This window comes from Sparus aurata, chromosome 4 (genome assembly GCF_900880675.1).
Source record: "Sparus aurata chromosome 4, fSpaAur1.1, whole genome shotgun sequence".
Taxonomy (NCBI): Eukaryota; Metazoa; Chordata; class Actinopteri; order Spariformes; family Sparidae; genus Sparus; species Sparus aurata.
This window is the reverse complement of record NC_044190.1, coordinates 28,734,707-28,806,795: the sequence shown is the minus strand read 5'-3', so window position 1 is coordinate 28,806,795 and position 72,089 is coordinate 28,734,707. Positions and strand designations below refer to the sequence as shown.

General features: G+C 41.8%; 2 protein-coding genes across 5 annotated transcripts in view; one reads left to right on the top strand and one right to left on the bottom strand.

Annotated features, from left to right (window-relative positions):
* The window catches only part of LOC115580272 (CUB and sushi domain-containing protein 1-like), a 419,751-nt gene extending 413,940 nt beyond the window's left edge, over positions 1–5,811 (top strand). For 2 of the 3 annotated variants that reach the window (XM_030414457.1, XM_030414456.1), the window contains one exon: positions 1–5,811. This exon is cut by the window's left edge and continues 1,711 nt beyond it. The gene's annotated coding sequence lies outside the window, so the exon portion shown is untranslated. The other variant, XR_003983835.1, reaches the window with a different exon arrangement.
* Positions 5,812–38,547: 32,736 nt separating this feature from the next.
* Positions 38,548–71,405, bottom strand: myom2b (myomesin 2b). Of its 2 annotated transcripts, XM_030415027.1 has the most exons (39): positions 71,289–71,405; positions 68,587–68,690; positions 65,066–65,123; positions 64,660–64,814; positions 64,396–64,482; positions 61,834–61,922; positions 61,520–61,570; positions 61,247–61,411; positions 60,684–60,845; positions 60,084–60,225; positions 59,155–59,354; positions 58,649–58,702; positions 58,389–58,516; positions 57,736–57,916; positions 57,449–57,623; positions 57,220–57,341; positions 56,870–57,057; positions 56,499–56,625; positions 56,136–56,314; positions 55,100–55,214; positions 54,657–54,819; positions 54,377–54,483; positions 53,332–53,376; positions 52,780–52,916; positions 51,467–51,611; positions 51,184–51,246; positions 50,765–50,832; positions 49,758–49,871; positions 49,406–49,493; positions 48,010–48,048; positions 46,982–47,087; positions 46,225–46,291; positions 45,310–45,406; positions 44,617–44,653; positions 43,210–43,232; positions 42,588–42,643; positions 42,403–42,492; positions 39,576–39,701; positions 38,548–39,205 (listed from the first exon to the last, which is right to left on the bottom strand). In XM_030415027.1, the coding sequence occupies exons 2-39, from the start codon at positions 68,667–68,669 to the stop codon at positions 38,999–39,001; spliced, it is 4,239 nt and encodes a 1,412-aa protein (XP_030270887.1). In that variant the 5' UTR covers positions 68,670–68,690; positions 71,289–71,405; the 3' UTR covers positions 38,548–38,998. The 2 variants fall into 2 exon arrangements, with proteins under 2 accessions (XP_030270887.1, XP_030270888.1); XM_030415028.1 differs by lacking the exons at positions 65,066–65,123; positions 68,587–68,690 and having other exon boundaries at positions 71,289–71,382.
* Between the last annotated feature and the right edge of the window lie 684 nt (positions 71,406–72,089).

Here is a 72,089-nt window from a genome sequence, read left to right as displayed (position 1 = left end):
AAGTAGATCTACAAACAGATTAACAGACAGATAATAGACAGACGGACACAGACAAATGGAGGGAAAGACACCTCTGTCAGTCGTGCTGGAAAAGAAAGACAAGGACAGGTTGCTATGGAAACAGAGGCATATAGTTGTCTCTGATTGTCTCTACTGGCATTTTTCTTCAGTGAAGATATTGATGAACAGAATCCATGTTCAAAAAAAAACCCAGTGGCCCCATGGGACTTCCCAAACCACTGCTGCTGGGACCCCAAAATATAAACTTTATATAAACTCTTAAACCGCACAAATTTTGCACTAGTGTGTTTTTCTGACTGGGTTATGAAAAAATGAATAATTTTTGGGTCTGAAGTGGGTTTGAAAAATGAGTCATACAAAAAAGAGAATTTTATTCAAAAACTTCTATCTTTAAAAAGACAACAAAATGACTAAATAAATACAGGGTTACAGAGTGTTTGTATATACACATTTATATTTCACGCTCCCTGTTAGCAGAAGGTGTGACCACATGCTATACCGTTGTTTCTTCTGTTGCCATGACTACATACGAGCCAACCAGATAGTTGGGATCAGTTTACCTGTGGACCTCCAAGCTTCTAGTGTCGCATAATGACACCACTTTGTTGCCATTGTTGGAGCAGTGGCTGTTTCTGAAAGCTCATACTGACTACTGCCATTACTGTAAATTATATACAGAAAGGCTCACATCCATAAAATGTAGTGTGGTCCATCTAAAACACTGGTGCCATGCTGCTGGTTTTATTTTCAGCCATTAAACTCCGAAATAATTTTCTGAGATACTGTACAGTTCTTTTAAACGTGTACTAAATAGTACACAAATATTTTACAGTATTTCAGTATGGGCTCATTTTTCTTTCTTGGTCACGTGCAATAGCAGACAGTGTAAGCTTTCAGAAACAACATGTGACAGATTCTCCGACTCTCTTTAAAAAGATGTGTTGTGTTTCCACGACTGCTCGCATTATCACGCATCATCTCTCAACCCATCTGATGCACATGACTCTGTTTCAACACACCTCGTTTAAAGAGCTCACAGCATACATGTGATCTGTTGGAGAATCGGTCATTTAGGGCAGAGGACAAACTGATACAGTATGAAGACAACATGCACAATTACTGTTGTCAACAGTTATCGCCCCATGGAGCCCCTCCATTGTTTGAGAAATACCTCGTGTGCAGAGAGTAAGTTACATCCTGCTTATAAATGCTGGAACCTCACTGCAACAAATACACAAGCTTAGCGAGTGTGACCTTGCATTCAGCTTATTTCCTGGTGATTGAAGTCAAAATGCGCTAACACCCATGAGTCTGCCGGATCCAAGAAAAATGTACCTGTTTCGAATCACTTGCCAAGCTTGTTATTTCTCGCAGTGTCCTCTCAAAAATATTTTTATTTTTCGAAAGATGCTGCACTCGGTTTAGTTCACAGATGTAACTGCTTTCAGTGTGTGTCTTCAGGCCTGTTTCTTGTTTGTTTATTCACGCTCCACGCACACACATTCTAGCATTAGGTTTACACTTCAGGCATTTGCTTTAACCTGCATGGATTTTATTGTCCAAATGAATTGTCCTTTATGTTCCTCATGTTTTCAAAGATCCAGTCTCAGTCCATCAATCTGTCATACCCACAAACAATACATCACAAATCCATTCTTTTACACATATGATATCAAATGGTGGGTGTCGGATAATGAAAATGTAATTGATTTATTCCATGAAACACATTATATGACACGTGCTATATTCCAGCTGGAGACTCGATTCACTTCATTCACAGTGGATGTACCCCAGAACATAAACACTGAAAGAGAGAAAGAAACATTTGGCATGGGAAGATTGTCACATCTACCTATTGTGAAGTAAGTGAGAGTGAATTAACGAGAAAACTGTGGCTTCTATTTACAGTTTCAGCTCACTTAATTGAAAATAAGTCTACTCCAAAACCTGAATGTCGCAAATGAGATGTCCTGAAACAGTAGTGATTATGTTCGGAAGCATGAATACGGGATTTTGCTGCTATTATCATATCCATTGTTAGCCTGTCATTCACAGCCTCACAGTGTCAGGGTCATGGACACTCAGCCAGAAACACATACACAATAAAGATATGCAGATGTGTGTACAGGCTATAATACAGGCAGTAGTTACAGAGTACGTCAAAATAGATGACATATTTAAAATCTCTTCACAGAAATGAACTAGACATCTGTAAACAACAGCCGAGCATCTGCTCACGAGATAGTGAGCCTCCTCTCCTTTTATTGCTGGAGTGCACCCAGTGACTCAGTTTTAATTGATTTAATTAATTCAGCTGAGACTTCCTATGGAGTCAAGAGAGCATCATAGCACCTGAAAATTAGAGGCTGCAAAGGTTTCCACAGGCGTAACAAAAGGTCTCATTTTTAACAATTAATGGCACAGATCTGATCTTCTCGTGCGCCCAAACAAGAAGTTCTGCATTCTCGGATTTCCCTGTTTGCTCGAGCATGTAAAGATCAGAGTGGTGCTGCGGTGGCTGGATTTCAGCTCTTGTATACCTGCAGAAATCTAAGGAAGTGCAGAGTGCTTGACTCAGATATGGTGAATCAAGGTGGAGGTGCAGACAAAGTCAGAGTCAACACAGCCCTAGATCGTTTGATAATCTTGCAATCAAGCAATCTTGATAATGTGTTTAATAAACGTAATAACAAAATCTTATTAGACAGGAGGCTAGTTTGTGTTTCAGTTTAGGGCTGTGAAAAAAAGTCTGAAAGCTAATACACTAGATTGCAGTTAAACAGCTTAAATATTACATTTTGTATTCAATCCATTAAAAAAAATCTGTTTCAACAGAAAAGTCTTCAAGGTCAGAAAAGTAGATCCTCAGTGTGACCGGTTTATACTCAAAAACTGCTGCTGTTGAACTAATGATGGGAATATTCATTTAATTGAAAGGCATGCAAATGACTTAATGTGCTAGAACGTCACTCCTCTATTCAATCTCCTGTATTTCCTCCAACATACAAATACTGAAAAATAGAAGGTCTAACAGTGTGACCCTGATTAAGATCATTTAATCAGACATGATTGGACATGATCTTACAGTGAACTGCTGGTCAGTGTAAGATCATGTCCAATCATGTCCAATCACTTTCGGCTTCTTCAGTGTTGCAACTTTTATAACAAAGGACCCGTCATGGTGTGATGACATCATCTTGTTTGGAATATCTCTTTTGTTTATATCTGTTGGGAAAAAATGGCGGAACGACAACAGGGAGGCTGCACTGTGTATGCTCATACAGAGTGAAACAGTGATTTATAGCAGCACAAGTCTCTTCTGAGTCAACATTTGAAAGCGAGATGCACTTTTTCCCTCTTATAATGACACATTCTCTGACACATCTCGAAAAGTTTGATGATTCTCTCTTCACTCACTGCTTTCTGAAAAATAATTTGTCTCGAAGTTTCCACATTTGTCCTTCATTTGGCGTCGTCAGCAGTCCCCGCTGTTTTTAAAGTGCGACAGCTGGCTACAGGTTGAAAAAAAAAATTATAAAACTACCCTCTAAATTTTAAAATGCCAAGGTTGTTTCAGCTTCTGAGAGTTTGCACAGTTTGAGGAGAAGTTTCCACATTCGTCCCTCACTTTCTCTAAAGTGGTATTGTCAGCAGTCCTCATTGAGACAAAGGGGCCCAGATTGCCGCAAGCTTGAAAAAAATACCAGCTAAAGTTGTAAATGTCACACATTGCCTCTCCACACAATGTAGTTTCCCCTCTGTGGACTCTTAAATACAGAAAAGATTTAATGCAGAAATGAGATGCATCTAAATTACATCAAGATGGGGTCGAAACACTGGTGCAGATATACCAGGGAGGACTGGAGGACTGCAGGACTGTGTCAGTAAACTCCTCCTGCAGGAATACTGTAGGAATCCAGTTGCAGTTGTGTTTGGAGAGAAACTGCATCAGACATGTGTTCATATGTGGCTCAGCAGCCATACGGACCTATAGACAGATATTTATCTGCTTGATCGGTACGGCCAGATGGAAATCTGACCTTTGTGTGTGTGTGTGTGTGTGTGTGTGTGTGTGTGTGTGTGTGGCTTACACACATCCAGTATCTCTGGGCTGCTTCGGGTTTCAGTTTGTAGGGTAATCGAATTTAGACATTCTGTATTCAGGGGCTTTGTTTCGCCTTCTTCTCCATAGTTTGGATAGGACAAACTTCTCATGTCATTCGTTCAGCAGTACAGCTTATTAGAAAAATCTACAACCTTGTGTGTCTGAGCTGAGCGTGAGCTGACTGCAGCCCCGCTTCACCGATCAGTGCAAACGATGAATAATTGTCATTTCGGCACATGGCAGCTTGTAGATTGGGACACCACACATATTAGCGCTATCTTCACACGTTACGGTGACACGTTCTCAGCAACACATATTGCTTATAAATGTGAACTGAAGATATCATTTTATTTTTGTTCCAAATGGCACAGAGACATGCCACAGTCGTCATTAATGTTTTCGTGTTTTTAAGCATCACAGTCGCCGCCATTCTCGCCACCGTCACCTCTCGCCATCATCATCATCATCATCATGTGCTGCTGAACTTGAAGTAGGTGCAAAAGAAAAAAAAAAAAAAATTTTGTACAGAAATCTATTTTTTATGGAGAATTTGTAAAAAAACAAAACAAATTATTAAACATGCTGTACTTTTTATGATTAATGATGTAGGTACAACGAAATCTTGTTCATTAAAGTCAATGTTTTTACTGTTACACGCCATGTAAAAATCTATGGTTCAAACTGAGTATCAAATATCAAAAATGTCATATAATCTCTTTTGTCCATTCCGGCTGCTTTTATACAGGAACAGGAAACCTTGCAGGGAACCCAGAGTTAATTCTCTCCGTGCCGCAGAGACACTTATCTCTGGGGTCACACCTGTGAAAACATTTGCTATTCACAATCTAAAACACGTTGACTCTTATAAAACGACGTGACAGTTTCAACCCCTCTACAGAATGTGTGTCTTCTGAACTTCACCATTTTTTCAAGTGAGCATCTAGCAAAAAATATAGTCCATTATGTAACGTTGCGTCAATTTAAGGCGGCTTCTTACTCGGCAGCTGTGCCCTGAGAGATGCCTGAGCACTGACAATTTCTCACATTAAAATATCTTGCTTACATTCCTTTTTAAAAAAAATGACTTCAAGTTACACGCATACATGGAACATAACAAACACCAGATGTTTAGTGTCGTAATGTCATCAACAGTGATCGTGGATGGGGTTGAAAATGACACTTCCTTTAAAAGATGGTGTTTCTTGTGTAACAGCAGCCCTTGTGTGGCTGATCCTAATGTCTATATCTGGGAGAGGGACGACTTCCACAGGCACAAAAGATTTTGGATGACTTGACCCCTTTATGGCCCAAAATCTGACCTCATGTCTGTCTGAGCCAGGAGGAGTCTGTCCCTCCTGGCTCAGACATCAAGGGTTTTGAGTGGAAAAATGAAATCGTGGTAAATTTAGGCTCTAGCAGCAGCATTACCAAATCGGCTAAGTTTTCGGAGGCTCCTATATTGACTGGTGATACAAGACTTTTGAATTAAAGGATGGTAAGTGACACTTTGCGGTCTGCCCAGGAGATCGTTCGAGATAAACCACATCAAGTGTTTATGAATAGTGAACAACAGATAGGCTACTGTATGTAAATGCAGCCTCACAACCTGCTGTTAAAGAGACTCACAGTTTATCTATCAGCTATTTTGAGAACATTATTTGAGAATAAAGTTTTTGATACAATAACTTCTCTGCTGTACCAATGTTTCTGTTTGATGAACTAGTCCTGAGTATGATTCTGTTTGGGTTGAATGAGTCAGCCTGGTGTCTCGTTCCTGGGTGTGCATGATTTCTTTCCCTTTTCCTCCAGGTGTCCCAGTTTTCCCCGCACAGTCTAAATATATACTGGTCAGGTGAGTTTATGTTGTTGTTGGTCTAACCCTCCAACAGACTGCTGGCCTGTTCACAAATGACCCCGGCCGTGAGACAGGATATACAGGTTCATTAAACAGTGAGGAGCACCTTAATCCTGACATTAAATACTGATAATCTATTGCATAGTAACAGAGTCTTTCAGTTACTGAGAGCAAACAATGTGACGGACCTGACAATAACTTTGGGGGGGTTGGTGTGGATTAACTCACATATTACAATTTTGTGGAATAGCAGAGGTGGCAGAAGTTCACACATACTATGCACAAGTAGAAGTAAAGATAGAAAAAGAGACTGATTCAGCTTCTTCACTCAAGTAAAACGATCTGTAACATACTCATAGTGAAACGCTAACTGCAGGTATGAGACACTAACACTTTTTTTTCTTCCCGTCATTCTCCCTCACTGTCTGTTTCTGTCTTGGCTACATCAGCCATGGACAATGTGCACCAAGAAGCTGAAATCAGTCTCAAGATTTTGGGAAGGCAGCATGCAATGATCCAAAATACAAATGATTGAAGATTCCCCTCAAATGCGTTGGAGCTAAAGTGACAAGCCTGTCTTGGAAACGGTGAGGATTAGAAAGTACAGATATTGTGTGAAAATGAAGGGAGTAAAAGTAAAAAAGTTGCGCACCATGATCAGACTTTTTTTTTTTTTTAATTTCTCCTTTTTTTTCTTTTTTTTTTGTAGAATTTTGGATTTGTGGGTGAAAGTTGGTTTTCTTGTCTCGACTGTCGACTTTACCAGTGTGTTCCCATGGTTACACAGGTTAGCCGGAGCCGTTTGGGACCATCAAATCAGATCGCAGAGAAAAAACTGAAAACACGCAATACACGCAAGTAAAGAGATTCCATCAGTGACTCATAGAAAAAGGAGCATGCCAGAGCAGTGAAGGGAGAAATCTACGAGCGCGTGACTGGTTGGAAACACCGGGGCAGAATGATGACTTGTAACAGCTGAAGCTTTATTTATACAGCGCCTTACAAAACGAGGTTACAGGCGGGCTCGCTGGAGGATTCGTGATGAAACATTCCAAGGCTTTTAACAAGGAGACGGAAGCGGAAGGAATGAAAGCAAGTAAATTCAAATGAATGAGAGGACAGTGACATAAAGAATAACTGAAAAGGAATAAAAGCCAATCTTGATATAAGGTCAGAGCAGAGCTGAAGTGATATCATCTCTTTTAGTAGCTTTAATACCTTCTTCAACCCCGCTGACCTGCCATTCTATCAGACATCCATGTAACGTATTCATATTTCAGTCGTTTAAAGGGCTCATGGAGTCTCAGTAAAGCTCTTGAGTAGGGGATGGAGAAAAAAATAAATACGACATTTGGAAGAAAGCAGCTTTTCTCCAGATCAATGAGGTGTTTGGAAGAAATGCAGAAATGCCTCAGCTCAGCTGGAGGAAACATAATTATCCCCATTCACAAGCAAGATGTCACATCAGTATTAACACGGATGGCTGCAGGCTTCATTTTACAAAGTGGCGACCGACAGTGCTTTGAGACAACATCCCTCACATAAAAGTGTTTGAGTTCTCTTCTAATAGAGGAAGGAGAACCGAGGGGAACCAAGGATAGACACGTGAACAGCGGAGGTAAGAGGGGGACACTGAGGAGGAAGCATCAGCGGTGTCCACGCTCGAGTAAAATGTATTTATGCTGCTTACTTATTTACCAGTGAGCGTTTTTCCATTGAGTAGACTTTCACAACTTATAGATGTTAAAACGTTCATACATGGACCATATTTCTCTGGGACTTTCAATGCTGGCTTTGACCTGAGAAGTTTGAATGTAGATTCTTTTAGTCAGGCTCTACGATGACGATACACTCTTATTTGCACATTATAGATTAGTTGTTTACCGGCATGAACGGCAAACACTCCAATCTTAGCTAGCACAAACACCACAGCCTCACTGGTCGAAACATTGTTGTAAGCAACATTTAAAGCTGTCAGTGTATTTTTATTTTGTGTATTTTTAGCTGTGCAATGTAATGTTCTAGAGTGCAAAGAAGAGGAAGGGGTTTATTTTATTGCAATGTTAAGAAATATGGTTGAATAGTTGCCTTAAATTCCTGTATAGTTTGACTCATATGGACGTTTGCTGTGATCCTGTGCGGCTTCTGAAGCCTCCCGTTATCATTAGCAGGAAGTGGAATTTCATTGCGAAGTTTCCTTCACGAAACGGTTGTTTTATTGTCGACTTGCACACAGAAAAGCAGACTCATGTCGAAGACTGCGACTAAAGATCGCCACACTCGTTTTTTAGTTCTCTGGCTTGTGACGTTCGCCCTGACAAGTTGTGGTTCCGAGTCGTCCAAACCTAAAAAGTACTTGCGCATGCGCTTTACAGCAGTCAGCACAGTGTCTTATTTTTAATTTCATGCTCCCAATACGATGACCTGGAAGCTTTTTGTCAGCTGCGCACAAACTACTGTATATAGTTCCATATTTGTGCCATTTTTATACAACATATCAAATGCATTGAAGTCTTTGTCTAGACCACGCGTCACCTGCCAGTGCAATAAGACTTTGGAGCAATACCTTCACATGACTTGAAATCAACGCTGATATCCTTGTTCATCATATCAAATCAGTTTTATTTATTTAGCCCAGATTCACAGTCACATTGGCTCGGTTGGGTTTTTACAATCTGTACAGCGAAGGACATCCTCTGTGCTTAGACCATAGATTCAAGTGAGGAGAAAAAAACTTTTAACGGGGGGGAGAACAAAAAAAAAGACAATGGAAGAAACCTCAGTAAGAGCCGCAGAGCACGGATCCCTCTCCCAGGACGGACAGACATGCAATAGATGCCACATGTAGAGAAAATAACGAAATCATAGTTTACAAAATGCATTGTCGGAATATTTATGCTTACTGAGTTATTTATTGATTGATTATATTTATTTATGTGTAGGTGTAAATGGGTTTGCACATGATGCTGTTCTGCATCCGTCAGCGCTCATGTGCTCTGTAAACTGACCTGGCTGAATGTTGTATAGCGTGTTCACTCTGAGCTCCAGATGTTCAGTGTGTAGCCTCATGTTCTGCTTTTCCTTCGACTTCTCTATGAACCTTGTTGCTCCTCGTAGTTGTTTTATGAGTAGTAAGTTACAAGTTTACTTAGATTAACAGATTAACTTCGCCATTACAGGAAAGTTGTCAGGAATTTGACTCGGTGAGCTTTCCGTGCAGTATTATGTATATTATGCATTAATGTGCAGAGATACTGTAACCCGCCGCCCCGTGGAGAGATCCCTGACAAAACCCACCAGGTAAGACTGTCGCAGGTTACCCGGTTGTTTTTCAGAAAGTTACCTGCAAGGACATCACGCTCCATCAACATAACACATGGGAGCTAATTATTACCACGAAACAGGGCTTTTATCCACCAGCCATAATACAAAGTGGTGACATTTAGACAATTACTTTGTGATAAGAAATACTGTGGGAATGCAAAGTCCATCCCCGATGATAGCACGCCGCGGGCTTCAAGGAAATAATACCGCCGTACAAAATTAAAAAATATGAGATATATCATCCGCTAATTAAGAAAAAACTGTTTTGATTGATTAATTAATAAGGAGCTGCTATCGGTGCTAGTTTTGAAATGTGACAGCTTTGGTGGCCCCCTTTCAGTACATATTTCTTGCTGGTTTCTCATATCCCCGTGACACAGAGGGCTTGGCAATCTTTCCGACGCCTTTTCATGGAGAAAGAAAATAAAAGAGACATGAAACTTTATAATATCACAGCGTTGTTCTACTGTCATCAGATATTTTAACCGCAACCGCCAATACCTTACGTGGTGTCTTAGGATCAAGGTATTTAAAATAAAGTCTCATTGGATGATCATCTCTGTGATCTCAGGGTAGTGTGCGAGGACTTTGGGAGACAGATGGGCTTCACTGATGCTTTATTAAACTGATTTGGTATCAGAGTGAACAAGACGGGGAGACACTTTGTAACATGCTCACATTTGCGCAAGCATGATTGCCCACATGCTCCTGTCTCACGCAGACACAAACACACCGACGCACTGACAGCATGTATTTTATCTTTAAAACCTCTGCCTCCAACAACAAGTACGGACAAATAAGTGGATAAAAAAAGGCGCGCGGGGGGGGGGGGGGAGAAAGAGAGAGACAGGCAAAGTAAGACTCTGCCATTCATTCTCACACAGTCATGGTGACCTGGATGAAGCAGATGGCGCAAAACTTGTTTCTCTTTTTTGTCTCTGTCTTTGTGACGTGAAAAGAGGAAGTCATGTCGCTAAATGTCTCGATCAGTTGTGTACAGATGCTGTCGCACCACATTTTGGTAATCAGGTAATAATTTGGTAATAATTTTTGTCTGTCATCTGCCTGACATCCAGCGTCAGTGCAGCATAGTGTGCGTTTATTTTCAGAGTGCTGCTACATTGAGAAAAAACGCAGTCAGCAGAAGATCTGTGTTCATGTGTTCTCTATAGTAACCAAAACAGGAAGAACATGCTGTAAGTAATTTGGGCCGAAACATCTCATGTAGCTTCACAGTCTTTGATGAAGGGATAGATATTCTCATCCAAGAGGCTCCTTCAATTCACTCCAGAACTGAAGAAGCCTCTTGGATGAGAGGTGAAACTTCAAGAAAATGAAACAAGTCCAGTCACCTACGATATAACCCTTAGACTTACCATGACCTGTTGATATTTTTAAGGGAAGGTTAAAGACACACCTTTTTGATCAGGCTTTTAACTAATATTTGAAATTCTTATACCATTCTTATGTGGTTCTATCGTATTTTATGTTGTTGTTTCTATCTTGTTTTTTTTTTTTTACTATTTTCTTAAATAACTTCTTTTTTTTTTTATTTATCTTCGATACTATTTTATTTTATTTATTATTATCTTATGCATTTTATCCTTTTAACTATTCACTTCATTTAATTATCTTTTGTCAGGGTTTTTATCCTATCTTATGTTATTAGTTTTTAAGGGTTAACTCCAGAGTTTCCTCAGGGGGGTCCTCCACACTGGGAGCTGTGTCTGGGATGCTGCTGGGGGTGCTGTCCTTGGGTCCCTTTGGCCCAGCCAGTTGTTGTCTGTCAGGGTCGGGGGGCCTGGGCACTGGTGCCCCCCGTGGCACAGCCTGTGACTCCTCCCAGTGTGGACGGCCCCGAAGGTGGCGTTTCCTCAATCCTCAGTGCCTTGCCATGCCTCCTTATTTCCTGTAGTAAGAGTGTGTGTGTGTGTGTGTGTGTGTGTACGTATGTGTGCATGTATATAGTACGGAGGGTGGGAGGGAGGGGCTTTCTTTATCATTGTTTTATGTTTCCTGTGTAAAGCACTTTGTGCTACATACTCATGTATGAAAAGTGCTTTATAAATAAAGTTGATTGATTGATTGATTGATTGATTGACCTGGATGACTGAGAACCTTCATCATCACGGGATAGAGGTTTTATAGTTGTATTAGTCTCAGTGGGGCTTTAAAGTTGTAATTTTCCTTGACTTCATTCCTACAGCTGTGGACACCTGCAATTCCTGTGTGTTTTGCCTGATTTAAAAAAAAAGAATGTTTTTAGTTCTGGCCCAATCTGACAAATTGCTCTTTAAGACGACGAGACCTTTGTTAAATATTTTGTTGTGTTTTTCCATTGACCCAAATGTTTTCAACAACGTTCAAACCTTGAGAAATCTGTCATTTAACTTTAAGGTAGTGGCATGTTTGATTCGGTCACCCGTCACTATAAGTCAGAGAGTGAGGCAGGAAGTCTGCGATCGTGCCGTAACGTATCGTAACGTAACATGAATAAAACTTAAATGCATTACCTCGACTTGAACACTTCTGCCTGGGTAACATCAGATACATTCTCTTTGGCAACAGTGCTTTTTAGATCAAGAGGACAGCAAGTCCCAAGATCCCATTCTGCTTCACGGTGTAATGAAACTAAGTCTTTCGTTTTCCATTGTTGTGACTGAGAGTCCCCCAGCAGCAGAAATCACATACTGTGCATTTAAAAGTGTTGATGGACGGAGAACAATTGACGGTGAAGGGTAAACTTTTCCACAGAGTGGACGGTCCAGAGCTGCCAACTTTTACAGCGCAGTCAGCAGGCTGTGCTGTGATTCATCAATACCATTGAACTCGAGATGTGCCGCAATCAAGTTTGTGCTCAGAGTTATCTCATAATGGGGCAAAAGATGGATGGGATAGTCCCCTACACATTTATCTCTGTACATGTTCCATAGGCTACTCTGGTTGTCTCGCACTGCGTCACACAGCAGTGGATAAAATGTGGACGGAGTTCAAATTCCCTGACGTCGATCTGATCGGGGGCCATTATCAGGCTGATATCAAGTCGTCTGGGGAGGCTTTAAGTGACTGTGAAAAACTGTAAACAAGGGCTAGCCAGTCTGTAAGTCATTATCAGGAAAAGGGGCTCCAACATCTGTCTCTCGATATTATCGCAGATTAGAGCCCTCGCTGCTTCGGGTTTTAATCTTTGGCAGGCGGGCGTCGATTTAACGGGAGAACTTTATCACCACGTGGTTTGCTGTCACAGAATTTCATTATTATTGGTTTCAATGGAGACTTTTAGTATCACATCTAAATGCTGTTTCAGGGGCCTTTTCACACTGCCAAAAAACATATCTTGGGGAAACACTGAAATGCTATTATGTACTTATTGTATTGGCCAATCGCCTAAAACGGGAAATGGCAATGGATTTTTGGAATCATTGCAGGGATTCGGGCATGATTATCATTTTGGCATCATCCACAGTTGGCAGCGTGACTGAATCACTTCCCCTCTCCTTCTTTCTTTGTGTGTACGCGTGTTTGTGAGTCTGCGACAAGGAAATGGAAAATTCAGGATTCCTGTCAGAGCGAACGCCTCCTGAGTCTCCTCTCATCTTCCACTCCCTGTCTCACTGTCTTTTTCTTGCCCATGTCTTTGCTTCTCTCCGTCGCCGTTTTCTCTTTTAGTCTTGTCTGAACCAAGGTGGCGTATGATGGTGGATATTCAACATGGCAGCAAGTTAGCAGAACAGTTTTGAACCACTCACACACACACACACACACACACACACTGCTTTGTTCCAGGAATAAATAGCTAACCAATTGCAACATACAGCTGACCTTTTGAGCTAAAGACTAGCGTTAACGTCCTAACATGTTCACAATTCAAATGGAAACATGCAGATTTTTAGTCGATATGATGTTTAAGGTGTTCTCCTTCTTAGTTTGGCATGTTGGCAAGCTTTACTTAAGTGCTTAACCAAAGCGGCCAGAGTTGAGGGTCTTGGAGGTTGTTTGAACAAACTGATGGGGAATCTCTGGAAATTGAACCTTTGTAGGGTTGTTAATGCATTTACAGTCGTTGAGATCTCGTGTCAGTCACCGACACACCCGACTCCCATGTCAGTCATTAGGGGACCCCCCCCCCAACCAGTCCATTAGAACTGTAAAAGCATTTAAGATCAAAAGGAACCTCAAGCAAATCACGTTGGGTTTAGCACTTTTATAAACCAAACCCTGTATGACTGAGAAGCCGGTCGGCACTCAACATAAAATACAAAGTAGTGTCAGCTTCGAAGGCATTTGGGCTGATTAAAACGTCGATGCTGCTGATGGTGACGATGAAGTTGCTGCATTTTACATGTAGGCATCCTCTGACGTTATCTGAAGAAGCGGTTTGTGCTAATGTAATCACATCTGTAGTCGATGACGCAGCCGACCTCCAGACGTCAATTCAGGAGACCAAACCTCCACTTTTTTTGGAAATCACAAGAAAGTTTCAGAGAGTGACAGAGCGCATTCCCTCGGGAGAGACGCTGCTGCCGGAGGAGCTGCTGACTCTCACCTGTCTGTTCGCTGTCAGTGTCCTCTCACAGTCAATGTGTGAGAGTTGGTAGCCTTGTTTGAAATTGGAATCCTGTTAATAATCCCCATTTCTACATAGGCTACTTTGCAATGTATGGGAAAAATGTGATTTTTTTTGCCCTGTAACTTTAGCAGAATTCGGTTACCTTTTTAAAGCTAAATTGTGTAACGGCATATATTCCACTACTCCCCAAGCCCGGGTAAAATACATGTTAACAGGCGGAGGAGACAGTGTAAATGGTAGACCCTGAAGACAGAGGGAGAAGAGTGACGTCGAGGTCAACAGGACCAGAAACACCTCAGCCAGGTTAGCGGCACATTAGCACTTGGCAGGTCTAATAAGTAACTCGGTATTGGAGCTTTATGTGTAAAAATCAATCCCTTCACCTTTCAGAGACGTTGGTGTGTGTGCATGCACCATTGTGGGTGCCAGGTGTTATACCCAGGAGCCTGTGGAGGTTATAATGACCTCGCATACACACACACAGGTGTCAGATCATGGGTTTTGTGATAGTGTGGCCGTCCGCTGTAATAGAATGTGAAGAGACAGAGATTTATAAGTGAATGTCCTTTTTCCCTCACGGCCCCAGAAGCTCCGTTCTCTGGTGCTTTATCCAGCGCTTGTATCCCTGGAATTACATTTTGACCAAAGACTGGCCTTTTTAAAAAAAATCTTCTCCCCTCTATAGTCTGTTCCTTTTTATTCCCTGTAATCTTGATTTTAGCTCCCGTTAGGGAATGATAAAGTCTTCAGTCCTGCATGCAGCACCTGTTAGAAGAGCGGCAGCAGCCTGAACACCCAGGCTTCCCTTATTTGCTTCCCTTGATACGCGGGTAATATGAGCACTAAGTATCAAACATGATTCTGCTGTACAGCAAAAGCAGGAACACAAATTCAGATTTTTTAAGAATTTTTTTTAAACAGTTTTAAACAGAGCTGAAAAAAATGTGAGTGTGTGTAAATGTGTCACAATACACCATTTTAAATTAAGCATTGTGGTGCCTACAAATCATACTCTCCAGGTGTAAGGGAACATGCTTGTTTGGCGCAGACCCCAGAAAGAATAATTATCATCATTTTTAGATTATCGGTGAAAATCAAATGGAAAAATTACCATTCCCACTACAATCATGGCTCGTATTAAGAGACTGGGACTGAACACAGCCTCCGAGACAGTTACTGATTTACAGCGCTAAGAAACAACAGGTGGGGACGGGAGAGGTGAAGAAAGGTGACTGTTCAGTTGGATTTTCTGTCTTTTTTTGGTAAAAGTGATCAACTCGAATTGGTTGTATTACTCTGTTTAGTAAAGAAAATGGGTGTAAAAAATCTATACCTCTTTACTATGTATATTGTGTTATGTAAATTAAGGTTTGGCCACTACGAAAACCGGCATTAACCGGAAAATAGCCTGGCATTAACCGTGTCGTAACATTGTCACGTGATGCACTCGGGCCCAAACATACTTGTTCCCATAAGCCAGCATTGTGAAATAATGGTCCGTAACTGGAGCCACTCTGTCCAATAACACTTGGAAAGTCTAGAGGGGCCAAACGATTAAATTATTTTAACCCCATTCAAGTTAAGAGCCAGAAGTTAGTCAGCTCGGTCAGTGGAAGACTCTATTGCGCTCGTTTCAAATCCACATCCAGGCATGTCATATACATCTGCAGATGACAGTAACCAATCAGAGAGCTTGTTACATCAGCTAATTTGATTTGTTTTACCTCATTTTACCGGCTCAGGGACCAAAGTGTCACGGAAAGGCTAAATAGAGAGGCTAACCGGAGAAGCTCAATGAATACACAAGTCGGATAGCTAATAGGAAAAGCAAAAGTTAATGGAAATGCAGGTAGAAAATGAAGGTGCCTTTTTAAATCGCCGATTAAAATCTGTATTCTTAATTAAAGTTGTGAATCCAGCTATTTATTTGTCTTTTTATTTTCAAATTGATTTTTAAATTCCATTATCAATTTATGAATTCATTTATTCAATTTTAAATGATGTGCTTATTGACTTTTAAATGTGTTTTTTGTAAATCCCTTTTGAATTGGAATTACGTATTGATGGATTCATATTTCATCTGGAAATCCTATTAATAATTCCTGTTCTTATTCCCCATTGAAATATCAGGTAATTAATTACTTTGTAATTTAGTCTGTTTATTAATAGATCAATAAGTGCATTTGTAAACTAACGTATAAATGGCTATATTTATTATAAAATTAGTCAAATGCTTTATTACTATTTCCGTGACGCTTATATTTACACATATTTACATTTCCGAGCACATCGCAGTAGAAATCAGTGAGGATAACTGGTTTTAGGTGAAAGTTATTGTCTGTTTTGGCGCAGGAACATGTAAGAATTTGTTGTCACTACTGCATTTTGGAGGTCGGCAAGTGACCCAGTTGTCAGTGTGCTCCTTTTGCTGCCAAGACTCAGAAATCATTAAGTGTGGCCTCTCTAGTCGTTGTTTCCATATTGTTAATTTATTCTAAGCTTAGAGCAAACCAAGAGCTGATAAAGATTCTGTGTCACGGTCAAGGACGTGAATCTGGGGGATCCAGTTGGGAACTCCTCTGCCAGTAGACTAAAGTGCAGGGCCTTGAGACCGCTGTTAACATGGTTTTGGGTGACCGATCGCCTGAACATCAAACAGAGAACACAGGTTATATTTTCAAATTGAGAACCACTGTGGACACTTTCACTACTTTCTACTTCCAGATATGAGACTTTACATGTCCTCCCTGTGTTGTACACACCCCTCACCTCCTCCTCCTCCTCCTTCTCCTCCTCCTCCCCCGTTTTCTCTTTCTCTTGAGCCCGTGTTTCCGTGTTCATCCTGTCATGGGCTGATAGCCTTTCATTGTGTTGCATGCATGCGTGCATTTTGCCCGTGTGTGCTGGCATCGACTCCTGACTCCACAGATACGCAACTGGCTGTAGAAAATGAATAAATGGATTTACAGAGACCAGTGCTACTTTAATCTATCCTGTATCTGTCCCACAGTGATGAGATGTGAAGGCATATTGTCAAGTGATTCTTATGTTATTCCTTTCTGCACCGTTTGACAGCAGTCAATACTTCTTCTTTTTTTTGCCACTTATGGTTGCGACTCATGAGCCTGACAGCAGCAGGTAGCTAGCAAGGGAGGGATTATCATCCGATATAGTTCACTGAGTTGAATTCAGCTTTGCAAGAGGTGTCCTGGAGTCTAGCTGAAAACAGTGGACAGTGAAAATGATTTTCGAAGCTGGAGGGTTTCATTTCAACTTTTTGGGTGTGGGCACTTGTGATGAGAGGAGAATTATTGGTCCAAGTGAGGCACAGTAACATACTATCTAACTGATCTACTGCTTTGCTGTGTTGATTAGAATATGAGGCGTATGGATCTGTTGTGGTCAGAATGCTTAGTTATTAGATATTTAAACACATTTTACATACAAGGTGGATCCACTTGCTAAGCAGATAGAATACAACAGAATAACTTCTTTCTACAGTGTTTCCTACAGCGATAAGGCGTTAAAGTGGCACAATCAAAGTCCCTGCATTTGCAGCACAGTGGTTGACATGCAGAACAAGCCTTCATTAATTAAACTTGGTTGGAAACTGGTTTTACAATAAAGAACATATGATTTCAACCTAATCTCCATTTGTTAGGTTTGAATATGAATTAATAATACATCAGCCACAATTGTCGGTTAAAATCCCCATGAAACGGCTAATCAAGCGGCCAATTGTGCAGAATCCAAGTTGCTGACTCTGACACAATTCGACAAAGGGAATACAGTGTTGAGGGTTAGGGTTAGGATTATCATACCAGGTCTGGCTCTTGGCAACCAGGAGTGCTCACCAAACTGACAGCAGCTCGCTACATTAAACAGCAGTTACAGTTACTTTAGCAGCAACGCTACCGCTATCTGTCTTCCAGGAATCTCCACAAGTCACCTCAGTACTGTGGTCAGCCTCTGTTGTCTTCCTCGGAGGCAGTATACCGCCCCCCTGTCTAGAGCTGTTCATTGAGAAGCTGCTGGTTAATCAGTGCATTAGTGAGCAGTTACTTTATCAACAATTAAAGCTATCTGTCCAGAGGCAAGAGCAGCCTGAGGGCAGCAGAGGGAAAACCACTAAATATATTCTCCTTAAAACATGACCCAGTTTCACCCAAATCACTGAATAAAAGTTATAAAGTTGTGTTTTTGAACAGTAATCTGTGAGGTCCAGACACAAACACCACACAGAGACGTTCTTCACTCTACACTTCCATGGCATCATCATAAAATAAAGAAAGCATTTATTGGACAAATAGTTGAGATATGCCCCCGAGTGCAGGATGAGTCACCAACATTATTAATCTGTTTAGTTAAGAAACTCTTTTGTTGCCACTACTGGGCCTGATTCTGGTGTATAAGTGAGATGTAAAGCAAGACATAAAATCACTTAAAGGAGAACTTCGGTCGATTTAAACATGCAGCTTCATTGCTCAAGCTACCCTTGACTTGCCAGTACAGAAGACGCGAACACATTTGGTCCAACCATTACAGAGCTCCGTGAACTCAGATTTAGCATTGAACGCTAACAGCATGTGGTCAGAACTTTACACTGTGTTTTAAGCGTCTTAACATGCTCCACATCTCACACCAAAAGTTATTCAACATCAGCAGACACCTTAGCACACAGCACTGTAGCGTTTATGACTCAAAATGAATAAAAAAGTAGTTAAAACAGTGTGTTTGTGCAAGCAGCCACTACCTGTTTGTTGACATCCGTGTCTTCCAGTAGCTAGACCAAACTAGTCAATCCGTCGAGCGTGCGCTTAGACCCTCACTGGATGAGACGGAAACGTATTCCAGCATTTTCGTGTTTCTGTTCATAATGTACATGTCCATGTTACAGCCTGTCATGAGCCATGAGCCTTACAATAGCCTGTTAAGCCTGTTAAGTGCACACTCGGTGGATATACTAGTTTGGTCTAGCTACCGGAAGACGCGGATGTCAACAAACAGGTAAGTAGCTGCTTGCACAAACACACTGTTTTAACTACTTTTTTATTCAGTTTGAGTCATAAACGCTACAGTGCTGTGTGCTAAGGTGTCTGCTGATGTTGCATAACTTTTGGTGTGAGATGTGGAGCATGTTAAGACGCTTAAAACACAGTGTAAAGTTCTGACCCCATGCTGTTAGCGTTCAATGCTAAGTCTCTGTTCACGGAGCTCTGTAATGGCTGGACCAAATGTGTTCGCGTCTTCGGTACTGGCAAGTCAAGGGTAGCTTGAGCAATGAAGCTGCATGTTTAAATCGACCGAAGTTCTCCTTTAAACAGCGATTTTGACTTCATGAGGACTTTAAAGAGATATGTGCTAACAGATTGTCTCTCTAGGTCATACATGGCATTACAAAACCACCAAGACAAAATAAATAAATGAGGATTAAAAATGTGTAATGCAGACAGAGGATATAGTGGCTAGGGTGCATTGTGGGTAATGTAGGCACCAGGTATTAAAGGCACTATCTCTGGATGTACTGTATCAGTCTTGAATATTTGTTCTTATATTGTCCATAATGAGTCCAATGAGTTTCAAAACCTGATGCCTACATTGCCCATAATGCAATGTGTCTACTGTGCGACATCACTGGAGGTTACATGAAGCTTCCTCTGGTACCACTAAAAGCTCCCCAAGGCCTGTAAACACACTTTAATGTGTACAACTGCTTTCCTTTAGGAAGTTGAAGAAATTCACTGTTTTCTTCACATTTACCGCCCTCTGTCATAGTGAATGAACACTCAGTAAAAACTTGTTTTAGTACTTATTTCAATAAAATTAACATGAATATATGTGAACATTATAGGAACAAAAAATAAGTAACTCCATTACATCTTAGAGCAGCTTTAAAGGTACTTTACAGCAGTAGTGGATTATTGTTACGGGCTAAACATAACAATAACCCCTCAACAGTATGTCTAACTGACTCTTTTATAAAAATAAATATCTAGCAGATTTTTTAGCTGCAACAGGCTGTAGCCCATTTCACACCCATTTCATCCCTGCTCCAGCGGAGTGCGCAGTGTAGCGGAGCAGACACAGAGACTCATGGCTGCATGAGCAGCTACCAAAAATTCCCCCTATGAGCTCAACAAATATTATCAATTCAGTGTGCCAATACAGCGAGGAAATTATGCTGACAGACAGGAGGAAGGGGAAGGAGGAGAAAGAAACTGAGGGTGAAAGAGATTAAAAGCAGAAAGAGGGTGCATGAGCAGAAACATACGGTGTTGAAGTCTGCTGGGCCTTTGGTGCTGTAGTTACTATAGCAGCTGTCATGATCATCTGACACACGCACGCAAGCACACACACACACACACACACACACACACACACACACACACACACACACAATGTATACATACACTGGGAAACACACCACCTCTGTCCTTACTGTAGCTTCCTCCACAGCATTATGTAAGTGCTCCACTTGTTGGCTCGTGCCTTTTGATTGAGAACTAGGACATGTGCACATGCACACACACACACAAACCGAAAGCTCATACAACCCACATTTTTTAATCCCTCTCTACTGTATAGGATGGTGGGTGAGTGTAAAATCACACCAGCTATGTATATGTCCTGGTCATTTAAATTCTCATCCTTGCAACCCAGCAAACACTCCATCAGTATGAGATATATATGGCTGAAATACTGAGACATTATTTGTCATTATCCCATACATATATATCACAATATGACAAAGATATAATATAACATGTATGTAATTTAATCAACTTTCAGAGCGATGTACTGTCCCATTGTTACATATTGCCGAATGGATATGGTGTATACCTTCACATTGATGCAACAATCCTATTAATCCATTATTACTTTATAGTAAACCTGCTTATTCCTCTGCATTTATTACCAGAATAGTTACCATGGTATGTTAATGATCCCATTAGGAAATTGATGAATTGATATCGTCTCACTGATTAGAGATTATACGCTCTTAGCCACTTTAATATGCACACTGAACTGGTTCAACAGCTCTGCCACATATTCCTTTACAAAGATTATAATGTCCAAGTTTTGGTGACTCCTGAAGGCTGCAGCTCCCTGGTGGGCTGTAAAGTACTGCGAGTGGGCCCCAAGAGGTTATTTGGAATAAATGACTGGAAAGTTGTTTTTTTTATTTTAAACTTTGTAGCTGAGTTTGAAAATGCCATAACATATTTGTAAAGAAATATTTAAATGAACCGATAAACCACTGTAGTTAAATGAACGGTTATTCTTCATTTATTTGACCTATTTTTATTGTTGTGTTGAAGTCCTTTTCCCATTGAGACGTTTGTCACCTACTTTACCTTATGATGCACCCAATCCTGGAGTTTAAGGTCAGTATAGGTGTCACTGCGGAAAACACAATTCTAACAGGACGGGAACATTATTTGATTAGGGAACAGACTTTGACACAACATCGGCACACATTGTAGACTGTGTCATTGACATGAACATAGTTGTGATTAAAAGTAGGCCCCTAATTAATAAAGATAAATCACTAGATTATTACTGACAGTGTCACTCAAAACTGATAATTTCTTTGGGTTAAAGTTGAATCTATGTGTGAGCTGTGTTTGAGTTTACTTTATTTTGTTTTTATGTGTCCCTGTATTTAAAAAACAAAACAAAACAAAGGTCTAGACAGAAATTTGTAGAACAATAATATAGATAAAAGTTTGTCATCGTATTGATATTGTGCTGGAAACGATGGTTTGACTGAGTTGTTGCTCAGACCTTCACTGTGCTCTAAACTGTGCCTTTCAAAATGCAACCACCGCGGCCCTTTACATACATCCCCTCAAATATTTTGCATTTAAATCTGAGCGCTATCCCCGCTTCTAAATGTTTATACTGTTCCACAACTGCAGCATGTGTGTGAATGTGGGAAGATATTATATTTGTGTGCACAATGCAACATTTTGAGCTCCCACTCCAGCTTAAAAAGACTGCTGCTCTTTTTTTTCTTTTTTTAATTTCTCTGGGCTGAGCACACACACACACACACACGCACACACACATTCAATACACGCTTGCAAACATTTTTCAATTATGTCCAGGAACACTGAGTTTGTAGTCCTGAGGTTGAAATGTCCAAACATAGTCAAGGACTTGCTATGCACAATTTTTATTGCAGCTTGTTGATGTCTTTCACTCTGTGTGTATATGAAAGCAAAGAGAATAACAGGTACGGGTGACTGCATAGCTGACCTTCATATTACTAGAGAGACCAAGAAAGTGTGTGATGTGTGTGTGCGCATGCGTGCGTGTGTGTGTGAGCGTGTATGTTTGTGTGTGTGTGGAGGAGCTGTGGTCTTCTTGACAATGATTGGCTATGACAGTGGAAGTGTACGGGCCGGCTGCCAGGAGCAACAGCATCCTGCTACCACACACACACACACACACACACATATACAACAGAGCTCCATCATATCTTCACTGAACAATTGACTTTTAAACTTTTATGGTTAAGTTTACCTTGTATATTGTTGACTGTCTTCTTACTCCTGTCGTCCACTCTCCTCCTCTCTTCTCTCTCCTTTTATTTTATGTGTGTCTCTCTAATGCATTTTCTCCAAATCTAAATTATTACTTTGTACATATGTATTTTTGGTCTAATAATAGCATATCAGTTTCCTGATTTCACAATATAGTGTGCAGCCTAAATAAATGAGACGAGAAATAAAAAAGATGCAAATGATTGAATAAAGGGCCGTAGGGGTCACTGACTGGTTTGATGAGTCTGAATATGATGTGAATCACATGCCGTGTCCTTCATATTCACTGGCTCTCATCAAAATTAAACACCTATGCGAGATCATCAAAAACACCAAATGAGATCACAGCTTTCGGAGAAATGATGTTCATTCCAGGGATGTTAATGATCATCATTAATCGCCGTTAAGAAGTTAATCTTGTTACGAATTACAAACACTTACCTATCGTGCACATCAAAATAAAACACAAAATAGTGGTATGAGGAAATGTGTTTGATTAAAATACAAGTCATTTTTAATATGCCAAAGACAAAAAGATAATCAATACAAGCTGTTATTGTTTCTTTTTGGCCATTTAGTTGCCTTAATACGCCACTACATTAATTCTTAATGTAGTCGCTCAATGTTTTGATAGCATTGTTCAGTATCGTAATGACGATATGACTCACGATAAATAAAAAACATCTGCTCTCCTGTCTTAGCCAGCATGTTAGCTTAGCCCACAACAACCTCCAATTTGACATCCATACATCTGAGGGTAGCTGAAAGCTAGCTGGAGCTTCATCTGATTGTGAATGTATCCCATACAGGTGATGGATCAAATTAGTGTGAATGCATAATGCATGTTAATAAAATTATGTTTCTTGCATGTTCACGTTATAACAACATTGAAAATTCGATTTTTCATTGAGAACTACAATTTGCTCATTTGTTCCCTGGAAATTGTTGAGAAAATGTGTTAAGTCACCTGCAGCTGGACACATCTCATCTGAGTTAGCACCTAAACAAAAGTCAGACTCATTAGATATTTTGATATTTAATGTGTAAAATAGTACTACTGTTGTTTCTTTCTGAAGGTTAGCATTTCATTCCATATTATACTGTTTTTCCGATTTCACACAGCTGTCAGACGTCCAACAACTGTATTTGAAATGCATTGCCCCAAACCCCTCCGTGGTCCTGAATTTCAGCTGTCTAAAGTCGCTCTCTACTGAGGGCAGGCTGTTTCTGTGCCTGCACCTTTAAATGCTGATGAGTTCCGTCTGTCAAAGCCTGCCTTGCCTGCTACACGCCCCTCTCAGGGAGACGATGCCTCTTACGCTAGCGGTAGCATGCGCTAATGTTTCATGGTGGATGTAACGCTACGGCTCGCGGAGATGCTGTCGATCAACCGAACCAGTTTGATCCAGAATCGGACCCAGAAGGAGAGGTTCCTGAAGAAATACAGACTCTGCGGCTGCAGCAGGACGTTTCAGAATGGTTAGTGTGTCTGTTAATTTGTTTGTATGTGTTGTTACAGTTACTACCATGTAGCTAATGGCTAACAGCTAGCGAAAGCTGTGTTTGTCTCCAACACAGTCTCCAAACTCTTGGACACTGTTCGCATCGTCTCTGTCTCCAGTCTGCACGTTTCCAGACTTTTTACTGTGACAACCAAGCTCCATCGTAATATTATTAACATTAAACTCGCTTCAAGTGCCATTGCATAGTGGACCGAAGCGGAGCTAACTAGTTAGCCAGTTTTAGGCTGACTTCACAATATTCGTAGGCAACTGTAAATACTATCAAACTGCGGGGACACTTACCTGTGCTCGGGTGCAGTTGCTGGGTCCGGTATGGGTGGGATTGATCCTTTTACGAGGGTCAGCGTCGAGGCAAAGCCATCTTTGTACTGACCCTCGTCACTGAAGGAGCCCGATGTTAAGTGGTTAGCACACACAAACAAGCTAACACGAACCGCAGCCAGCACATTGTTGTTAAAAATGAAACACAACCACTGTCTCTTCTGTTGTTCTGTAGCTTCGACTAACTTTGAGCAATGACATTGCAAAACACTGCTATTTTACCGCTGGACACACCAAACTTCAACTCGGGGATGAACGCCCCCCTCTCGGATATCTCCTACAGCCGCGCAGAGGAGGCCGGCCTATGAACATCTCTCCTTTCGTTACGTAACAACAGGAGCTGAATCTGAACAGCCTGTACGAGCGCCGTTTTACCAGTGGGTGGGCTGCAGAGACCACGCAGGACTCATTTGCTTTCCTCATTCTGGGAGTTGGCAGGCCCAGGGAGGACCAGGTTATATATGTAGACACCAGAGAAAACGGGTTTTTCATAATATGTGACCTTTAAGAGTAGTAACACATAATGGCCGCGTTTCCCAGATTCGTTAAGAAGCTCTTAAGTGCTAAGATCTTCTTAGGAGCGCTCTTAAGAACGCTGTGAAAGAAGGATGTGTTTCCCAGAGTCGCTCTTAGCTTAAAGTCCGTGTAAAGCAGCAAAAAAATTGTGTTATGAGTTTGTCACACCAAAGAAACATGTATCATTGACCACTGAGCCAAATTTGAAAGATTAAAAAAATTGTTAAGTATATAAAATTAGGTCTCTAAATCATGGAAAAACAAGCACTTCTTTCTGCTGTGAAACGCTGGGGGCGTGTCAGTTAGAGGCGCTGGAACCACGCCCATGCGGCGGGGGCTACACGTCATGTTAATGACGTCGGTGTCTCCCCAGGTGTTCCCCAGGTGTTCCCCAGGTGTTCCCCTTGTCTATCTAAACCCGCGGACAGTTTATAATCATATAGATGCTGTTATAACGTGTATTGATTGAGATCCTGACCCACTAAACATCCTGGAAAGTGACGGAGTGAAGTTTTTCGCGCTAAATTACATAATTATACATAATCACCATCAGTAAACAGGACGCTGTCTGACTCTGTCACTCGCGGGGACGGAGGCTGTTTTCTGGGGGACAGTTTCCTTAAGTCTCGGTCAGGAGGGCTGGCGGTCGCGGTGATTTATTTTCGTCAAACACTCAGTGAGTTAAACACTCTTGTGACAAGTGTGACAGACGCTGTTTTGTGAGCAGAAATGTGAGGAAGAGTCGGGAGGACAGGGAGGGGACGGACAGGAGGACAGACGCTTCTCCACATACAGCTGTGGGATTTGTTTTCCTCATATAAGTTGCTAAAGACAGTTATAGTTACTACGTTACTTTTGTTCGGTCATGTAACGTTGCTTTGTGGGACATTTCTCTGTATTTAGTTGAGTGAAGGACCTGTGCAGTTAGACTGTCAGACCGACACGCCCTCGCTCCACGCCTCCGGATTATCCGTTCACACTGGGACGGCTCACCAATAATGCGGCCCTGATACTACCTCCACATACCGCCGGTGGGACCCGCCGTCAGCAGGACGGAGAGGGTCGGCTGCGGCACGGCCACATCATGCCGGTGGGACCCGCCGTTAGCGGGACGGAGGGCCGGCTGCGGCGCGGCCACATCATGTCGGTGGGACCCGCCGTCAGCGGGACGGAGGGCCGGCTGCGGCGCGGCCACATCATGCCGGTGGGACCCGCCGTTAGCGGGACGGAGGGCCGGCTGCGGCGCGGCCACATCATGCCGGTGGGACCCGCCTTCAGCGGGACGGAGGGCCGGCTGCGGCGCGGCGGCCACATCATGCCGGTGGGACCCGCCGTCAGCAGGACGGAGGGCATGCTGCGGCGCGGCGGCCACATCATGCCGGTGGGACCTGCCGTCAGCAGGACGGAGAGTGTCAGCGGCGGTCAGCAGCGGTCACATCTCCTCGTTGGCGGAGGAGAGGATGCAAGCCGGGATGGAGTTGACCAGCGTCAATGGACTCCCCCGTTTCCTTACGTTTCATCCGAAGGAAACTTAAATAAGCTAACAGCGCAGTCACCCTGCACACTGTGGCATCCAGGAAAGATGCAGAGCGATGTGGAGGAGACATGGCTGGTTAGCTGACTGGTTGACTGGTTAGCTAGCTGCAAACTATTGTAAGCAATGCAATCCGAAACTGGAGAGTGAGTGGGAGAACCGCTGAAGCCGATGCGCTGAACGTATTTATACCACTTCCGCAGCAGGGCCGGGTTTATGCAAATCATATGGCCGCGTTACGTAACGCGGCCATGATTTGCATGATTTCTGACCCACCCATTAAATCCTGAACACAGAAATGTTGAAAAACTGTTTGTGAGCCTAGCTCCAAAATTAAATTCTACATGGCCGAATGGCTTTTACATGTTTTAAGTAAACACATTTATGACCCGTTTAATGTGTTTAGAAGAAAATGGCTGATTTTGGTTTACAAGGACTTTAAGAAGATCTTTCACTAAGAGGGAAATGTAAGATCGAGCTGACCCACTCTTAACAGCCTTTTTAGCGACCAAATGCTCAGTGATCAAGCTGCGTCAGGGAAATTTATATCCTGCGGACCACTGGTGCAAGAAACATAGGCTAATAGTAGAGAAGAAAAAAAAAACTTTTTACACACACACACACACACACACACACACAGACACACACACAAAGCCAGACAGTTTACATAAATGCATACGTGCGTCAGCACTTCTCCCCACTGGACATGCTGTCAGACCGAGCAACCCGCTGCAATTTTCCCCTTAGCCCGGAAGTGCAGCTCCTGGCTGTGCTGCGTTTTTACGCAGTGGGGAGCTTCCTGGAGGTGGTGGGGGACGGCACCGGCCTCGGCAAGGCATCGGTGTCACGGAGTGTGGCAGCTGTGACACCGATTCTCCTGCGCCATGCCCGGACCCACATAAAGATGCCCTCCACACGGGACGAGGTCCGCCAGGTCCACCAAGGGTTCCACGCAGTGGCTGGGATCCCCCGGGTGTGGTGGATGGCACCCTCATTCCAATCCACAATCCCTCCCTGGTGGATCCGTGCTCGATCGGCAGAAAGCACTACGCGGCCATCAACACCCAGGTGGTGGTGGACCACAATGGCCTCATCACTGACATCGTCGCCACACCAGCGTCTCGCTGCAGGTGCAGGTCGTTATTGCGGGCCGCCCTGTTAAGCCTCCCCGCATGCGGACACCGGGCCCTGCTGGTTGGCGCACATGGACAGGGCACAGTTGTGGGGGTCGATCTCTCCTGGGGGCATGCACGTCCCTGCTCCGCTCCCGGATGGCTCCTCTTCATCCTCACTTTCTGAGAGCCCCTTGTCCCCCTGAACATCGATGCCCCCACTAATGCCTTCAGAGGCTGTCTTCCTGATGATGGAGAGGACTTTCTCCTCGTCGGGAGTGAGGGTCGTCCCACCCGGTGCTCCACGGGGGTATATATGCGCTAATGGGCTTGATTACTTCTTGGATACACCTGTTGGCACACGCGCACCCCCCCCCCCCCCACACACACACACACACACACACACACACACACACACACACACATGCGTGGCCTAATTGCACCGGTGTGGGGGGACAACGGGGTGCTGTGTGTGACTTATGCGCTGATAAAAAAGGTGGGTGATCGATTTGCCTGGCATCGATTGATTCAGTTCAAGCAGGACAGCTTCCACTAAGAACTTCTTAAGAAGCTTCTTTGGCTTGATCTTAAGGTTCTCCTAAGAAGGCAGTTAAGAACGCGTCTGGGAAACACCCGTATCTTAGCGCTCCTTCTTAGCCGAACCCTTCTTAAGAGCCTTCTTAAGTCCTTAAGAACGATCGAATCTGGGAAACGCGGCCAATATCACATTAGCGCTGGTCTACCTCTGCTTTAAAACACTATGGAAAACTTTGATCTATATCTTTTTTCTCACAGCATTGTAAGTGTGTAGCGTGTTGTATTTTTGTGATTTGTCTATTTATTTATCCAGTTGCTTGTCAGGGAAAGTGCGCCTTATTCAACATTACTGTAATTTTACAGAATTAGCCAAGAGGCTAGTTTTCATCTGGTGGAATGTTGGCAACCTAAAAATCCAGACACAAGTTTAACACAACAATCGCATTATAAGGCACGTCAATTACAGTAAATTAATAATCATTGATTGTCGTAAAGAAATCAAAGTATATACTTTGTGTGCTGTAAGACATGTTGCCATGCTCTTTATGTTGTGGTACAATCCCTTAAATATTATCTCTGTGTGTTATGCTATTTTTTGTGACATGCAAGTCGATGATCAAACCTTTCGAAGGTCACTGGAGTCTTGTTTGATTGAATTGTCGTGTGAAGGTTTCCTGACTTGTCAAGTATTTAATCCAACACACTCACTCTACATTCACTCACTACTACTATTATCCGTTCAGCCCACTCCCATTCTGAAAAAATGTACAATTGTCTGATTAACATCGGTTTCAAAAAAGTGTCAAAAGAGATCAAGGAGAAACCAACAGAACATCAGGGCAACAAAAGATTAGCATGAAACCCTGAATGAGTGCGTTGCCTGCTTAGCAACAGTTCAGAAGGTGAGAACGATTTTTCCTCCGTGAAGTCTCTGCAGGGATTATTAAAGTTTCAGCTAATTTCAGAACCGCGCAAAAGGTTAAAAATGCACCGCTGCCCTCTTGACCCAGTTGCGCGCAGGTGACCTTGACTAAAGCTTAAATAACTTACAAGCTTTAGGTGCAGAAAACATGAAGAAAATCTGTTCCGCAACAGGTTAAAAAGTTCAAAGTAAATCATTTTATTTAATATGGTGAGAGAGGGGAAAAAAAGGAGATCAGAGAGAGAGAGCAGACAACTGGAAGGCTTTTATCTGAAATGTTGTTACTTTAAAGTCATTTCTTGTTTTTCCGGATGGATTCTGAGAGGTGTGAGATTAAAGAGGGGAATTAAAGGAAGAGACACAATGACGCTGGCCATAAAGCAGCCAGAAGACAAAAAGCTCAGTTGATACATGGCGTCCACCACGTACCTTACCTGCATGTAACACACATATAATACATGCAGCGCCAGCAGGCGTCTCTCTCATTAGACTGCCGCTGGGGATTTGTTCCTCTGGACCTTGTTGGCAGGAGTCCTCTCCTCTGAATGTAAGGTCACAACTGCAACCGCTGTACTCTCACGTCCACGCATGCATATTAAAACACACGTTCGCACAGCTGTAATGGCTGTCTGCTGCACTCATGTCACATTACCGGAGGCTGGATTTGACCCGTGGGACTTTTGACCTTTAAGACCTCACATACTGTCAACACAAGTGGGCCACCAGGTGATTTAACAGACATGGCTTTCTTTACAACCAACAAAAAAAAATATATAAATCAACCAATTTATCTCTTAAAAAATAAGGACTTCAACAACAAATACTACTACAACTAAAGCAAGCACTAGTTTTGCAACTGTGAGTAAAGCAAATACTCCTACTGAAACGACAATAACTACTGCAATATTTCTGTTGTGGGACACTACATTTGCCTAAGGTGTGTTACATCACTGAGCATTGAAACCACTGAGGGTGGAGATTGGCACAGGTAACGGGTGGAGCCACTCTGGAGAATGCTTACACCTCTTCTTCTAACAGCCAGTGGTGGTTTCTTCTAACTCAGACTAAAATTTCTGCCCAACCTCAAGCAAGTACTTTATCTTACCTACAATTAACCAGATAGTTGTACCATGAAGAGAGATGAGTGAGAGGTTAGTGAGAGTTTTCAGTGTCATGAACACGGCTCTCTTTTAACTTATTCTGCACACCTAGCCTGCTCCAGATCCGGCTATAATCATAGTTTTGTCCTCAAAAATGGCTACAGAGCGCCTCCCACTAATCAACTCCACTTGAAGTAGCGTTGCTCTATAATCAGTAGTCATGAGCCATACGTTTTCTCAGCTGAGTAGAGATGTAGAGCTGTGATGTGACTTTAACGCCACAGGATGAAGCTGTGCAACCACAGCATTACCTAGTGTATGTAGCCATTGTGTTGCTTTTTGTCCTACATCAGCGAGGCAGAACATCTGGGCAACAATATTGATTTATTTTATTTGCAAATCTCACTGAATTATTGATTACTGATTTTTTTTTAGAGCATAAACCCATTGACACTGTGCAGTCCACCGCTGAACACAGTACTCAGATGTGTCTTTTGCTCAAGAGTCATTCGAAGACACACATGTTCACTCATTTAGTTGCTCGTATAATTCCAAAGAATGATGAAGACACGGGGCAGGAAGAGGTTATGATGGAACATCTGGTAGCAAAAACAAACTAGTTATACTCAGTTACATGTAAAAATCCTGCAGTCATGATCTTTATTTTTAAGTAAAAGCTTCAAAGTATTTGTAGGAAATATTGTATCAAGTCTCAGTGTCATAGTGTTATATCATTGATGAGATGCACTTTAATCTTCTAATGTTTAATCTGGTTGAGGAGAACGATATATACTCTTGAGTGCATTATTTCACAAACAATAAATCACTATATGACCTGGATATGTTTTCTTGTATGTCAGATCCTATTCGGTAGAGTAAAAAAAGTAGAATATTTCCCCTTAGAAGTGTTGTCGAGCAGAGGTAAAAACTGGCTGAGAATACCCCAAATCAATCTAAAATTGTCCCCGAGTGTGATAATTATGTATATACCGAAAGCTGTAGAAATATTTGGAGAACCTGAAAATGAAACATAGGATTAAAATCAAGGAATGAATGGCTGTGCGGCTTTACACCTGGCGGCTCGGCTGGTGAAAAGTCAAATTTTGAAGTGGCTGATCACGACGTCGCTTCTCTCTCTCTTTCTCTCTCTCAGCGCGCCCCTCAGCCCAGGGAGGTGCAGACACCTGTTCGCTGTGTCTCGTCAGCTCAATGCAAAAGAACATCTGATGCATGAAACAGACAGGTGAGGCAAACCTGGTGAGTTGCCTTCACATAATAATCTCACCGAGACAGCTGGCCCCGGCCCCCTTCAAGGAAAAATAAAAAAATCAGAAAAAAAGAAAATTGCCAGCGGACTCGACAGCTTCCTTTGTCTGTGTGACTTCGACATGCTGACATGCATCAGGGACTGTGCCGTTTCCAAGGAGCTCAAAAATCATCTGCGTTCGTATTTGGGAAGAAATCAGGCATATTATTGTGAGATTGTGCATAATGATGCCTTCTGCAGCACCGATATGCGCCAGGATAAACATATTATTCATGTTTAAATGACACACGCTGCTGAACTGTCACTCCGTCTATCTGCCTTTCTATCGCCAAGTCTCTTCTCGCAGCTGCAGCCTCGCTTCTTTTGTCCCTCATCTGTTTTTCCTCAGCCAACTTAAGTCAGTGAGGCAACTATGCGGGCTCCTGTTCGTTGGCACCTCGCCAGTGCCGCCACCACTTTTTAGGTCTGAATTGTGTTTTTTTTTTTTTTGTATGTGCATGTTTGTATGTGCGTGACAGAGGGGAAAAAAGAGTGAAATGAAAGAAGTGAGCGGTGTGCACAAGGGGAAGAGTGAGAGAGAGAGAGAGAGAGAGGGAGGGTGGGAGAGACTTGCAATGTGAGTAGGTCTGGCTGTCTGGGTGGGTGTGCCTGTGAAGCTGCAAATAATAAATAAAAAAAAAATCATTTAAATCGGGAAAGGAATGCAGGAATGCTCGCTGGTGATTCTGATCGCTGCCAAATTTTCTCTGTCAGAAAAAAAGTCCCCAACGAGTCGCCTTGCAATTTCACAGTGATTGGAGGGGGGGGGGGGAACTGAAAGAGAAAAGAAATAGGAGGAAACGGGGTGGGGGGGTAGAGGTGAATAGAGAGGAGGGAGATACAGAGACAGACAGGCTGAGAGGAACGCTGAAGTCAAAAAAGGAGAATCTTCCGTCCATAAAAAAAAAGGCAGCTTTCCAGGAATAGGCAGCACGTCATTCTCATTGTCTCCCCATTCTCACAGAAAGATGTTTTTCAGGGGGTAGTTTGAATGTTGAATGGGGTCTAAGTTTCACAAACAACTATTCATTTTCTCGGCTCCCATTTTCTCTCTCTCTCTCTCTCTCTCTCTCTCTCTCTCTCTCTCTCTCTCTCTCTCTCTCTCCCCCATTGAGGGCACAGTGACTCGGGCTCTGACAGATAATGAGTCACATTCATGAATGTGAGCAATTCAGAGACTCCAATCAAACTTTCAAGTCTGCAGCGTGACAGGAACTTGGGCAACCTGTAGGGAAAACCAGGGGGAACGTGAAGAGTGAGAACCGGCATGTTTCTGTTGGGTTTTTCTTTTTCACAATCATTTCTGGAGCTTCACAGCATCGTAAGCATTCTGCTTCAACAACTGAAGTACTGCTGGGGGCTCCATACAGGTCTTTCGTCATAATCCAAATCTCCGGAAGCCCCGAGATACCAAATTGATGTGAAAAGACATTAATTACACCCTTGGTGTGCAGTCGAGCTCATGCACCCACTTCAGATGGGTTGCGCGCTGGTATTTTTAGCTGCGCAGGCACAGTGAGGATTTCAGCTTTAAAAGGTGTGAATAACAGGGTTTTTTTTCTAATCAATTTAGGATCTCGGGGCTTTTGGGGACCTGGATTACACCGGATGAACTGTAGTAACTGTATTTAAGAATGCTGCAACGCAGTGAGAGGTGGCAAAAGTACACACTTTCTTCTACCCAAGTACAAGTACAGATACTTGTGTCAACAAAGACCGTGGTAAAAGTTGAAGTACTGATTCTATTACTCTCTTACTCAAAGTACAAAAGTAAATAGTTTCCCTGGTGGACATTCTACCGATCATATCTGTGCAAAGCTAACTGAACCCAAGCCTTTGTCACTACACACCCTTTTTCTGTCAGTTTCCATCTTGTCACGTCTTCTGCTTAATTTCGTCTTGCTACATCTGCGGTGCATGCTATGTTCTGATTTTCCTCATAGTCTTGTATTGTTGGGAAGGCGGCGTGCAATGAAACTAAATTGAAAAGAAATTAAAATCCCCTAAAATGCATTAAAACTAAAGCTAAACTAGAGCATCTTTTAAAAAAGTTAGAAGTAAAAGGTACAGATATCGGGTTAAAATGTAGTGAGTCTGAAAGATAAATACTTTCGTATTTAAGTAAGTACAGTAACAAAGTATTTTTACTGAACGCTGTTTTGCTGTGAACCTCCAGCTGACTTTCCAGCAGCATGGGCGTAGCGGACGCGGGGTACGCAGGGGACATGTCCCCCGCACTTCCCGTATCTGTGCCCTCTGTCCCCCGCACTTTCTACAGCCATTACAACCATTCAGTTCATTTTTTAACACACCGCCTTTAATCACACGCCACCTTTAAACACACCATGAGCAGGCGGAGCCAGGCGGCAAACACCGCTGTTGTGTTGTGATTTAAATCACACAGATGTCGATTCAGTTTTAACCATGTTCACCAAACCAGCCAAGAGGCAAAAAACTTTACTCAGCTTTTTCCAAACTAACTGTGTAAGTTGAATAATGCTGTTGCATGTAGATAATGTTTACCTAAATGATGACTAATTAATAGATGTAAATATATCAAGTTAACAGCTGTTAACTGTTACCTGTGTTAAATTGCTTGCTATGTGCAGAGATGGTGGTAACTAGTTACATTTACTTGATTAACTTTTTGGATAAATTGTACTCTTGAGAGTTGTTTTACTGCAAAATCCATTTTACTTTTACTTGAGCAATATTATTCTAAAGTAACAATACTCTTACTTGAGTAACGTTACAATTTTTGGCTACTCTAACGTTACCCACTTCTGGGTAGAAAATAATATATGAAAGAATATAAATGTATTTGTTTTCCTTTGACTATGTTATTTTTGTAAAGATTTAATTTATTTTTGTGGTAGTTAAAGTTTAAAATATATGAATTTACTGATTATTGTTTTATTTGAATGATTACATTAATGTTCTTCTCTCTTTTTTTTTAAGTATTTTTTTGGCCTTTTTGGCTTTATTGATAGGACAGCTGAAGACTCAGACAGGAAACAGGATTAGAGAAGGGGAGTGACACGCAGGAAAGGATCCGGGCCGGGCGTCGAACCCGGGTCCACTGTAGCGAGGACAAAGCCTCTGTATATGGGATGCCTGCTCTACCCATTGAGCTAAACGGCGCCCCTAATGTTCTTCTTTGATGAATAAATCAGATGTTAGGCTACTCAAAAGTTACTCAGTACTTGAGTAGTTTTTTCACCAAATGCTTTTTTACTCTTACTCAAGTAATTATTCGAGTGACTACCTTTTACTTCTACGTGAGTAATATTGTTCCAAAGTAACAATACTCTTACTTGACTACAATTTTTGGCTACTCTACCACCTAGGAATAAACTCACTCCTCCTTAATTTGGTGTTTTACAGAACTTATCGTATTCAGTGTTGTCATGTGGCACTTACTTATCTGGCTACTTACCCTATAGATGCTCGTGGGTCATTCTGTGTCAACTCAACCAGAGTTTGGCAGCTTTAGATTTTGACTTTAGATTTTGATGGTATATAATTTTAAAGAACTCGGTCTAAGAAGAAGTTGGTCCCCTGGTGCTGTGCTGTTTGTGGTTATGTGGTTCTTTAGCCACTAAAGAGAGGTGCAATTGAATTCGAGAGGATGATAAATCACTCAATAGACCTCTGAACAATTTGTCCCTCTCACTTCTGAAATGATGTCTACACCCCTGCATGGGAGTAAGTAGATAATGACTGAACTTTCCTTTAAGGGTGAACTGTTCCTTTAATAAAACAATGAGCCACTCTACCATGATTTATTGCTTGGTGTTGACGTGCACAGCACCTCTGGATTTAATGTGTCAAGATGCCAGCGGAGAGGCGTTACAGACTGGAATGGCAAGCAGACACGCTGCCCTTGGACCCGAGATCCGGGGGTTTTAGTCCCTGTGTTGTCAAGCATCTGTCCTGCTGAAGTCTCCGGCAGCCAGATACTGAGTCACTACCAGCTCCGGGGGAGCTGCTGTGCAGCTGAGCCACCTGACTTCCCTGCAGAGGGAGAAGCATGTTCCCCTGCAAAGCATCACTTGATAGCACTGGAAATATACCAGATTTGAACATTAAGCTCGCCTCCTTTTTAAGATGAGTCATTTTTCTGTTTGATGTGTTTTGAACATGTGACAGGAATAACACCTAAAAAAAGTGTCTGAAGTGAAGATGTCTGCAAATCACAGCATGGGAGAATCAAACCTGCTCTCACGTCGTGTAACTATTCTGGTCCTCTCTTTATTCTTTTCTGTTTCATACATTGTCTCTTCTTTCTCTCTCTCTCGTCCCCCTCACCTCTGCTCCTGTCCTTTGCTCTACTGTCAATCATTTTGACGGTTATATTGTCTCTGCATCTTCATTTGTATGGCTCAGAACAAACGTTGTGGTAGTAAATCTTGGAGCACACAGAGGATTACCGGACTGATTTCCACCAGATCTATCACCAACCTGAGAGGAAATCCCAGCCAGAGGTTAGACGGCACTGATGGTCAACCAGGATTATGTGCTCTCATCCATGAGCAGACACGTTCCGGCTGTCTTGATCGTGTCAAACTTTGTGTTTACTTGCATTTGCAGATTGAGATTTCTATGATTGGTGCGAGGGCTCCTGTGAGACTGGAGGCGCCGACATGGTTGATGAATCAGAAACAAGCAGGTTAATTTCTGTCATAAGGAAGAGTGCAACACCCCACTGTTGTCTGATTACAGTGAGAGGTTGTTGAGCTTGAGATGGAAGAGGTGAAAGCCAACAATGTGTAACTGATTTGCGTTCATACACGGTTACATCAACCCACCTGACTCACTTCTCGCCTCCCTCCCCCCTTGTCCTCTCCTTTCTGTCTGCCTCACCTCTCCCTCTCCCTCACTGCTCCCTCTCTGCACCCTTTTCTCAACTTTCTTTCTGCACCCTTTCTACCACAGCTGTCCTTCTGCTCTGTAAAATAAAGAATTGATCATCTGTGCTGTAGCAGCATGACAAGCTCGCAAAAATAACATGCTGCCGGTTTCTCCTCTCTTCCCTCCTTACCCTTTTCCTCATACTCCCGCCCCCAGCCCCCACCCCCCGCACCTCTTCCCTCCTCTCTCCTTTAGGCGAAAAATCAGCAGTAATCAATAGCATCATCACAGTAATTGTCAGCATTTACCCCACAATGCAAATTACAAATTGAAAAAACGTGCGTGTGTGCGTAATAGCAGTATTTTTAAAAATGTGGCTTTTCCAGTGCACACCCACAAAATGTCTCTGCTCCTAGTTTATCTCATTGTTTGAACAGCGCTGCTTTAATTAGGACAGGCCTGTCTATCCGTGTGTGTGTGTGTGTGTGTGTGTGTGTGTGTGTGTGTGTGCATGTGCCTAAAAATGAGTAATGATGTCTAAGTGTGTGTGCATGTTACCATAGTGCCCCCATGTGGAGGTGAAAGTAAAAAGAGCACATATTCTATAGTCTTGTTTCTCAAAACACACACGCACACACACACACACACACACATACTCCAATGACACGGTGTTATATTTGGAAACACAATTTCATGCTATCAGTACTGGCTAGCTATTCCATTTAGATAGCAGCACCGTCTATATGTGTGTCTGTGTGTGTGTGTGTGTGTGTGTGTGTGTGTGTGCGTGCATGCTTGTGCTCCCGTGTGCGTCCCCCATGTATGTATCTGTTTGCGTGTCTTCGTGCCCCTCACACAGAAGAGAGAGAGCGAGTCCCCTTTTTCCTCCTCCCCAAGTTTATTTGAAATTGAAAGTTGGTTGCCATGGTAACATTGAGATATTTTTTTTTCCTCAGTAATTATGTTGATTAAAAATGTGAAAATTAATTAAAAAGTCAGGAAAATGATCTCACAGCAGATGATCAGCGAAAAACATCAAAATGATTCAGATCTCTCCCTCTGACACACACACACACAAACCAGCTTCTTCTTCTTCTTCCCGTCTTTCTCTCCATTGCCACGCAACACTGAATTTCCTACGTTCCTTGTCTCGGCCCGCTTCTCCCATCCTTTCACACTTATACACACGATATATGACATGATGAGGTCTGTCTTCACGACCAAGAGACATGACATCAACGGCAAAATAACTCCCTCACACACACACACACACACACACACAGCCAGTCCCTCTTCCCTCTATCTCTCCCCATCCAATCATTCAACTCACTCTCAACTTGTTAACGAGCATGACAGGACTCGTCTCATTCCGCCCGAGCAGACGCATCAGCAGCAAAAGTAACACGAAACAATAGCAACCTCACAGTCTCACTTTCTCGTTCTCAGGCTCTCCATTATTCCAGCCCTCTCGCTCACTCACTCATTCACTCACAATCCCTCTCTTGTTTCCTCTTTTTTCTCTCTGACAGAATGAATAAACAGGCCCGGCAAAGTGTAATCTCTTTCTTTTATTAGCAACACCAAACACAGAAACAATGAATTTACCCTCCTCCCTCCTCCCTCCTCCTCCTCCTCCTCCTCTCTCTCTATCATCCTCTCCGTCTGCTCTCCGCCTCTCATCAGCTTTAATGAACCACAAATCTCATCAGCCATCTTTTTTCATCGGCTCCGCCATCACTACTTCCTGTACTTTAAAAACCTGACTTGACTACTCGTAGCACGTCTTGTCTGTGCTGCTGGCTGACGACCAGGAGGACTGTTGCATTATTGATATTCAGCTGTAGGGTAGAACGCACATAGATTTCCCCCCCCAAATATGTTTTTCGGTGCTAACAGTCGCAGTCAATATCAAGCAGCTTTTGAAGATAACAGTTCTCGGTGGCGGCAGTGTGAGTGTGACAGTCCTGCTCCGCAGTTCTGCTTTACTAAGTGGTGATACACTTCGGCATGTTTAATATGTCATATGTCACCGTGGGGATGTTAAGGGGGACGGTGTTGTATATTTGCAGCCATAGGTGGGAGCGTAATGTTGGCTTAGTGCAGCCCGTTTCTCTCTGTACCTGTGTCAACGTGCTCGCTGTGAAAGTTGGCTTTATTTTCCGAAGGGAGGTTGAAAAACTATGAAGCGTGAAGATGCATCTTGCAGGATGTAGAAGTGACTTGTTTGCTCCCAGCAGAAAACCATTACAGGAGCGAGATTTTTTTTTTCTGAAAACCTTCATCATCTCATGACCGTGAGACCGGGCCAGAGCGTTGATTAGCTCTAGAGGCTTAGATTCTGAGCAGACGTCTTCGTGGTGGCGACCAACAACATACTCTATATAGTGTCTGTTTTATTATATTGTTTGTTTTATGAACCTTTACTTAAGCCACATTAACTTTTTTTTTTTTTTTTTTTGTCTTTTTTAAACACAATAACTTACATTCTGGCGTCAGTTTTCAAGCACATTTCATTCTTTTTTTTCAGCGAGAGTTTGAATCAAATTTTCCACTTTATTCAAGTTTCAGTTCAATGCAATTAATCATTTTCTGATTTAGTCATGTTCATGTATCAACTATCTTTTATTAGATTCATTACAGGGTTTTTTCGTTTTCTTACAGGGATATCACATTTTTATTTCTTATTTTTATAAGCTAACATAGTTTGCTTGATTCTCTAATTTAACGCCCTAAGTGTGTTAGCTCCGTTTCATTTAATGCTTCTGATATTTTGTCCAGATAGAGAATACCAATGCAAGCTTGTGTGGTCTACATGAACAGGGTTTCTTTCTCATTTATGACCGTCAGAAGCTTTTCTACTTCCTCCTGGTGGGAGTGGGGCTCTTCATCCCTCTTCCTGGAGCTGCCTTGGGAGGGGCGGGGCTCGGAGCGGGGGCAGGAGCAGGAGCAGGCTGGGTCTTGGGCTGAGGGATCTCAATGGGGAGCTTGGGAGGGATGATTGTTTTAGGGGTCAGAGTTGGTTTTGCTTCAGGGATTTTCTCTCCGTGACGGTACACGCTGACCTGGAAGGAACAAGACAGAATGTCAGTGTCATGTAGACAGTTCACACGTGTGCATTTACTCGACTGTTTGTACCTGCGGTATTAAAAAAAACAGGGCGACGTCAGGAGATTACACACACCATTTTGAGCCTTAAGTAAAGTATATTGTAGGTCAGGATTTATGTTGAAACTTCCAAATCGGGGACGGAAGAAAACTCACAAGGTCAAACATCAGCTTAGTAATGGCTCTGAGTTACACACAAGCTCGCTCATAAAAATAGCTCACTGTTAGGCCCCGATGAAAAGACGAGATTTGTGCCACAGATGGTCAGAAAAATTTCACGGCTCTGAGTAAATCCTCCAATTTGTGGTACGCAGCGGTGACACTCACCACTATATCCACAGACTCCCCTCCGTATTTGTTCTGGACAATCATGGTATATCTGCCAGAATCCTCCATGGAAACACCTTTGATCGTCAGACTGGCAAACTTGCCCTGGTCCAGGGAGACCACATACTGAAATATGAAATCAAAGGTTAGAAAAAAGCGAGTGAGGCAGCACAGCACAGCACAGCACAGCACAGGGACTTTAGCATGATTTAACATTTAAAAAGGCCTGTCACCTAAAGTTTTATTTAAAACATGAGTTCTCTTTTAGTCAGAGCAGCAGCATGAGCTTTGATTACCACCTCCCTTTAGCAAAAGCTGAGTGCTGCTAGATTGACTTGATGGACAGGAGGACTAATGATCTACCACAGTCTCCACTACTCTGCCGAGCCCTGTTAGCTCAGCCAAAATATGATGGATTTAAATGACAAAAAATATACTCCACCCATATTTCTTGGGACCAGAAAAAGAAACAAAAATATTGATTTTTTAAGCCTTAAGATTTTGAGTACGCTTGTGTCGATGTACTCTGAGTAGTGCCGATGACACAAGTGTACTTCAACTCCGAAGGCTTTAAACTATTGATGTTTAAAGCCTTCAGAAAACTAAACTATTGATGTTTAAAGCCTTCAGAGTTGAAGTGCACTTGTGTCGTCGGCACCACTCACCCAGTGTAAGTCAGACAGACACAAGTGCACTTCAACTCTGAAGGCTTTGAACATCAATACTTTTGTTTTTGTGGTCTCAAGGAACGGACCTACACTCGTGCCGATCGGACTTGCACTTTGTGAATGGCGCCGACAAGGATGCAGTATTTTAATTTCCAACTCTCATACCGTCCCACTCATCTGCGAGGTCTGGACATTAGTACATTTTTATGGAGTGGCACTTGTCGCAGGCTAATTACATTCCTATTAAGAGAACACTCGCCTTTAATTTTGAGAAATTAAAGGCTCAACAGGCTTCAAATTCAAATAGAACCGCAAAAAGGCTGCCATATTTGCAACTGAGGACCCTTTTGCATTTAACATGTTGGATAATTGCATTCATTATTTAGACCAATGAAGACTAATCTGTTGGTTGCTGGTTCCTCTTAAATGAAAGGTACCTGCTATACAAAAACACCAAAACACAATATTAGGCTTAAGGCTGGGTGAAACATATGTCAGTGTTTTGAAATCCCCTCAAAAGCATTTCATAAATGCTCAGACTGGGAGATGTATTATTGCCACAATATCATATGAAAGACTATTGGTACCCTCAAAAATATTCAAGGTGCAGTGCGTAAGATTAAGGGGGGATCTATTGGCAGAAATGGATTATAAAAGTAATGATTATGTTTTAATTAGTGTATAATCACCTGAAACTAGGAACTGTCATCACTTTACTGTAATGCAAGCTCATATGTCAATATCCAAAATCTAAGACGCTGTATATGCTCGTACCATGATGACAATGTAATACTGATATAACGCCCTGCCAGCGTCTTGTTATAGGAAGGTCGCTGGTTTGATTCCCCTGGTCTGCATGTCAAAGTGTCCTTGGGCAAGATGCTGAACTCCAACCTGATGTGCTGGTCAGCACCTTGCAGGGCAGCCACCACCATCAGTGTATGAATTACTGTAAGTTACTTTAAACAAAATCGTCTGCTAAATGGCCTAAAATGTAAATGTAACAATGGTACTCAGAGAACAGGCATCTCATACTTATGTACGTATCAAAATGTACAAAAATAAACATTTCTGGTTTTTACCACCATTAAGTCTGTATAGTTTTACTGTGATACCTTTTCCTACTTTGAGTTTCAGTGCCTCATTCTCAGGATCTGGTTATATATTTCTGTTTGTTTTTCTGGTAACATCTTCAGTAGGCTCTTGCTAGCTCTTGTTTTCGACAGATTATTAGCAGGTGGAGGAATGAATAAAGAAGAGGGCAAACTTCAACACGTATTCCACCCGGAGAGGGGTTTTCTCAAACTTAAATCTTCAAAGCCGCTACGAGCCACAGGATGCTGATGCTGTTGAAAGAGCCTCCACTGACTGGGGATTGTGTATAGACAACTGGTGCAGGTTGGCAAGTAGGTCAGTGAGGTATGAGAGGTAGATTTGTCAGTTTTTGAGAGTTTTGATAATGCTGACCTCACCTAAAGTATGTAGATCCCTCCAACAAGGGAGGGTTATTGTTTTTTAGGTAAGGAGACTTTGAGCAGGGCTACTTTCCAAGGGCTCCCAACAAAAAAAAATTGGGATTTTGTCCCGTTCATTGGTTTTAAATTTTGAATTGAACAATCACTACTTCAAGCCTGCAGAGACGCCCTGCCCTGGTACCGACTTCTGTCACATCGTCACGATAATTTTTCAATGACAACCAAAATTGTCTTGCAAATTGTCTTGCACTGATTTTGAATGAAATGTAATTGAAATACATATAAAAATTATTGCAATAAGAACTTTAACATATACCTCAAAATCTCCTTCCCTAATTTACTACTTTATATATTTGAATCTTGAACCTCGAATCTAGAATATATACTTGCATGTAGTTTTAAAGGTAAACTTTCTTGTTCTTACAAATCATATTAAGACCTTGATCGGTTGTTCTTTGGGACACTACCAATATAAATGTGCAAACAGTGTGCAAAATACTTAACCAGTAGTCACATACTGAGTGCAGAAACCCTGTGGTATCACTAGACAAGTTAATAGAAACATACTGTTGCAATTGTGTCTGATTAATAAGGTCATTAATCATGAGAGAGGAAGCAGGGGCTGCCTTTGGCGGGTGTAGAGAACGAGGCTCTGTTTATGACGTCTGTTATCTGGTAGTTTACCTGATCGTCAGGCTCCACATCTGCTCCATTCTTCAACCAGGAGACCTGAGGCTTGGGGTCTCCACGCACTGTACATGTTAAACTGAGGGTCTACAGGAGGAAGAAAAAAAGACAACTTCTTGACAAACATGTACAAATTAATTCAAATCACGCGATCACATGTACAGTACAGCTCAGACACTTACCTTCTTCTCCATAATGGTGACCACGTCAGGGAGTCCTCCCACCACCTTACCCCGGTCTGAAACAAACCATTGTTGATGTTGTCACACACTCCTATTGATCACTATCTGATGATGAACTTCGAATCCTTATTTTCTCCCATGCAGCTAAATAGTTTTTACCAAGCAAATGTCTCATTTTGAGTCAAAATATCTCATCTCCCTTAATATAAGAAACAATTGCCTAGAATAAAGCACCAAGAGTGGAATATCCACATTTTTAAACCTGGGCCTATATTTACATGTTTTGGTGAATAAGAGATAACTGTGGTAACAAGCTGGAGAGAGATGTTTGGAGTTTACCTAGAGCGCCTTCCAGCAAGGACTTACTGCCAAAAGTCATGGCTAAATATCCAACCAAGGATTTACTAAGATTTTACTGTCCAACAAAAAATCTAATTCTATAGGAATTGTTTCCATTAATCTTCTCAAGACACACAGGAATGATTTCCTCAGAATGATATCTGACGCTGGCAGCTGAGGTGAACTACTGGACCGATTCCAAACCTTTTGGTAAGTATGAATTGATTACACAGCAAAACATGTTTTAATCAAATTCAGAAGCACAATAGAATGATGAACTCACTCTTCTCAGCGTAGGCTTCAGCCCTGAAACACAGAAAGAAAAGTTTTGTGTTGAGTAAAACACTATAACCTAAAAAGAACCTCTCAGTATTCATTTATTTTTCAAAATGAATAAAATCAACAAACAGTAATTCCAAGAGTATCAAATGTAGCCCAGCTTTGTACATTTATTTTAGCCAAGTTTGGTTCTGGTCTGTTTCCACTACCTGGCCCTGCTCACTGACCACACACATAATATCTTTTCCATTTTTTGGTCAGTAGCAGTGGTCAGATGGTTTGCCACAAGGCGATCTGGGTTTTGAGCCAAAGCTCATTATACTGTAGTATATTCAGGGACTTAACAGAATCTTTTCTATGGGAAAAAAAAAATATTGAGCTTTGTAATAACTGGGTAAGGTCTGTCGGAGCAGCATGGGAGGACCAGAGGTCAGCCACAGGACCAGATGGCTGAGGGAACTCTGTGCTCCTCTTGGCATGTTGATGCTCAATCAAAAGGGCAACAGGGTGTCACTTGTTTCAATGTGCTTGTAAAATCTTGTGCTTAAATGTCTCTCTTTGAATGTTAATTAGAGATGGGATTTGGACAGTTTCCACTCTGCATGCACTGTTTAGTGTTTGGGAGTTTCAATTGATTTTTCTAAATGGATCCGCAGAATTCAGTATGCAGGGTTTTTTCGCTTGGACCAATTAGCCAGAGGACCCAGAAGGATCGCTGCTACCTGACGGCTTCTATTTTTAACATTGATTTTTAACTCAAATTATAATAGGCTGTACTTTTTCAGACAGCGAGGCATGGGGTTTGTTGACTCACCGTAGTTTTTGAAATGCTGAAATGTTCAATTTGTGGATGGAGAGCAGCCTGAGCTGAAGCTGCTGTGACCGTCCACACATTCAGATGTTGCGCTTTTAGCTCAAATGTTTCCTGATACATCAAATGCACACATTCAGGCTATGAGCCACAGACTATTGCTTAAATAACACATCTAATACAAGGAGCTGAAGAGAATAGTATTGATGCTTTAAATAGATCGTCTCACTGGAAAGGGTGTGTTTTATCGACATGCGACCTGTGGTCAGTAGAGGAATTTGTTTGGAGAAGCTCAGCTCAAGTTTGTCTTCAGTCATCACTCGGTTAATTCTCACAATCAACAAAAGTTTTAAATACGTTGATTAAAAAGTGATAAATCAGTTCGATTTCACAGAGATGTCATTTTATATACTAAAATGAAACCACGTAGTTAAAAAATAGAATTTCAAGAGTATGTTTTTAAGTGTAGAAACATAAAGTGTCTGTAGTGTAGCAGAGTTAGTACAAATGTGAAGGATTAAGTGATTCATCATTAGCAGAGTGTTTAGTCCGACTCCAATATACACAAAGAGAAGAAAAAAAGAGACTTGTGTTTCTTACTTAAGTTTCTGGAACTCAGTGAAGGCCTTCTCATACACTGTAAAAGACAAAAACAGAGGTTCACTAACAATTTCCCCATACTTTATTTTCAAAGTCACACTCCGCTGGAAATCAACATGTCATTTCTAAAAACACTCAACCCTGGCTTTTAAAGTAGGCTTTAAAGCTGTGTCTGGTGTACTCCTTCATGAGTAATCCCGGAAGCTTTCAAACGTCTGTTGAAAGAACATACTGTGATACACCACTTCACGACATGGCTTCAGAACCGAGGAAGGGAACAATGATGCGTGCGAAGCGATGCACTTATCAAATATTTGCCAAAAAACATAACTGTTGATAACATAATGAGTGTAATGGGAGGGCAGAGGAGAGGTTAGTTATGTTCAAGGACTGTTTTGTGGAGTTTCTGTGGTTATTTTGTCACTCTGCCTGTTGGCATCCATTTTAACCAAAATTAATTCAAGGACCAGTTTTTTATTGGAAAAAAAAAGCAAACCGTAGACCTTTTACAGCCAGTTTTCAACAGTGGTGAGTGTTTGGGTTGGGTTATCTTTTTAAAGTCTTAAACTACAATTTGAAGCTAAGAGCTCCATAAAAAAAAGTGACTGTGTTGTTTCCACCTCTCATTTTACCAGCATAATCAAAAAGATTGAGAGTGACACTGAGAGAGAGAGAAAGAGAGAGAGTACTGACCATCACCACTGAGGTCCAGTGTGCGCTTGTGTGAGTTTTCAGGGTCGGTGATGAAGATGGAGTACTTTCCTTTATCCTTGTCTGACGGCTCAATCACCTGTGAAGCAAACAATCAGTTAAGCAACTGTTTATTTCTGCTTGTACATGTTTAATTAATGGTTGAAAAAAAAGGATTCATTCATCTACCAGGTAATTACAATTATAAAGCGCTCTGCCAAAAAAGTAAGGGAAGATAGCACTATTTAATTAATTAAGTTTAATGACTCTAAAATGTTTGATGCTTTATTCATGAGCCACCTCCTTCTAAAGGTGAGATTATCTATTTAGTTTGTGTTAGAGTTGGCCTGGTATCACCTCTACAGAGGCACTCTTTGAGTACTTTTAAGCAACACTTATTAACAACAATGCCATTGACTAAAGGGTATAAAGGGTAACACCACTATTTTACACATTAAGGTGTGTTTATAGGTCTTAGGGAGTATTACTGCGTATGTAAAAAAAAAAAAAAAAGTCCGATGTAATCCGATGAACTGCCTCTCGTGATGATCCTTGGTTTAAAAAAAACAAATGATCAAGGTCGATGCAGCAGGACCAGAGATATCGCCTTTTTTAGTACATGCATTCGTCTTCCTTTTCAAAACCTGCTGCCTACATTACCCACAATGCAACTTAGCCACTAAGTGACACCGCTGGAGGTTTATCAGATAATTCCTCCTCGTTTCGGAGCTATAAAAAGGCTTCACAATACCTTTTAACACATATGCAGCAGTACTCCCCAAGACCTGTAAACACACGTTAATATATAAAATTTGTGCAATTATCCTTTCATTCTGAAGGTCAAATTCCAACTGTTCCCATATATGACACACTTTAAGAGACATGTACTGTTCAGCATCGTACAGTAGAAGATAATACCTCCATTGTTGCCATTGCTGGGGTTCCTCCAATCACAGTCTTCTCACCGTGGGACAGTTTAGTCTCACTGATGAGAGGAGAGGAGAGGTTAGTGTGTGTGTGTTTGTGTGTGTGTGTGTGCGCGCGTGCTGTTGGATAGGTAATGGAAAATCACGTTTACATCTCTGCCTAATGTTACGCATTGGCATACCAATTTCTCTCCCTCACTATCTGTCGCACGTTCTCACATAAAACACGCCGAGAGGTTAAACGTCTAATCTCTGTGTTCTTTGAGTTGTTGAATAACGGCTCTGCTACCCGCTGCCTCTCTTTCATCCTCTTTCTCCTCATACCTGTTGTCTTTTTATTCTCTCTGTCCGTCCACTCTCTCTCTCTCCCCTTCCCTCACTCGGTCTCCCATCCCTCCGCGTTTTATAATATCCGGGGTAAGGCAGAGTGCTTTTAAGCGCACAAAAAAACCTTGCGTCTCACTAGAAAATGGCAGGCGTGGGATTTCTGTCACAAAACAGGCCAATTTGACTGCAATAACCAGGATAATGAAAGCACTTCACAAGTTTTATTACGTGGCTTATTGTTTTTGCCCCTCCTGGCAGTTTGTGGTCAGCATGTTTATAGGCTGACTTAAAAGAATACTTGAAAACCCACTTCCAAGACTACAAATACTGGAGTTACTCTTGTCATTATTTTCTCCTTCTTCTCCTCGGTAGTCGTAGTTGTTGTTGTTAGTTGTGTTCTGCGACTAGCTGTCATGTCTTACCCGTGATACCAGGTGATGTTCATCTCGGAGGTGTAATACTTCATGTGACACTGCAGCTGAATGCCTGTCGCCGTGCAGCTGATCACCAGCTCTGCTGCGCTGGCTCCTGCAGGAGGTGATGGGAGGTGATAGAGGTTTGTTGAGGGCACATTTGAAAACAAGAATCAGATACATATTTTCCATCTGCCGCCGCCTCGCTCTGCTGAGAGAGCAACAGGAGGCACTTTTTTTGTGCGCTCAGAACTAATCAAATAGAATCAAACTCCCATCTGCAGTCATTTGTACATGTGGTATCCATTATACGACTTCCATCTTTACCTTTATCAAGCCTGGAGAGAGAAATTGTAATAATGAGGCAGAGTGCTGACTGTTTGTATGCTGCATTCCATAAAACGCTTCAAACCCCAGAAGCTTTAATAACTCTTTTTTTTTTTTTTTTATAGCTCTCCAACCTAAAAGGGAGTTTTACACTATACTATGACTGTGTGAGACTTTGCCCGCTGCACATTACAAGCGTACAAGTGTGCCATCCACCTGGTCACATCACCATGGTTTCCCATTATCACAGTAATGAACCCTCTTCTCCTCTGCAACCGCTGCTGTAACAGTTGCTGCAGAGCTGTCAAGTGACTGTCTCTTAAAATAGGAGTAAGATGCTCCTCCACACTGTCACTGTGACAGTGCGGCGGAATATTAAAGTGATTTCACCACATGATGGTATGATGGCCAAATGCTTCCAGCATGACAACTTCTGCCACACGCTGATAAGTGTGTGTGAGTGTGCAGTTTGGATTTTAAAAATGTATCAGCCTGGTGATGGATCTGAATCTCTTATCATGTGTGGTTTTGATTGTGCCATGTTAAATTTAGATCAATTGCACCCCAGTGTGTAGGGGATGATGATGAGGTTAAGTACTGTTATAATATGCATCTCGGCAAGTGAGATGGTATACGTCAGTGTATTCACCTCTGTGCACATGTGTGGGTGTGTGTGGGTGTGAGTGTGTGTGCAAAAGGCAGATACTCACCAGCCAGTTGGCTGATCTTGTTGATGGCATCCTCAAAGACTAGAAGAGAGGCAGAGAAACATGGGGTCAGGGAAAGAGCCAAGAGGATGCAGAGTCGCACTGTTGCCCTCTGGTGGCAGTATTCAAATCTCAGCCAGAAAAGGTTTTAAATTAAACATGTATCGTTGTCTGGGTATCTTCTGCTCCATAGATACATAGCTACACAGGGTTCCCACACCTTCTTGAAAATTAAATTCAATGACGTTTAAAAGGATACAGGATCGAGTCCTTTAAGATGCAGGGACCCAACATATCATAGATTGAGACGCAAATCAAGATGAATTACTGTTACAACACTAGCAGGAATCACAGAAGATCAGAGACAACAAATAAAGAATGAGGCTTCAATGTGTGAATATTCCTCAATTGTGCTGAGTTAGTTCTTTATCACACAGAGACTCGAAGCTACAGGCGCTGCTACTGCTGCCGCTGCTGCTGCTGCCACTGCTGCCACTGCCGCTGCGTGTGCTATGTGTGCAACCGGGCAATCAAATGTAACTAATGAAAAAACAGATGCAACTCTGCGGGTTGTGCTGAAAAGTTTGGAATGGCACTAGAAAAATGTGAGATGTAGTAGGGAGATGTGAGAGAGTAGTGCATGCCAGGCATGCTGTACCAAAGGGAAAACAATGGTTCAGCTGGAGACACGTCTTGGTGTGATCAGCTGCTTACAGTGAGAAAACTGCAGGAGATATGCCGCTTTGAGTGATTTCAAGGGCCCACGTGAAACCTTGTTGTATATTTGAGACAACCCTTAACTAGACCCTGTGACTTAGTATCCCTGTTGCCATTACTAGCCAATAAGCTGAATGTATCTGTACTTCTGTGGCATCCCCGTTTAGATAAAATGACAAAAAGAGCTGTATCTGTTTAGATCATCACTCTCTTTAGTGTGATTTAATACTCACTAACCTCTAATACAGAGGGGATAAAAGACAATCTGAATAGGACGGTAAAAATGCACACAGAGGTTCAAGCTTGAAGGACGGCAGACGACCAACTCAAGTGACAATTATTTACAGCTACATTAAAATAGATTTCTCAGGATTAAATACAGCCAGCAGGTGAGGAGGCTGTCACAGCGCGGGAACTGTTTTTATACCCAAGTCAGAAAAACAAGGTTGCGATTAGAGGGTTTGTTAAATATTAATTAGTTCATCATGCAGATAGTGTATATGTTGGGATCATTTATCCCACTTTTTCATGAGCATCGAGCTCTTTTTAAGTTTGTGCTTGTGATTGGCCATTAATACTGAGGGGTTCTAATTTAGTCTCAGTTAGACAACCAGCGAGCCAGAAATTCAGCGAATGACTCAATTAATCAGTGAGATAAACTATGTATGAAAGATATGTTTACCTTTTCCAGAGATGTCAATTTGGCTCATATCTTTTCCTCTGTCGTCACTGATGGTGGCCTTATAAAGTCCTGCTGTCTTCAGTGAAAACTGCAGGAGAAACAAACCAGAAAGTGTTTCGAACTGAATAAGGAACATTCAGGAATGTTCCGACTGTGAACACGTCGTGAGGTCTGTTGTTTTTTAACAAAGTGTCCTCGTTTTTGGATCCTCAGAGAAACGCTAAAATTATGTAACATTGCGGCATTCTTGTAACCAAACAAATCACTGAAAAAACTAATCGTACGCAGAAAGAACAGCGTTGTACACTGTTTTACAGCATCCATGCGAGTGACAGCACCAAATTGCATTTACCAGTTTGATTGGTAGTTTACAGACTCCAGATCCCAGGTCAGGCTTCACATCAGGGATGATCTCTGTGTCTTCTTTAAACCAGTGGAACACTGACTCCTTCTTTAAATTAGCAACCTGAAACAAAACATAATTACAAATATTATCATGAATCTTCTTTGATCCCCTCTACAAAGCAGTCCATCGTATCCCAATTCAGATGTGCCGTGCTTAAAAAAAACTGCATAACTCTGCCTCTAAAAGTCATTTATCCGTTCTGAGTTAAGATGTGTCGCACCTCATCTTTTCATGGCAACCAGGGCTATTTAACACTTGGAGTGTAACCGATCCATTATAGATGTTCGACGGGGCAAATTCAGTAATATAAATTCACTGTAGTTCCACCTTATACAAACCTGTTAGCAGTGCCATTAATGCAGCACGCCTCAGATTTTATAACTCATTACAAGATGCAAATCCAACAAGTCAGTGATGTGTGTAAAGTTCAGTTTATACAGCGGTTCATTAAGGCCGAGAGATACCTCAACATCTGTACTCAATTACTCTCACCCCATTTCTTCGATAAAAAATGTACCTGTTCCCTCGGGAGATATTGAGCCCGGCCTTTTTAAAGAATATATTGTGCCCAGAGGATTTTTGCGTGAAAAGATTTTAGTCACTCAAGACACTCACTCACTTTATTTTCTCCATATGTTTGTTGTGTTTTTAACATCACTCAAAATGCACTAAACTAACAGATAAAAACAGATGTCAGCGTCAGATTGTCTCGGGGGACGTGAACACTTCTTTGATTTTAAAATTGTTCTAATTACATCCTTCATGCTAACAAAGCCGAGAATAAATCCTGACAGTCTAATTCTGGTTATTTTCAATCTGGACCTTGTTATTATGCAGCATTGTCGCATCCTGCACTCAGCCACCAGATAATGGCTCATCAGCTACCCGCAAGTCAGCCTCCCGTTTGTTTAGAGTGTAAATATTCAATAATTATTAAGTTCGGCTGTGTTTACCTTGCAGACCAAAGTGACAGAGCAGTCGTCTCCAACCTGAAGTGTCAGGAACTCGCTGAAATGGGGACCTGTGGTGAATAAAGGCAGCAGAGACAGAAGGCTTGAAAAAAGAAATGCTCGTGGATCTTGACTGTTCGAGCTCTTTTAAAAGCCTTGTGCATTATTTAAATTCGAATCTCCCCATGCCCCTACCATAGCTGTTCTGTAAATCTCAAGTTAGAACCTGTTTTGTCACCCAGCGAGCCATTTGAAATGGTTCCATTTCGAGTTTTGAGGCTTTGACTCACTACTCTGTTTCTTTTCCTGTACACTCTCACTGATTAAATGAATTGTCTCCCAGGCAACATAGTGGTGTGCTGCTCAGGGTCGAGTAAAGCTCATAGAAAGCTTAAAAGTGGATGATGTTTTGTGTTGCTTACCCTCCTTGACTCTGATGTACTCCCTCCTCTGGAAGTCGGCCTCAGCCAGTGCTGCCTTGAAAGCTGTGTGCACATACAGATACACAGAGACAGAGAATAATTAAAGGATCAAAGCGTTGCCAGTGGTTTCTATAGATTCTTTTCAGTGAATTCATCTAGCTAATGCACTTCTGTATTGTATCTGTACTCTTACACCAGAGATGCAGGAAGTCTAAAGTCAAACATCAACAGGCTGTGTTCATTTTGGCCGCTATAGAGAGAAATCAGACCTCTCCGCTCTTACCATCTCCAATCAGAACCAGGGAGCTCTGTGCTTTGCCGCCTCCATCTGTGATCTGGCAGGTAAATGTGCCCTCATTCTCCTCGGTGAAATGGTCCATAATGAACTCGATGATACCTGTAGAGACGTCATGACCCATCTTGTTGGGCTGCAGAGAGACAGGGTTGTTTTTTGTCAAAACAAGAGGTCACAATGCACTCGAAGCTAGACTTGGTGGAAAATGGATCCTTTTTCACCGTAATTATGGTTCAAATTGGGGTTGTACTGCTGGCATTGGTATCAGTGAGTACACAAGTCTATGCACCCATCCACTACCATGTAATGTGTTTATCAGAAACAGGACCATGATACCCATCCACTACCATGTAATGTGTTTATCAGAAACAGGACCATGATACCGCTGAGCAGCGACCCATACACCTGTATGCAACTTAACAGATTTACTTTTACTGCACAATAGTCAGTATCCATAAACATCAATTGACTTGTGTTACTTGTAGCACATTGGTAACATAGCATCCATACTGGGTTAATAGTATCCAGCACACCATTGGTCCACACTGTGTATTGTTGTAGACTAATTGTTTCATTGCAAGGTGCAGCAATACAAATTAATGACACCATAATGCATTATAGTGGGCTGTTCAGAGCCTTTGAGATGGTTGACATAACTTTACCTGTTGTTAACATATATTATATATTCTTTGAAGAATCATTTTAGGTTATGCCAGGTTAAATAAACTGAACTGAAAGTAATTAGAGAAGGAAAGACTCTGGTTATCCCTGCAAGGAAGTTGTTATGTTGAGACCTCTTTGACCAGAATAAATCATTGTTATTCTAGGAGAAAAGAACATTCATCGACTGTTTGACTACTTTATGGGATAAGTTGATGACCAAAATGCAATAGTCAGGAATCCCCTAGTATAGAGCTTCATGTATACACAGTATACCTTTCTTCCATCTCGTGACTCTTTTGATTTTTGTTCCCAATTGACTGGTGAAATATTGTTATTACATATGTTTTATTATTGTTACTTGATACCATGTTACCTATATTTTTAAATTAGTAAATGACAGTTGGCACATCAAACCAATGGTGTGCTGAGCCATCACAGCTGAGAATACATACACAATGAATTTAACTGTGTCCTTGAAATTGAGAGTCAAATCGAATCGTGACTTCCCCATATCGGAACACCTCTAGTTTTAATTTTGCAGCAAGGGCAGACAATCCTTTCACCTTGAAGCCAGAAAGTCTTTTTTTTGTCCTAATGTCTATGTGTCCGTTAATGCCTCAAACTACAGTGTATCTTACATCAGCTCCAGACAGTTCCTTGTTGTTGGCAAAGAATTTGTAGGTGACTTTGGAGGAAATCTCCTCAGCCTGCAGCCAGAACCTCATTCTGCCTCTCTCCAAAATCTTATAGGCCAACTCTGACTTCAGTGGGATGACTATAGGAGAGAAGACGAGAGTTGAACGTTGCGGGTTCAGAAACACTATTGCACTTATTTACTAGTAACTTAATCAAACTGTTAGTAAGAGATGAGGAGGGGGGAAAGGAGAGGAGGCCAAAGGACCAGGGGAAGTGTATTTTGGTTAGGCAGGTGATGCAAAAGCAGGTAAGACTTTTTTTGAATCAAATGAAAGAGAGAAATGCGCTCGTAAAAGAAGAAAGAAATTTGAAAGGTTCAAAGCGAGTCAGAACAAAGCAAAATGAAGGCGTGAGAGGGAGAAAGCAGGAAAGAGAGAGAGTGGGTACGACAGATTAAAGACGCGGCGGAGGAAAAAACGTGTGCGAAAAGAGAGATTAAAAAGGACAAAGAGAGAGATTATGAGAGATGGAGAGAGTCAGCCAAGGGTACCTACTTGGGTGTCTGATTTCGTAGCTGAGCGCCAGCATCTTTGCCAACTCTGAAACGTGAAGAGACAACTTATTTATTTCATGCAGCCGTGGGCACAAACAACGTAAATAAAAAACATCTTGCACTTTGTGCATAGAAGTCATTTTTATCTCCATGGGGGCGACTCGAGCTCCAAGTTTGGCACCAAGTTTGGAGTTGGAGAAGTGAGTGCTGTAATTGTGTTTAATAGATAAATGCGCACTTATAAAGCTGTAGTGAGGACAATACATTATGGCTCAGTGTTCTCTCAAGCCTAGGACTGGACCCAAAGGTCCACTCTGAAACTGCATTACGAGTAAGGACATTCAATTATCTTCCAGACTACCTGTGATACAAGTGAAATATATAAAACCTTGTGTACTAGACATTATTTCTAAGTAAGGCTGAAAAACTGAGGGCCAAATGGGAAGCAATCTTTGTAACACGTGCTGAATAACATATTATAGCCTGGCAGCGTAGTGTTGCAATAGTGGGAAAAACATTGTGAAACTTTCTGATAGAAATACCCTTCGCCACAAAGACGTGCTTTTAAAATACACACACTGCCCCGAGCAGGGAGGAGTGTTGTGAGCAACGTGCTTCTGCTAGCATTCATCAGATGTGTAATGAAATTGTTTGTTGCCTGCATGCCCGTGTGATCGTTTTTAGTCACCGTCTCGTTGCTTTCATCTTTATTTCATCCCACACAGTGCCCCGCTTCACTTCTTTCGACACATACTTTCCTTTTATATTTTTGCTTTTGATACTTAACAGCTGTTCAAATTTTCATGATCAAGGCGTGAAAGATATTTGCATGCAGAACTTTAACAGATGAAGGAAACGCATATTCAGTGTTGTTTAATGTAATTTGAACGATGTAAAGATAATTATGGTAACAATTGGTGTCAAAGTATGCCGACAGGAATAAATTATCTGTCAGTCTAGGGTGTGAATAGCAAATACAAATGATTGTAGATAGAAGTCAGAGCTTAGTTTCTGTACGTGTTTTGGCACCGGAGCCAGAGTCATACCTTCAGCAGTGATTGTATGGCTGGATGAGACTCCCTCTGTGTTGGTGACAGAAACAGAGTACGTCCCAAAGTCTTCTTTGTCTGCATTCGTAAAGATCATCTTAGAACTAGGATGCAGACACAGACAGACAGACATGGGGATGATGCACATTTAAGATCTCCAAATGCATTCTTTATGGTATCCAGCTGTTTGTGTTTGTGTATCATGTGTACGCATAAATACTGGATTTGCGTGGCTGTGGCTGTGTCTGTGCGTATGTGCATGGTTGTGTGGTCTTACGTGCTGCCTTCAGTCTTAATCACAACGCCTTTGGAGAAATCTGTGATTTCTTTATAGTCTTTCTTCCAGATGAACTGAGAGCCCTCGCTTATTTGGCAGGACTCGAATGACATGACAATGTCGCCTGACTTCTCATCCACGACACAGGACACCTCCTGAGAACCTTGAATACACACAGAGACGATGAGTTAGAATTTTCAAACTGAAGGAATATAGTCCTTAGACTTTTATATTTCAGTGGGTTTTCATTATATTTGTCTGCTCCACTACCCACTTTGATCTTGCCTCCAGCTCTTTGAAAAAGAGCGCATCATTCCAGCTTGGCAAGGCCGTGTGTTCATTATGTTGTGTGTTTTCAAAGAGAAACTTGATGATGCCAGATGGAAAATGGTCAAGATGACACACATTTGGAAATAATCCTGCTGTCAGTGGATAAACGTTACCTGCCACAGCCTTGGCAGTCACGGGGTCAGAGGCCATCGAGGCCATACCCACTCCTGCAGCGTTGACCGCACGCACTCTGAACAAGTAGCTGGTGCCCACCTCCAGATTCGTTACCTAGGAAGCGAGGAGACAATCATCAATCAATCTCGGATTTGGTCAGATGTGCTAGAAAAAGTGACAGATTGTGTGTCAGAGTGTCAGGTTAACTTTGTTGCAATGTGTTTTTCCACAACATCAGAAAGTGTTCCAGATGGTCCAGTTTCTGAGAAGAGTTGTGATACAGTGACAGCAGCAGTAAATTCTGAGATCCTGCGGCTTCTGCAGCTGACACATGCAGGATGTATTACCATATACCAGCATCCAGACCAATTATTTCATTTTAGATTTTTGGTGACAAATTCATTAATCAAATTTTATCACTCTGTACTGTTTTGCAACCCATGTTTTATTAGGCCACTACATTTTTTTGGCAGTACAGATTAATCAAAACCATAATGTTGATTTGTTGACCGACTTGCCAGCATCCCATATGAGATTAATTGCGTAAAGGCTGCTTTTCATTCTAAAATCAAACACATCCGTTTAACTTCTTTCTTCTTTTTTCTTTTTTTTGTACTGTTTAACCCAGTAATTGTTTACTTCATCCACTAGGTGTCAGCCTCACACAGTTTAATGGAAGTGTATCACTGCACTGCACAGAAGGATGAATACCTCACAAATGTAATGTATGTGTCATTTGAAAATCATAGCAAGCAGGTGCCAATAGAAACTCTTTGCACAGAGGTGAGCATGTTATATATATATGCAACTTACAATATAGCATCAGGAGCTACATGTGCAATGCTTGTGACAAATGGCAATGCTCAGTCTAAACACCAGCATCCTGTTCCTTAACAATAATTCATAAATAGATAAATCAGTTAATGTACTAATCAACTAAATTTTAGTTTTTTATGTCAAATTGCACTGTGTCCAGATAATAAATGGAAGGAATTCAGATGAGTAATCATACTAGAACATAAACCATGTTCTCACCTTGTGGAAACGGTGACTGACAGCTGTTTGATTGGCCGTGGTCCACTCAGAAGTGCCCTTCTTAGCGTACTCAACATGATAGCCTGTGATTGGTCCAGAACCAGGGTAGACAGGCTTCTGCCACTCAACCACCACTGAGTCATCTCTCACTTCAGTGAAGGTCAGGTCATAAGCAGGGCCTAAAGGACATGCAGAGCGAGAGGAGACACGTTTTGTACATGTGTTGACATTTCAATGGCGACATTCGCTCTCTTCCTGCTGATTATCGAGGCTGTTTCGTAGACATTGACTTGCACAGGCCTCATGTATTTTGGTTTCATGTTTTGTTTGTCATGAATTAGTCAGAGGATGGTGTTTACTGACCAGGCTCCGGCATGGTCCAGGCCTCACAGGTGAAGTCAGCTGAATGTTTGGAAGCTGGTCCGAGGCCAGCTAGGTTGGCTGCATACACATGGAACTGATAGACTGCTCCCTCTGTCAAGCCCTCCACCTGTTAGTTAGATGTTATCATGGTTACTAACATGCCAGTCGTCTTTATCTCAAACAAACTGGGCAAGCCCCTTTCCAAGCTCACACAAAACAATAGATAAAAAGCCTAGTTGGATAAAGTAAATCGGTGCTTGGTGAAAAAGATCCAGACTGACCCAGATACTTAAGTGCTTGTTTTCAATTTATGTAAAAAAAAAAAAAAAAAAAAGAAATAAGGAATAAGGTAACAACAGACATTATTGTACCTTATAAAGTCTTTCAGTGACTGGTGGGATGTGAATCTCCCTCCACATGGTTGTTCCGCTGCGTCTTTTGTCCACATAGTACTCCTTGATCTTTGATCCTCCCGAATGAAGAGGTTTCTTCCAGTTCAGAACCATTGAATGTCCGTCACAGCTCAGCACCCCGATGTCGTAAGGAGCAGAGGGGTGAGCTAAAAAGGCAGTGTCAGATTTTAAAATGTATAAGTGTAATAATGATACAACAACCCTTAAAATGTTCATCACAGTCCAAACAGCGAGATTTTTAAATGTTTTATCTAATTATCATTATCATCATCAATCAGAATGACTGGAAAATATAATATGACACTGACTGAGGGCAGCCTTTACAGTCAGAGGGGAGGACTCCTGGGATTCATCGCTAAGACCTATCTCATTGATAGCCTGGACACGGAACACGTAGGTTTCTCCTTTGGTCAGACCGCTAACCACAAACCTGCACAAACAAACCCAACACATACAAAATCCATCAATAATCAAAGAATCAAACAAAGAAACATTTCTGTGCAATACAGTCAGCTGTTAATGGGTTGAAAAACATACTTGGTGTTCTTGCGGGGTTTGTGATTGGCAGATTCCCAGTCCATGGACCCCTTCACACACTGATCAATGTAGTAGCCAATCAGATTGTTTGGTTCTTTTGGTGGAGCCCACTGGATGAGTACAGAGGTGTCTGATTCCCTGGTGGCAATCACCTGACCGGGTGCAGATGGCACACCTGAAGACATTTCATAGACATAGTCATAAAACACAACAGCAGCTTCAGTGTGGATTCATTCCACCTGGTGTGGAAAATAGGTGTGTGTTACACCGTGAAGACATAAACAGACCTTTGAGCTGCAGGGTCTCAATAGTTGCACTTGGCTCTGATGGCTCACTGTTTCCGTAGATGTTGGCAGACAAAACTCTGAACTGATATTGTTTGCCCTCTGCCAGGTCGAAGACAGCATAACGGGGAGAGCGAATGGGGACCTGAGTGTTAACACGCTGCCACGCACCACTTTCCAGGCACTGTGGGGAGAGAGAGAGAGAGAGAGAGAGAGAGAGAGAGAGAGAGAGAGAGAGAGAGAGAGAGAGAGAGAGAGAGAGAGAGAGAGAGCATTTTAGCCTCAGTGGTCACAAGAGATGTTTGCTTCATATCAGTTTCTTGGCTTTATTAACAATTCAATTATGTCACCTTTGGGCTTGTTCTAACAAAAAAGTTAATTTTTGGAAAAGAAAGTCAGATTGTTGGACCAAATGTAGCATAGCATAGCACTACATTTTATACTGAATATTGGATCAAATAATTAGCAAGTTTGACATGAGTCGACGATAATCAGTGGATCCATAGTAAACAGTACAGACAAACATCTAAATACATGTACTGTCTTTACTTTACTTTACTTTCACATGCATTTTTACACTGATAAGGTATACGTTCAAGTAGTATACAGTGTCGTACGCAAAGCAGCACTGGTGAAAGTACAACATTGTTTGTTACCTTTTCTATGAAGTACCACATGGGAGCCTTGCTGGAATATGCTGGGGCTTTCCAGCTCAGAACAACATATGTCCTGTCTATTTCTGAGACACTGATTCCTGATGGAGCACCTGGAGGCTTTCCCTCAGCTGCGCAGAAACACACACACATAAATGATTAAGTGTATATTAACACTTCAACTGTGAGACATCCACCATTGTCCTCTGGCTGTACATTAATGCACTGGAAGGATGTTATAGACGGATATGGAAAAATCTCACCTTCCACTTCATCATGGTAAGACACAACGTCTAGTTTTCCTCCAAGTTTTTTGGCTGCAAGGAGGATAAAGACAACATGATCACCAATCTGCTTTATGTTGAGGTAACTGGACTTCATTTATTGCTCACTAGGAAACATTGTTTTGCTAGAGATTGGTTTACATTCTCTGGTTCTTGAAATGTGTCGAACAGCACACCTGCAAATCATGCTGTTCATCACACTATCTAATCAGTGTATGTTGAATTTTGATCAATGGTGACAGGAGGACCAGTCGTTTTATTAATTGCACTGATCAAGAAAAGGCCCGTCATTCAAACTATAATACTATAAACTATAAATAAATTCAATTACTTATTTAGATTCAATCCGATTCCATCAAACATACCAAGGCAGCAGTCACATTTGGTAACGTCAGAGACTACAGAACACATTTCCTCAAGTCGTCAAATTATGTAATATGAAAGGCAGAGATGACATTTCTCTGCGCAAATCCAGCTAAACCCACCGTGGAGCTTCTCAAACTCAGTGGGGTCCAGCGCGGCGATGGGATCAGACATGCGGCATGGTTTGCTGATTCCGTGCGAGTTGACTGCTCTGACTCTGAAGTAGTAGGAGTGTCCTTCGAACAGCCCAGACACTGGGTATTTACAAATTTTAATGGGGTGATCATTGCATTGGGCCCAGTTTTCAGTTCCAACCTCACATCTGAAAGATTAACAGCAAAAGAGACAGTACGTGGTATTAGGGAAAGTTACATATTATATACACAGGTTCTTGATTTTTTCGACTGGTATCATGTTGTTAAAGCCTCCGCCTAAATCAGACCAATATACAAGAGGCCACCATCATTATTTCATCACAAGTTGTTACAGCAAATTTTGTTATTGACAAGAGTAAAGTTCTGATGTATTGGAGGTTCAATCTGCACAGTAGATTTTTACAAGGCCGGGCCATAAAAGTTGGTGCAACTCGATTACAGCAATTAATCTACCTGACAGCACAAGAATAATGGAGGAACACAGGCAGTAATATAGATGAAATTATTATAGTCATCAATATTGGGCTGTGTATTAGAATAGAGTGGATTGTCTATTGTAAAAGTAACAGGTGCATCAACAAAATGTTAGCTTCACAGTGTTCAACTTTGTCAATTATGGCGCTCAGCAAAAATATAAGAAAAGTAGTTTAGTTAGAAACATAGAAGCAGTGATTGCTTGCAAAAGATACTTTAGGTTCTACTATACAGAAAGAGTCAATAATAAGATGAATCGAGTAAAGTACACTAACAGGTAGCCTACTTTTGAATATTTCAGTATAGAGTCAAAGGAAGAACGCCTAAAATACAAAACCAAACACACTCTATGTGAGGACTTACAGTTTGTTTTTATGTTGGTCAGTTTAGTTATTTATGGTGTTTATATCAGTAACTCCTACTTGTCCACAAAGTATCCCAGGATTGGTCCCTCTGTGGTGGTATTTGGGGGCTTCCATGACACAATGACATAATCTCTATTGGCATCGTGGATCTTGATGTCCATAGGAGCTCCGGGTGCCTTGGGGACTGGGGGAGGACCATCTACACAGGAAATGACACAGTGACTTGTTGGAAAATATGAGTACATAATAATTAAGTAACCACAGAATCAGAGTCCTGGTCAGTTTAGACATTTTGGGGGTTATTTTGCTAATATAACATAAAGAAAATGTCCAAAATACACATTTTGGTGATATGTACATTGGTGAATACTTTATAACATCACCTCATGTGCGTATTTAAACATAACATATCAGAAAACATGTCAAACAAAAATAGTTGTCCTCATTTAAGTTTCATGGTGATACCTTCTAGTCAAAAAATTTTCACCTGATGAGTCATTTTTGTCTTAAGATTTATAGATTTCTCAATATAAGTTTTTTTCTCGTACTCTGAGAAATCTGAATTTCATTAGCACTTACATACAGTACACCAAACTCTCCAGTCTTATTCCTGTGTATAGTCTGATGGACTGTATCTCTAACTATCCTGCACATCACCTGCGACAGAGACAAAAGCACTGTGTTCTGCGGTGCCTCCTTTAGTGACCATGCGTAGTGTGTAGAGGCCTTCATCGTCTTTGAAGAGGGTGGGGATAGTCAAGGTGGTGACTCCTCTGCCCGTGTCGATCTTCACCCATTTAGAGTCGAACAGACGCTCGTCTGGAAAAAGAGACAGAATCCTGAATTCATTCAATTCCCGGCACAATTCCTACAAACCTCCACTGTAAACTGCTGAAGCAATATATTTCTATAAATGATAAATGATTTGATTTTCCTTTATACCCCGTGGCACCTTTGTGTAATGTATACACACTGTGCACACGCTCAGCAAATTAAACTACTCATGAACTGGGGTCATATCACTAGTCTATTCAGCTACTTTCAGTATAAGTAATTGGCAATAAAAATAGTGTCTGTAACATATTCCCATTTTTCCACTACTGTGCCTCTGGCTACGTGTAGGCTAGATTGGGTCTGGCAGTCGCCACGGCAGGGAGTATTTATTACCAGCAATTACAGTGTAATTACTTAGTCATATAATGCTACTTTATAACAATTACCATCTCTGTACCACTGTGCCTCAGGCTGCAGGTTGGCCAGGTTGGGTTCCAGGGTCATGGTAGCAGTCAGACTGGCAGATCCTCCCTCTGAAGCAAACACCGGCCCAAACTTCTCCAGGAAAGTGATGTTGATTTTGGTGTAATGGATCTTGGGAAGCATAGCAGCTGAGAGAACGGGGTAAAGGAAGAAAAAAACGAATGAGAGAGATGACCTGGTATATCCTGGTAGTGGAACTGATCCTCATTCCTGGCCATTTTTTTTATGACGCTCACCTGTGTAAGGCAGCCATGCATAGGGACAGGACTCATCCTCCTGCTTGAACCCTACATGATTAAAAAAAAAAAAAAAAAAAGATACAGAAAGATAACCATTAGTAGCAGCAGCCATTTGTATTTGAACGGGGATAAGTGAATGTACAGTAACTTTTAGAACTCCAAATTTTGATTTGGCAAGACTTCCACAGTGCAAGCCAGAATTCAAATCTGGGTTGAATGCTCTCATACATACCAGCCTGTCCTGGTGTGACTGTTTGATTAAACGCTATACTACAACATCACATACAAGACCATCGGACAGAGGGACTTACTCTTGACCACGATAGAGGCCTGACAAGAGACCTGTCCATGGCTGTTACCAGCCACAGCAATGTACTGGGCGGTATCATCAGTTGTGCATCTACAAACACAATAAACAGTTAAGTGTACCTTTAATCACATACTCACATACAATTATCATATTAACCAAAAGATATCTTAAAACAGCCTTCAGATGTGTAAATGAAACCACAGGTTGGGGTTTTATCTTTGCGAGGTTCATCCTCAACCTGATATCAAGCCCTGGACGTTTGTGTGAGTCTTTGGTTATGTTTACAGTCACCTATAAAACAGGGGAAATATACATATGCCAGCCGTACCGGATCCACTGAAGTAATCGTTTACAAGGTATATAGAACCAGTGATGTGCAATTGTTGAAAAACGCGTGCTAAAGTGCCCTCCTGGGAGCCAAAACGCATGCTAAAGTGCCCTCTTGGGAGCCAAAACACGCGCTAAAGTGCCCTCTTGGGAGCCAAAACACGCGCTAAAGTGCCCTTCTTTTCGCCCCTGCCCTTCAAAAAGTCTGCGCACGTCACTGTATAGAACCAATGTGCCAAATAAGCAATCGTTCCCCACATGATCGCATCTTGCTGCGAGAGAAAATCAGCAGCTAGATTTGATAGCTTAAGTCATGCTCTGACAAGAGTTGACTTTAGACATAATACTTTGAGAGAGTGCTTTAAAGTTGTAATGTACCCTTTGTGAGTAGATGATAGTTCTTTTCAGTCAGAACAGGTTAAATATCCAGGAAATTTTCACAAGAAACATTATTTTACAACCAAATCTGCTGCAGAAAAATACGTGGAGTGATCAGCATGACGCATCGCATTCTGTTTCTCTTGCTTTTGTTTCCACTAGAGCCATACGGCCACACATGTTTGACAACCTGAAAAGAAATCACCAAGCAAACAAGCTGCAAAAGCTTCTGATCAAGACAAATCTGTCGTCAGATGGTGCAAGCCAAAAAAACTCAATTGCAGGCTAAGGTGTATGTTGGAGAGATGTCAAGAGAAACACTTTGAGGCAGATGAGGGCTTCATGACTTCAAGACTAACATCAACCTCTGAGTTTAACCTCTTACTTGTTTCATTCACTCTTGATCCCTCAGTCTGTTCCTCTCTGTATCGCTCTCTAGCCCTGACGCTCTTCTCATCGACTTTACTAAAACCTCGAGTTACAGCAGTATCATCTAACATGGGAGTGCAGGGAGTTGAGGGAGAGCAGCAAATGTTTTTTGGGATCATTATAGCATTCAGTAAATCCTTCAAATGCACAGAATTGTTTGCACTGCTGCAAATGTGTGTGTGTGTGTGTGTGTGGTAAGGGTGGTCTACATGAATACCACGGCGTAAGGATCAAGGATTGAGAGGTTGGTAGGGATTCTGCATTTCCTCTGTCTGTCATGAGCCTGGCTTAAAATTATGACAGGCTGTTGGTAATTTGCAATTCAAAAGAGATTTTTTCTCTCCAGTCTTCCAGTCTATTTTTAAAACTTGTATACTATCCCAAGCCCTTCATGGTAGCTGTCTTTTCTTTTCGACCATTCTGCGCTTTTTTTTTTACACGGAAAACACACATCCTTCTGTGTAAAGGGTGATCTATGTCAAGTGACTCAGTTCAAGTTCACTCAGAAAGATGATGGGACTATTACAGAGTAATGTCCGTTGGCTGATTTGTGTGTATGTAACAGACAGAAGGAGCTAAAGGGGACTGGATCTGAGGGGAGAGTGATGACTTAAAGAATCCTGGAGTATCACGTAGCACTGAGGTCAGCAGTCGAACAGCTGAGCTTCCTAAGACTGGAGGGAGAGCGGTAGATGCCCCCCTCCCCTCCCCACATATCTGCACTCCAACAGCCTCCCCACACAGTCAGTCGGCTGACTCTGACGTTATTACTCCACTGTGGCTCTGTGTGGCGACCCTGATGAGACTCTGGAGGCAGATTATCTGATGGTTCAAGAGGTAGTCTTGGGATAGATGATTAGCCAGTCAGTGGCCCGAGTGGGCAAGAGTCATGAATCACAAACCCAATAAAAGGACAATTAATTGTATCCTTAAAGCCTAACGAACATGTTGAATATATTTCTCAACATATTAGCCGCTTGGAAAACCTGTTTTGATTATTTAGACACCTACATTGTTCACATCAGCTTGTAGCCTTTTTATTCTCTTTGATTGGTACATTGCTACTGTTAATAATGCACTGTACTGTTTCGTGTAGGCTTCTGCATGCATACTTATTCTGGCACTTAAAAAGATAACTTGACGTTTAATCACTTCTTTGTGTCGAACTTTAAAATATGACGGATCTAGACCTAGAATTTGCATAATGGAACTTAACAGCATCTCATTTGACATTGTTCTGCCCGTTAAACATCCTCCATGTTTTAAACTCTATATCTGCTTTTAGCAGGTTTGCTCTAAAGCAGTGTCGAATAAACTGACCTTTATGTGTAAGTTTGGTGGCGTTCCCTTTTAATATGAAAACAAGCTTATCAAGTAGTAAAACTCATACACAATCATTGTAAAGTCTATGTTCTCTGACCAGCCTTACCTTGGGATCTCCAGAGAGTGGATTCCACCTTTAGATTCAACCATGTACTTTCCAGAGGACACATTCAGGATCACATCGTCTTTATACCTAAAACATATGAACATTTGTGTTTACACCACTACTAACATCTGTTATCATATAACATTCATATCTAAAAGACAAGAAGAAGAGATGATCTATTATAAAGTGTTAAACAGTCAGCTTTAAATTGATACATTCAGTCAGTTTTAGTATTAGATGTCAATTATTTTAGTCCTCCCTTACCATTTTACAATTGGCTGAGGGAAGCCATCAACAGTGCAGATGAGTTTGACCGGAGTATTTTCATACACGGTGTGGGATCTGAGTCTTGCTAGGAACTTTGGTCCCCTGATCATCGGCTCCTCACGCACATATTTGTCCAGCATCTTCGCCTTCAACTAGACGGGGGAAACAGGAATTCAGGAAACAGTAAATATTTAATAATGAATGGTATTCCCTTCTCTCTCCCACACATCTCTGTATTACCTGATTTCCCTGTTACTATAGCACATTATAACAAATGTCATGGACATTAACATTTCTAAAGGTCAACAGTAAATGACAAACAACATGAAACATGATATTCATCCAACGTTTAGTCTTGATGGATAGACAAACGTATGGATGGACAAACTTCACAGATTCTTACCATTTCCTCGATGTGCATGCGTGTTTTGTGCTCATATCTTTCCTCCATCACCTCAGAGCTAAAGACAAAAACTGAGTCAGTTCAGCGGCTTCAGGAAAACGAGGTTTTCAACAGGCCGAGAATTGAGCAAATTACATGTGATTTTTATATAATTGTATGTATTATTATCTGTGATTCTGGAACATGTACCTCCCAGAGGAATATTTTACTGCTCAAAGCTTGCTCCTTTACGGCTACGGAGCCGTAAAGGAGCTCAATGAGAGTTCTCATTTCAGTCTCGTTGTAGTCTTTTTTGGTCTCAAACATTTCTCATTTGTTTCTCCTAAAATTCCTTAGGAGCAATAGGTGAGACTACTTTACCGCTTCAACCTTGCTCCTTTCCGGCACTGGGGAGACATTCTGAAACTTCACTGAGAGCTTGATGAGATCTCCTTTGAAACTTACAGGGAGCCCAAGTTGAGATTTTCTGCACCTGTTTCTCAGGAGAAACAATTGAGAAACAGGAGAAATCAGCCACAGCCTCACTTTGGTCCCACATAGATCTCATAGTTATCTAGGAGAAATGAATGAGACACTACTGAGATCTCTTTTCCAATTTTCGTTTCCTCTGGGCTGCTAGTATGTAGGTGACTTCAAATGTGACATTAGCCTCATTTAAGGTTAATTTCAAGAAAAATAACTTTTACAGTAAGTAGCAGTGGTTTTGAAACAACAAAAACTGAAAAGTTAAAAATAAAGATTATCATTCACAGCCTTTCTATGAGCAAAGGCAGAGGCAGCTAGCAAGCTCTGCAGGCCAGCCCATTTGTCTCTGCTGAGCAGCACACTGAAATGTGACATCATAAGTAAAGGCAATCAGGACCGATCCACCAATCCCTCCTAGTACTCGCCGGAACACAGGCTATTGTAGCCCAACCAGGCATTCGTTAAGGTTTAAAGAAGTGGTACAGTGACAAGCTGAGAGATCATTTCTGTACTACGTGCAGTAGTTATTTGGTTGTACATTTTCTCACAGGTATTAGGACAGGCATTAAGAACATAAGGAAGTAGAGCCCCATGCTTTAATTAGAGCTGGGGCCGATTCGGTATCAGTATAATGTGCCAATACTGATGCAATTCACTCAATCAGATACTTGATGTCACCAATTCACGTACTGAATCCAGATTCTGAAGTTTGATGTTTTTATTAATTAGAAACATGTAGTAGTGCAATTTTGAGCTCATAGAATTGTAGCAAAACCTTATTGCCAATTTATTATCAATAAAACAATTCTACAAATATAACCAGTAGTCTCCACCTTTTTTTTTTGTCTCAGATGGACACACAGGTGGAGCTCGCACTTGATCATGAACTCATTACTGTTACATGATATTGTCTGCGACTGAGTCAACTAGTAGCTCAACATGTCTTCAGTTTAGAAATATTGCAGTCTTGAAACACAGTGAAGTATCAGGCAAATATCTAACCCTGAGTATCAAAGTCAGATCAGAGCAGTGAAAGGTGGGTCTATCTGTCTCTAAGTGGGCTCACATGGTTGACATTAGAGAGGCTTGAGCACCACACAGAGAGGCTTCTGTACAACAGTTGATTGCAGGATTTCACCTTACTGTTCAACATCTGTGTTTCTGACATGGTCGTCTGAGCACTTGCCCTCTGAAAGATTTGCACTACGGAGGGCATTGTTGTGTCTGAGACAATTGTTGCGTCCATTTTTGTCATGAACCATCATGACCGACAAGGATTAATCACAACAGCCACCCTGTTTTTTAGCTGCCATACACAATATCTTTGCATTATATCCATGAGCCAAATTCCATATTCAGCAGACTGTATGCCACTAAAGGTCCAACCCATTAGAGGCTGCCTCAGAACTGGCAACAGGCCTGTCCCCTGAGCGCCGAAGACTGCCAGCAGCAGAGACACAGCCAGCAGTGCGAAGCTCTTAGTCTTTCATCACTGTAGTCCTGAAAGCCATCAGGCCTGAATTGTTCCACCCCTTCCACTGGAAAATCGAGGGGAGTGTGCTGCCGTCCAGAGAGTTGGAGCAATCCTGAAAATCTGGCGGTGACAGACGAAGCAGTTGGTGTAGAGACCACTGCAATGACACTGAGGCAGGAGGGACCATGTTGCATATTGAGGGAGGATGATGAGACCATCCTTGACCAGACGCTGTCTTGGGACAACCATTTACAAAGCCTGTGAGATCTTTGGGTAATTGTTGAAATAAGTAATGTGGACATTTCAGTGTGCTGCTCTTTAGATTCTCTAGAGCGTGTAAAGCTGTGGAAAAGCTCAGACTACATGTGCTTTCTCACCTGGGCAACTTGGAAAAATCATAGGTGGTTGTTTAATTGTGCCCTGAGTTGTTTTGTTGCACCCTGAGCAATAATAATTCTGAGCACACTAAGCATAGTTTAGTTGTATATGATCTGCAAATCAGTCAGTTTGAGGAGGGTAAATTACACACAGACAAGCTTCATACTTACCTGAGTTTGAAATAGAAAAGAGGGAAATTGTTCAGGTAAATAAGCTCTGTATGAGTAGAAACACTACTACTACATGAGTAAAAAGAATTCAACACCTTGTTAAAATGGTGCGCTGGTTAGCAGCTTATTAGCAAAAAAAGAGAGAGGCGCGAACAAATAATCAGCAGCAAGAATAAGGTTTATAAGTGTTGATTAAAGACATGAAACACAGCAGCAAGAACAAGAACACCTCGTTGGTACTCACACACATCAAAAAACACATACATAAACACTAACTGCTGTGAAATGTGACAGAAAATCTATTAGCGAATGGTGTTAGACTGTTGATGTCAGTTTTATACAGTTAAAACCTGATCTTGATTAAATCAAAACGTAACATTTTCTATTTTTCTACATAATACTGGTTGCCAGAGAGGGTTGTGTTGAAATTAACTTATTCATCAAGAAAAATCTTTTGTGTTTTTTGTGTTTTATCTTTGGAAAAAGAGAACAGTATCAGACTCTCCCTGCTCGAAGGTTTGGACAGCCTCTCATGAGCATTACAAAAATACCAAAATTGAAATTCAAATCCAGAGCAGTTTTTCTGAACCTGCTCACTGACGCGTGGTGTCAGTTTGTGAGACCCCCCATTAAAACTGTGCAGTTGACTCACTCGCATTTCTGTGCATGGTAGGTAGGTTTCAGTGTTTTAACAGAGCACAATGGGGGCAAAAGAAAGTCGTGAGCTACCATGGGCTGAAGTTGCATTTGGCTTGATATAGCCACCGATAATTCATCTAAAGAAAGGCTTTGTTCAGCCCTGATATTTCGAAGATGCTTGTCAAAACTATTTTAAAGTTGAGCACGGGGTTAGTTTGGTCTTGGTGTTAGCTTGATGTTAAACAGGTTAGCTGTTCTATTTGACACTAGTGTGGGTTTTTAATTTGTAGGTTTAGCAATGAAAAAGCTCACTAGTGTTTCAAAACTATCGCCAGGTTAATGCTTTAGTTCTAAGTACGTACGTTAGCATTAGCCTGTTACATGTAACATAATACCTGCTGTATTCTTTAACCACATATTGGCTCTGTTTGTGGTGGTACTCGTGGTTGTATTCGCCACGTTTGATCCACGCTGACATGTTGACACTGTAGATACTGACCTGTTGGACCAACAACACACACACACACACAGGCTGACATGGTAACAAAGTAGAGTCTTGCTTACAAGTCAGACCAGCAACACAGTGACAACAACATACACATACAGTTGTGGATACCAACGCTCAAGGATTATCGAAGTGACCTTAGGAATTAGATGTTGTCTTCAGGAGGAGCATTTTGGGCTTTTAAGAACAAAGTTGTTCTCTTTAAAATGACTCGGGGCTTTGTTACAGTGTGCAGTAAGTATAACGGGCTTTATATTTGTCTTGACAACCTCACCCCACCATAAAAAAACAAAAGCCCTCCTGGAATTTGGACACATGGAAACACTGTCACGCTCCCAGACACACATACACACAAACACAACAGTCGACTGTAGGAATGACAAGGTGACACCATATTGATTTAAAGACACCACCAACACAGACACACATGTACACATATATAAACAAAAGGCATGTGAACGGCGACTGCCATTGCAGCTGCACCACAGGCTGTCCATCAATTTAACTGAATAAATCACAAAAGGACAGTTTGAGTTCCGCAAACTACAGCAACATAACATGAATACAAGACTGATGATATTATCACTGGTACAAAAAAGAGAGAGAAAAAATAAATTCACACATGTATCACCGTTTCCTCATATGTGTCTTCAGAAACATTTGGCTCTTAGCTATAATGTGTAAAGAAAACTGAACCCCTGAGTAACTTAAAAAAGCTTTCTGTGGTGTTTGTAACCTATCAAAATGCATCTTCTTTGTTTCATGGATGTTAAATGCACAGACTTTAATTGTGCCGAACACAGTCAAGTACAGGTGCATCGTCAGCATGTTTAAATCTCAGATTAGTGAGTTTATAAACTGGTCTGTGTTCATTATTTAACAGCAATGCGTTTATTAAATACAAAAATTAAATCAAAGTGTTTTATTTCATGTTAATGATAGCCTTCACTTTTCCAAGTATTTTTAGCTGTGTGTCTGACACAGATATATTTTACAGTTCCCACACCGACGCAAGAGCGTAACTTTGTCTTGCATCATGCACACACAGCGGCGCTGGAACATAATTGCCTTACATCACCCAAGTCCTCGGAGACCAGATTAAGGTCAGCTGAAACACAAGACGACTGTCTACCCATCTTCAAAAGACGCTGTTTCCAGATCTGAATCACTCACCCCAGCGTCAGGGTCACAACACTCACTTTTAATGCCCCAAAACTGACAATCAATCCATACCCCTGAAGTCAATAATGTTGAATTTCACATCGTTGTTAAACAGAAAAGCCCCAAAAGATTCTCAATTACTGTCAGAGGAAATGTTCTGTGGTTCCCACACGTCATCTTCACTCAGGGATCGGTCAACCAGCATGTCCGACAGTGCCACAAACAGGGCTGCAGCTAATTGTTATTTTCATGGTCGATTCCTCTGTTGATTATTTTCAATTAATCGATAAGTTGTGTGGTCTATAAAATGTGTGAAAATTGTGAAAAAAGGGTTTGCCAAAGCCCAAAATGGCTTCCTTAAATGGCTTGTGCACAACCCAAAGATATTTAGTTTACTGTCAGAGGGGAGTGAAGTACAAAGCTGCCAGAAAATATTCACATTTAAGCAAAACCATTTATTTGATTATGAAAATAGTTATAGAAAATTGAAAATAGTTAAAATGATAAGCGACAACTAATCGTTGTATCGGTGCAGCTCTAGTCATGGAGCTGTACCACCAGAAGCACTGGTGTCCCAACTGTTGTGAGTAGGTAAAGTTTATTTATCGAGCAGCTTCTAGCGCAAATGTTGAAAAATCAAAGTAACAGACATTCCTCAGAAAATAAGCATTAACTCAAATTGCTCTCAGGCATTGCAGACACAGGTCATATTCTAGTCCCATCAGTCCTACAGCCCAGTGGCTGTGCTCTGCCTCTGTCAGCCCGGCCAATACAGTAACAGCACAAATGCCTGCCAAGTGACATCTGAGCCTCTCTGTCCGTAACAGTAGACCTGTAAAACTCTCGGCCATAACCGTACAAAGCTCTGAAATGTTGCAGCTCGATCATAAACAGTTGCCATTGAGATAAAAAAAAAAAACACTTGCTGCGATAACTAGTGGGAAAGACAATACAACAGAATAATAATGGCTCATTTGCATTGAACATTTCTCCATTTAAAATTCAGTCAACACATTTTGAGTCCCAGAACTGCACACCAGCAATTTGTCCAGCAACGGTCCCGACCAAATCTGACTGTCCAGTGGGAGTCCATTTAACCAATTAGAGTATTACGATGATAAACACGCAGAACAACAGGCTGCCTATCAGTCGTGTCCCAAACGAGGCAATTATGTCCATTTATCCTCCAGGCAATGGTTAACTCATTTGTTTCAATTGCGGCACATCCTTCATAATTCATACACCCTGCCATTCATCACTGTTAAGTATTATCAGCTCTGGTCAAGGTGGCCCTGCCCTAATCTGCGCTCTGTATCTCCATCCCACTGATCCTCACCTGCCACACTGGCGTTGAAAACAAAGGTAGATAGACAAGCTGAGGATACAGAGGGGATAGAACAGCGAAAAGTATAAAATTGCATTTTTTCTTACCCCTTGAGATTCCCTTTGCAGCGACTTTCGGTTGTCAGCCTGAATCCACAGGGAGTCAGCCTAGACCAAGTACCAGGCCAACAAAACCACCACACTTCTCCAACCGACCCCCACCTGCCGCTCCCTGAGGCCTTATAAGGAGAGAGAGCTTCCTATATATAACCATCATCCTTCAAGACTCGGGGCCACTACAACCAGGCAACTATTTGATTAACAGAGTTGGCACATTACAGTTTTTAGTGAAAGCGCAATTACTGGTTTCTGTCTTGTTATCTCAACAACTGGTGCAAACAACCGGTTATTACTAGCGAATGTGGACAATGCACGCAATCTGGCCGTGGTGATGTCATGGGGGGGCGGTGTCACACGTTTACGAGAAGCATTTTTAGCTCTTCTCTCTTCAAGATAGGCGGCATTATGGTCAAAGAACCATGTTGCAAAAAGGCCAGTCACTTGTATTTCTTCCACACACCAAGCCACACTACTGGTGAGGTGAAGCCCTTCTCTAAGATCTTTCTCCATATGCACTCAGAAACATCTTGAGACACTAAGTCGCATGCTGAACTTTGGCCACAGCCTATTTATAAGACTAGCTACGGTTACAGCTCGACTATTCCTGACACAGTGGAGAGAAGCTGTAAAACACATTTCACATCTGAGGCAAAATCATATGATGGGACAACATGAAGTTACATTTGAGGAGAGGAAAGAGAGTGAGAGAGAGAGAGAGAGAGAGAGGCGGAAGCAGGGTGGAGGCTCAGGGAGGAGTGTGTGATGTGTGAGTGATGTAGACAGAAGAGT

Excerpts from the sequence above, each read along its gene's own strand:
- myom2b (XM_030415027.1), bottom strand. The coding sequence starts at position 68,669 with ATGTCAGCGTGGATCAAACGTGGCGAATACAACCACGAGTACCACCAC. Across the intron at positions 56,315-56,498 it reads CTGGACCATGCCGGAGCCTG|GCCCTGCTTATGACCTGACC; the intron begins GTCAGTAAACAC and ends CATGTCCTTTAG. Across the intron at positions 49,872-50,764 it reads CTGTCACTTTGGTCTGCAAG|GTTGCTAATTTAAAGAAGGA; the intron begins GTAAACACAGCC and ends GTTTTGTTTCAG.